Source organism: Melozone crissalis, unplaced genomic scaffold, assembly GCF_028551555.1.
Source record: "Melozone crissalis strain CALT ecotype California unplaced genomic scaffold, PUWL_Pcris_2 ptg000102l_1, whole genome shotgun sequence".
NCBI lineage: Eukaryota > Metazoa > Chordata > Aves > Passeriformes > Passerellidae > Melozone > Melozone crissalis.
The window spans coordinates 49,977-121,480 of NW_026535879.1; the positions used below are offsets into that span (position 1 = coordinate 49,977).

A 71,504-nucleotide genomic window follows, 5' to 3' on the forward strand; every position below is an offset into this window, starting at 1 on the left:
GGAAAAGGGAAGCTCCCTGGAAGCTCCATTTCCCTCAGAGGGAAAAGGGAAGCTCCCTGGAAGCTCCATTTCCCTCAGAGGGAAAAGGGAAGCTCCCTGGAAGCTCCATTTCCCTCAGAGGGAAAAGGGAAGCTCAGTGCAAGCTCCGTTTCCCTCAGAGGGAAAAGGGAAGCTCCCTGGAAGCTCCATTTCCCTCAGAGGGAAAAGGGAAGCTCAGTGCAAGCTCCATTTCCCTCAGAGGGAAAAGGGAAGCTCCCTGGAAGCTCCATTTCCCTCAGAGGGAAAAAGGAAGCTCCCTGGAAACTCCATTTTTCTCAGAGGGAAAAGGGAAGCTCCCTGGAAGCGCCGCTTCCCTCAGAGGGAAAGCTGGTGCATCACAAGTGCGGAAGGGAGATTTCTTCAACATCTGCCGTGTTCTCTGGCATTCTCTTTTAATAAACTGTTGGGTTTGGGTTTGGTTTTTTTCCCCTCACTTTATGAGCATTTTCTGTCGGTGGAAGGGAATTGTTGAAACTCTTTAGAGAAGAGTACTCATTGCAGAGTGTCTTGTTTTTTGTCTCAAAACTGAGACACAAGTGTATTCTAATCTAGATAAAATAAAAAGAGAATAAAACGTGGGACATTATCAAAGAGAAAATTAGCAAATCATTCAGAGAAAACAGAATTATCTTCAAAACTAAAATACTGGGATTTATGAAATGAGGCAATATTTTCTTGATGAGAGGTAACAAGAATTTACGTCAAGAACTGAAGACATGAACTGGAGGAAATGATAGAGCTTGAGAAGGACCAGCTATAAATGCCAGAAGGTACACACCAAAACAGTGAGGAAAAGACAGATGTGGTTGTAGAGCACATCCAGCAAGGTAATTCCTACAGAAAAATATTGATACTAGTGGAAAAGAATGATGGGATCTCACTTGGGAAGCCATGTACAGTCTGAGTCCTCCACACAGGAAGGATGGGGCTGGAGGGTTGCAGAGGGAGGGAATGGAAAATGAGCAGAACAGTGTTTGGTAGGCTGGCACACAGGGGAGACAGACAGACAATATTATACGCGTGTTAAAACTGCATCAGAAGTGTGGATACTAGGGGCAGAAGAACTAACACCCTGTTTTTCAACAACTAGAACAAGCACCAGTTTTTCAACTAATTGTGCGTAAATCAACTCTGAAAATTATAAGTGGGTTTCTGATCATTAAATGTGGCAAAGTTTGCAGCCGTCCTCAAAAAAGAGCAATTGGAATAATTGTAGAAATGGACCAAGTCTGAAGTTTGCAGTAACTGAAAGGTTTTATATTTTGCTAAGTAATTGTCAATTTCTTGGTTTAGCTGCTCTCACTATATATATTTAGCCTTTTATGAGTAGTGACTCAAAAGTTAAGCTTTTCATCTTGTGAGACTCATTTTCAGGCCCTGCAGTCAGACATGTATTCATTAAACTCTGTGATGCCTCAGAGCTACTCGTCTGCTCTGGATACCATGAATACAAACAATCACCGTCAGGTTGTTTGCAGTGTCAGCCCTGAATAAACATGCAGGAATTACCAGGTGGTTACAGTGTTTTAGGTATGACAGATCTATGGCCTGGTGTTGCTGGTTTATTATCTGCTTATTTTAAAACACTTAATTTAGTGCTGGGGGACCAGACTCCTCCGAAGCAATAAACATCTGTTGCTGCTGTTAGCCTGAGCATTTGCAGCCCATAATGTTCTTGTCCCCTCTGGCAGCCGAAGGTAAATAAGGGAACATCACTCAAGTGTCAGTATGGGGGACCTGGGTGAGGAGGGGGACAATGTGTGACTACAAGATTAGGTCTGAATTCTCTTCCTGAAAACATTTTTCCTGTGGAAGTTCACATATAAATAACATGAAAATTGGAATAAAAAAAATTTCAAAATGCATATATTAGTTTTGCATAAGTATATTTCTGATAAAACCTCAAGCAACCCTCCCAATAAACCAGGAATGAATATTGCTGCCTTGGGTCAACGCTTCCTAAACTGCAGTCAGATTTCCACTCAGTTTAGGCTGTTTCCTTTCAGCCTTTGAGTGTAAGAAGATGGTGAGGGTTATGTATTTACATCAGGTAATTGGTATTCCATAGATAGGGAAGGTGGGCTTGTTAGTGCCCCTTATTGTCACCATCCCCCAGCACATGTTACTGTAAGACCTTATTTTCAGGTAGGTTTGTAGCTTCAAAGTGCCTGTGACCTTCCCTCCTTCCCCTGCCACTGTTTCCTTTCAGATAACTTCTCCCTGCTATTGCAGCTGAAATCCCATTTTCTGAAACTGAATTGAGGAAAAATTCTTACTAGCCATGCTAATAAAACCGCATAAGCATTTAATCCAAATTATCTCATATCCTCTGCACGGTAGAGCAGAGACTTGAGATCAGAGGAACAATCTTTGCCTGGGATGAGTTCTTTCTGTCTCTGTGAAATTTGCCTATCAAGTCACCAGCCTCTGAAAAATCCTATTTTACAGACATTTACTAGAAACACGTGGATTTTGGTGGGTGAAGTCTCTGAAAATGCCCTGGGCACTAAACCTTCTCCAGAAATGCAGCCTCTGAGTGAGCTGCTGCTGTTTTGCCTCCTTCCCTCTGCAGTTGTTCTCCTGCAGGGAGTGGGACTCCAGGGACTGTGACCCACCTTGGCTGTTCCTGCTGTCACCAGTTCTGCACTACAAGGTGAAACATTCAGGGTCTAGTTTGGGTAGCTTTGGATGCCTTTACTTTTTTGTTTTTCTTCAGCGAAATGTTTCCAGGGAAAGGAAGGAGGAGAACAAAATTGTGTTCTGGCTTTATTATTTGTTTTATTTTTCAGGAAATTTATTTTCTCTACCATTTTAATTGTAGTGTTGAACATGATGGAAGAACTTGAATGACTAGGACAGAAATGGTGCCCTTTCAGGAAATACAAGGCCTTTTGTTCAGGCCTGTGTTTGGGCACAGAGTGAGGGCAGGTCATGAAACAGTGAAGAAGTGCTCACTTAGCACCCCAGGACACAGACATGGAAATACTCCTGCAGTCAGAGCACCTTCAGCGTGCACCTCCTCACACTGCACAGCTGGGACACCCCCATGTGGTGTTGTGCCATAGCAAATGGGAAAATCACCTCACTTGTCTGCCCATTCATTTTTCTTGCCTTCACCCAAATTATTAAACAGAAAGTGATAAACACAGCAATTTCAGCATTCAGTTAAACTGCAGTTTTTTCTTACTCCATCTTTCTCTGAAGGATATTTCTCAAGTCGCAGTTTCTTTATACATGTGGAAAGAATGCAAAGCATAAACCCTTCTGAATCCTATTTTCTAAGCCTTTTTGTCATCTCTGTTGTTCTCATCTGCTTGGATTTCAATTTGTCTTTTTGAAATGTCCTGTCCCAAACTGAATCACATCAGTGCTGCTGCTGAAGCCTGAGCATTGCTGAGCAGAGCAGGAGGATTATTGTGCTGGTTGAGACAAACTATTATTGTTAATATAATCATGGGTAGCATTTGTCCTTTTCGTGTAAGCATCTTAGATGTGAATTGCAAGCAGTTTATGATTTAACTTCTAATAACTGTGTCTTGCTAGGAGTGTTCCTTGGCCCACATTGCTCATAAATACTTGCTTTGGGTTCAGTAGTCACTAGCATTGCTGCAATCTTCTGGGCTGTAAAAAAAATACCTGTTTTAAAGAGTACATATAAAATGTATTAGGCAATGGAAGGCTAAAACAAAATGGCTCTCTGTGGCAGGGAATATCACAGGGAGTATCACAGAATCATAGGGAATTTTTGTGGCAGCCCAGCAATCCAAAGGTATTTTTTCATGGTTGTTTAATGAATCTGAAGTAACTGGATTGTCATTGGGAATACAGCCAGCCCCGAGTGCTGCATTTTCATCGCCCTGGCAGACAGCACAGGGCTCAGGGCCTTGGCTGTTAATTCAGGGGAGAGGAACACACTGATGGTGACATTTGGAACAGGAGAGACAGAGGCACTGAAGGGTAGAGTTCAGAAATGTGCTACCAGGCTGTCACAGCTGCAGATAGCACCTCCTGAGTGTTGAAATGGATGTGGAAATCAGCAGCTGAAATAAATTGAAACTGCTACTCTAGGTCACTTTACTTTCTCAGTGCCTAAATATTCAGCCTTGTGAATTCTACAGATACCAAACATTGTCTGTTTTTTCTCCTGTGACAACATTGACCACATCTTCTCAGAGGGAAAAAAATACTGGAGCTTTTCAAGTCCCTGGCACCTCTCAGAGCAGATTATTCACCATTTTAGTAGTTTCTCCACAGATCAGAGAAAAAAAAAATCTTTTCTGAGACCCTCAGAGTTCAAAGTGGTAGATCAAGAGCTTGTGCTTGGCAGGGGAAGGTAATAAGACACTCAGATGTTAAAAATATGAGATTATAAATATGAGATAACCACTCATTGACTGCTGCTAATGAAAAAAAGCCCAATATTTACTTAGAGATTAAAGAAATCTGTTATCTAGAATAAAATGGAATTAGTGCATGGGTCCAGCTATGAAATATGTGGTGCAGCCCCAGTTCCCATGGTGTGGCAATTCTGCAGTAGCTCCACTGTGGGCACAGTAATTCCCACACCAGGAATATTTTTGTATGGACTAAATGTGGCCACAGAGGGGGGTAGTGGAGAACAACTACAAGATTTGAAATTCGCTCCCTGATTTATCCCCCCGTGGCTTCCATCTGCAGACAGTCTGGTCTTGTTCCTTATGCCTCATTTGTGCAAACTCCTGCAAGGGAAGTCAAGAGAAGAATGAGAGCAGGTTAAAATCTCAGGATGTGGATGATCTCTCTGAGAGTTGGGGGCACTCAGCACCTGCAGGAAATCTTCAGTTCTTGAGAAATGGATGCTCAGGGTCCCTGTTGCTGAAATTCTGTTAGGGAAAGTGGCTGGAATATGAGGGAAGCCAATGTTACAGGAACACATAAAGCAGTCCTAGCACTATCCAGCTTCCCTTGCTGTTCATTGCAAAAGCAGTGAAGTCAGCTTGGCATGGCAGTTTCAGCATTGTGGAATGAAGGGTAAGGCATCCACTCAATTCTCCCCTGGACCATTTTCTCTGGGTGAAATTCAGGATAATGATTTCTGCAGAGGAAGGAAATCCTTGAGAGCAAAAGCTCTGCCTGGCAGTGTACTCAGCTTGATTCCAGGGGGGAAGAAAGTCCATGTGGGCTGAGAAAATGGGTGAGGATGGGTGATTTGAGAGCTGCTTTTGGTTCTGTTGTACACAGACCTGCAGTGGAGTTTTGACCTCTCCAACCACAAGAGAAGCCATGGCAAGTCTTGGAAAGTCAGATGAACTATTCTGAAATACACACAGAAAAATTCTCATTATTTATTGCAAATGCCCAGCCCCTGAATTACTTGTGCCAGAGCCTGTGGTCAGTGGGGAGAGGGTGAACACTGCTGTGGGAGAAGGGCTAATGCATTTCCATCTGAACTGATTGCAGAGGTGCTGTACACAAAAGCCCAAATTGAGGTTTTACAATTTTAGGTGTGGTGTGCCCAGTCAAAATTCTGCCATGTGATTACAGTGACAAGTAACATTTTATGATAAAGAGAAAAAAAGAAAGCCTTGTAAATCGATCTGTTTTGATAAGAAGGTGAATATCCTGATTTTGGTGATGTTAACCATTTAAACCTCCCAGTTTTGGTGGCAATCCATGTAAAGCCAATACCCACTCAATGGCCCTTGGGAGGTTCTGAACCTGGACATATGTTCAAATGCAGAGAGAGGAGAGGACTACAAAATACAAATACTTTTTCTGTCACTAGAACTGAAGTTGCACATAGTGACAATCTCAGTTAGAAATGACGAGTTGGGTTTTATTTTAGATTATGATTTAAATAAATCTTTTGCCATTACATTCTGTGTACTTTGAGAAGGGATTATAAAGAAATAGGAGAAAGTTATAAAATATAAATTGATAAAAGGCTTATTTGGTGTTTGGGGGTCCTGTGCAAGGAGCTGGAAAAGCCTTTGGAACAGAACCAGTCTCTGTAAATGCTTTATTGATCACACAGAGAAAAGCCCATTTTAAACACTTTCATAGCTCTGTGTTGCCTGAGGAAGCAAAATCTTTTACAGTCAGATTATGAACTTTTTGTTTATGAACTCAGCTGTCTTAGTGGGCAGCTGGAAGAAAGCAGCATTATTATTTCTTCTGCCTCTGAAGCAGAGTTATCAATAACCCCACATTTCCCCATGTGGCTGCCCCCGCTGTTCCCAGCCATCCACAGTGTGAGGTGCTCCGGCACACGCTGCAGCTGGCGCTGGAACGGCCTCCAGGTCAGCGAGCCTCGGGTGCCCCCTCAGCTCCCGTGGGCAGATCCGGGCTGTGCTCCCGGATCGGGGTGTGTGTCATTGCTCTGCTCCCTCCGGGCTTTCTTCAGCTCCGGGCTGTTGTGTTGTGTTAGGAGAATGACTCGGATCTATCCGTGGTTAAATAAGCTGTGAAATCAGCTGCCCGAACAACTCTCACTCATCGGGGTGATCGTGCTGCTCTACACGAGGATCTCCACCTCTCTTTGGTCTAAGGAAAGGTCTAAGCCAGAAAGATGGGAGAGGAAAAGCGATTCCTTTTCTTTGCCTTTCCTTAAAGGGGCGAATGTCAGACCGCAGCGGAGGGGATCTGGGTTTGGAAGGTGCCAGAAAGCTCCAGCTCCTGGGGCACAGAGCAGGAGCTGTGGGAGGGCCGGGCAAAGGAGAGCAGGGCGGGGCGGGCTCTGTCTCTCGGCCGAGCCCAGCAGCGCTCCGGAGCTCGGGGCTGTGCGGGGCGGCTCCGCCTGCGGGGTCTGGAACTGAGCCAGGGCGGCTGAACTGGCTCCTGGAGAGCAGCAAAGGGCAATTCTGTGTGCGCTCGGTGCTCAGTGTTCCTTCTGGCCTCCAGGAACGGGGCTGACGTTTGGCATCTCGCTGAGGGTGACATGATGTGACCTGCTTGTTCTAGCACCAGGTCTTTTATCAGTTTGGGCTCACAGCATCCGTCCAGCTGAAACTGGTACCTGTGAGTGCTTTAAGTCTCAGGAACTGTGAAGTTGATTAAATTGACTCTGAACCAGCATCTTCAAACACTTCTGCCTGTCCCCTCCATTCCCCCAAAGCTCAAAGCATGCAGAGAAAAGGGTAAAAATGATAAAATGCCTGACTTGTTTCCATCTAGATCTTTCCTTGGAGCTCACAGTTCTTTTCCCTCCAACTGACCCTCATTCCTGACTGTGAGAAATAGACTGTGCTGCTCACAGCATGTTTTCTCTCCTCCTGTGATACCTTGCCAGCCTGACAAGTTTTACTGACTCCTTGACATTTGTTTTTTTCTTTTTTTTCAGCAACAAAATAGAAAAGGATGTGAGAAAGATTTCTCACTGGTAATATCAAAGGTTAGAGCCTGTTCATTTGGCCAACAGCACCAGGTAGCTGCACTTTTACCACTGATTTATGTCTTGTGGAAGATGTGGATAAACACAGAAATACTGGGGAAATGCCTCAAAGCACTCCCAGTTCTATTCTCTTTTACTCAGCTTCTCTTTTCAATATAGTTCTGAATGAAAGCTTTAGCAGAAGAGTTCTGGAAGATTGTCAGGCATTTAACAGATTAAACTTCTTTGGGAGACTGAACATTGCAGAAAAGCTTTACTGGAGAATTAGAAAATAATGCAATGAAATGATAAAATTCTTGCAAATTTAACAAACTTCCTACATATCAGATCTAGGCATACCAGCTGTAATTTCTGTTAGCTGTGATCTTGCAGGGTTTTTGTGACAGTTTTACAGTGGTAAATTTAAAATAGAAAACATTTAAAACTTTCCAAAACCAGCACGTGAGGATTCTGGAGCACTTTGCTCTGTACAAGCCCCAGCCAAATTAATCCAAATGTTCACTCTTGATGTGAGCAATAAGGGTTTGCAAAAATTACTGCAAGTGTAGCAAAAGGTGTGATTGGATGAGTGGGAACTGTTTTTTCTTTAAAATGGCTTCATTTTGGTAAGTTTTTTACCAGCAGAGACTCAGTGAATGTGCACTGAAAGTAGTTCAGAAGAAATTCCAGATCCTCTATAGTGGGCAGTATGGGAGTCACTGATTTTTAGGGGAAGTTCAGTCCTAATTTCAGTGAATTAGACTTTTCAACTATTAAAAAATAATAATTAAAAATACATTTATATAATTCTGTCCCACCAAATGGGTGGTTTTATTTCATTTCTGCTGCAAGAGTGTTTGGTGAAACTGTTAATTTCATTAAGCCATATTTCTTCAAAGGTGCTTTACTCCAGTTTAGAACTTAGCAAGTGCTTTATAGCTGCTGAAACTGCTCTGTGATTAAACAAGGGCCTCTAAATAAATGGTTGTGATCTTTAAACAAATTACCTTGATTGTAGATCACCTGATGTATCTGTGTTGTCTAAAACTGTGCTGCCTGAAAGGAGGGACAGTATTGACAAGCTTTAAATGGGTCTGTTTGGTTTTACTGAATTTGAATTAAAAAAGAATTGGAGTTCTTTAAAGTAGACATTGGAAAGGAAGATTATATTGGTGAAAATTTGCGTGGGTAATTTACAAATATGTCTTCTATTAGCAGCCAGACGTTTTCAGTGCAAACCAGACTTAGCAGGCTGGGTTAGTCAAATTTAATTAATTTGCTTTCATGTATCTTTTGGCATATTGTTCATCTTTTTTCTGAGGTTTACACAGCTTTAACAACCCGAGCAGAAGCACAGCTCTGTGAGCAGGTGGTGTGGCTGGAGACAGCTTTGAACACCAGGTGTGTGCTGACAGGGACTTAGAATGGCTCAAATTCCTTCTCTGAGCCTCTCCTCAGGAAGAGAGATACTGGCCTGGAATACCAGAAATGGGCAGAAGGGGTTTTACACAGACTTTCTGCTCCCTGTTCTTCAGTCTCCTCACCCATGTAACCACGTGCATCAATCCCAAGGGTTTGCCCCAAGAATGAGGGAGCAATAGAGAACAGGGCATGGCCAGAGCCCCTCTGGTTCAGCTGTTCTGAGCAGGTGTCAGTGTGAGACCTGAACCAGTGCCCTGAAGGTTTGCTGTCCTTTTTTCTTCCAGGAAATGCTCTGAGTTCATTACTTTCAACTGGTATTTTTTGTTCTATTTGTAATATCAAGAGTCCAGGTTAGAGTTTGGTTTAGTAAGTGAGCAATGGGATGTGTGTGCTGTGATTAAAAAAATCCCACCAGATTGAAGAGATGAAGAGCAGCAATGTAAGGTGAAAGGAAAAATTTGGTTTCCATTTCTCTCTGCAAGTTGAATTAGCTTTTTGTCTGCACAGACTTTTGATAGATTGTAGCCCTGGAACTCCTTACCTGTTTTATCAGCAGTGTGTGGTAAAGGCTTGCTTGCCCCCCTCACCTACCATACCTCCTCTAACTTATTAGCAACACAGAGCAGTCTAGATCTTCCAAGGAATTGTTAAATTTCTGTAGCCATGCCAATTGATGCAAATTCTTAAAAATAACTTCAAAAATTAAGTACTTGCCTCATTAGTCTGATCTCCTGGAAATAACCATTATAAATTATAAATAAAATACTTTAAATGCAGCTTAATTTGTTCTGCTTGTGGAGCATTAGCTAAATATGGTTCTGCTATTATAAAAATAATGCTAAGATAGCCATAATATGTTTAGCTAGATAAGCTAAATGTTTCAGCTTCCCTTTTAAATGGGCACCTTTATGCCTCATCTCTGATCCCTTTGAGGCTGGACTTCACTCAGCATCTTTATTCCTAGTATCATTTCCTTACTCTGTTATTGTTTACTGCAGGAATTCATGGGCACACTGGTGTCTTCAGGACACCTTAATCCCATATAGTTTATTAACATTTCAAAGGATCTTCCTCAGAGTCACAGGTAACATCATCTCTTGGAGAAAAATCTGATTTTTTGTATTAAGTTCTTTGTTTGCTCTGCTCAGAAGCAGTAACAGCTTCCCTCTGAACCAACAGCTTGGTTTCCAGATTTCATCTGTAGTGATTCATTTAGAGCATCAGAAATGGACTGCCTGGATTAGAATTGTCAGAACTGACATCCTTGTGCTAAACTCTGGACAAAGGGACTCCAAGTGCCATTGGTGTGAGGAGGGGGAAGGTGCTCATTCCCAGATTGAGCCTGATGAGGCACCTCGGTGCAAACTGGAGGGGAATGAGACAGGCTCTGCAAGGAGGAGTTAAAGAACAGCCAGGCCACTGCAGAATGAGAAGCAAAGGTGAGCAGAGAGAGGTCAGGCTAGCAGCAGAATGAAAAGAAGTAGAAATAAGGTAGAGAAATGTTAAGAGTGACTGCCGGCTCAGAGGGTGTGGAAACTCCCTAGTGATGGATCAGAGGCTGGAAAGGAGAAGTCCCTGCAGGCTGCCAAGAGGAATTTCTGTTCACAGCTGGGTTTGGGCTTCTGTGGAGGGGACGGGGCCTCGGGCAGTTTCGGTGAACAATGAGCTCCCAGGTGAGAGGGAGAACAGAGATATTTGGGATAGTCAGTCCGTGGGGAGGGTGCAGCCTGGGGCACCAGTCCCTGCATCCATCCAGACAGGCCAGGGAAATCCCCCAGGGGCAGCAGGGGTGCAGCCTGGAGGAGAAAAGCTGATTGTGCTGTGCCAGCCCATCTGCACACCCAGTGCCAGCCCAGAGAGAGCAAGGGCTGCACAGCCAGGGCACAGAACGTGACTGGGGAATGCAGAGCTGGGGTGAATTCACCAGCTGCCTTTCGTGTCAGGGAGACACTGCCAGTGTCAGCTGCACTTCCACACTTGAGGGAAGGTGATGCATGCAATTTCATTATTTTAGAGCAAAAGTTTGAAGCTTTAAAATTGTTGGGTCCTATAATCCATGGACACAGATTTTATGTGTTATGAATATGATAAATACATTTAATGATGAAAATTGAAGGAATGGCTAGGATGACATGCCAATATTTCTGTATGAAACAGGTTTTTATCTTTGAAATTATTATCTCAAATACTGTGAAAATAATAGTTTTTTTCTTGTTGCTTCTTAGTGATAGATTCTTTTTTTTGCCATGGATGTTTCAGATATCAAACTGGATTTATGGAGAACTGTCATTCTCCTGTGTTAGGTAGATTTTTAATGAAGGTTCTAGGTGGTAAGAACTCTATCATATATGTGCAACCGGATCACATTAATCTCTAAAGAGCTTTTTTATGTATTTCAGTAACATGATTAGAGAAGGGAAATGCCAGAGCTATATTTGTCCTTGCAGAAGACACCAGATACTAAAAGAAAACCCTTTTAGCAAATGAATTTCTGTGATGTAAGCTGGGCATGAATTCAAACCACTATTACACTTGGGACATAAATGTGTTAAACTGAAATAACAAAATTAGAGCAGACAATAAATAAAACTGGGGAGGGGTGCTTTTACTGCCTTAGAGACCAGACTGTCTCATTCCAGGACATTCACACATTATCCATAGAGTCCAGTCAGTGAAAGCCATTCCTGTATCTGTTGCCAAGTGTCCCATACAGTTGGTGATATTTATACAGTGCTTGTGATGGAAGCATCAGCAGCAGCAGCAAAGCCCCAAAAGTCACCTCCAGAGCAAATCCCTCTCAGTTCATTCTTGCCTCTGGAGAATGGCACCACCCTCCTGAACAGATGGGGAGCATTTAACATTATAGTACAATTTAAAAATCCTTCATCAAAGAAGAGTGCATGAAAAGAATTAGAGAAGGTTAATACTGGTGCCTGAATGCAGGGGAACAGCTTTTTTATTGAATTCCTTTGGAGCACATTTTGCCCTTGTGCACACTGCAGCATGCAGCATTAGCTGAGGGTAATTGTGTTTGAGAGCAGGACAAGGACAGGAGAGGCAGAAGGTGAAGAAAGAACTGATGTCAAGAGAGACCCAAGCATCACTTCCTGGTCAGGCTGAGACTGGGATGTGTTGTTTGATATTTAATTGTAGAGCTCTTAATTAAAAGCATCCTCCCATTCCTTTGGATGCTGTTTGCAAAGGGGATGTTTGAACTCGTTCCAGGTGAAACCAGCAGAGCCTCCTGATGCTGTTGTGTGTGGCTGCCAAATCAGAGTCTCTGTGGATCCAAATTCTGAGGAAGTCTGTTTGAGAAATGACCAGGACACTGGGATGTGTATTTAAGGGTTTTCCCCGTGAACAACTGGTGTGTGAAAGCAAGAGGGCAGATGTGAGTGTAGATTTAAGAGGTGCATTTCCACTGAGCTCCTGACACCTGTTCTGAATTTCTGTAGTGTTCCTGGCAAATCACATCAAGTAAAAATATTCCTTAAATTGTTTCTCTTGTTTCAGCACTAATCTGTACCTTTTCAGCCTCCTATTGCAGTAAAATGCTGTTCTATTTTTAGACCCTGCTTCCAAGCATCTGCTATTTCTTATTTTCAGAATTTGGATGCTAATGGCAAAACAGTCCTTAAAATGAATTTATTCTTGTTTTTAAATTTTTCTTATGACTTTTATACTGCATTCTTTAGGAATTAAAAAGGCCTCTTTTGTTGCGTATTTCATTTTTTATTCCGTAGCAGCTTTTGCTTGGTGTGTGCAGGAAAGTGCTGGAAATTGGAATTTATCTATTTGATGCATGAATACTATGGATTTTTTTTTAATCCTTCTCAAATGTACAGAGCATGACTAAAATCAGGTCAGTCTACATCTGTGCTATTATCTTCATTTAACCCAGGGTATTGTTCATCATGGTTTTCCTTACATTTCCCCAGAGAGCACATGTAAAAGATGAATATAAAATTTACTTTTAATAGCTATATAATCTGAATAATACTGGTCAGGAGAAACATTGCTGAGATTTTTTCTGTACTTTTTTTATAGTGATTGTGGACATACACACAGCTGATTGCCTGTGATTATTTGAACTGCAAGCATTAGATTGGGATGTGTGTTCTGTTTCCTATCTCTTTCAGTGACTTTTAGAAAGAAAAGGCAAAATAATATTAGTGGTGTCCATGGATATTAAATGGCTACATTTTGCATCTGCAAGTTGAAACTGAAGGAACTAATTTCAGTATTATTAACTCTGTAGGGTTCTTTGCATCTGTGCCTGATCCTAATTGCAGTCAGTTCTGGAGTCCTGTAGAGGTGCTGGCCACAGAATGTGACTTTTGGCTCAGTCTTGTCTGTGGAGATCAGTTTGGATCAGAGTCTTGCCTGGTTTCTTGTGTTGCCAATGTTGTTTGTTTTTTTTTTTTCATTCCCCTGCTTTGTCCAGAACTGGGATGGTCAGGAGTTGATGAGTCCCATACACTGTGTATAATTTTAGAGTCTGTGTGAGGCAATCCTCACCAGCCACATTTTGAGCTGGCTTTGCTGGATTCAGTTTGGAATTAAGACCCACCAACTGCAGTCCTACCCAAAACAGAGGCCAGCTCAATTGAAATAAACTGTGTAACAGTCTGGGGGAACTGACCCCCCTGTGCTACTCCAAAAAAATCTGTTTTTTACACAGCTACTTAAACCCCATGGCTCTGACTGCAAGAGGGTGTGAAGGTGAGGACATTTTGTGATAAAGAAATAGAAAGAGCCCTGATGCAGAGGAAATTACCCTCTGAAATTCTGGCTGAGGCTGAGATTTAAGATGCTACACAAGAGGGATATTTCACATAAGCAGGAGATTTAATATCTGTGCCTCATTGACACAGGTTTGGGTGGTTTTGCCTCTGTGTCAGGAGAGCCTGGAATCTCAGTGATCCATCTGGGGCTTAAAATAACGTTCTGAAAACTGAGTGAGTACAGAACAAATCGCTTTACTTTGCCTGTGGTAGAAGAGGACTTTCTCACAAGGTGTTAGCCTTAGGAGCTGGACTTGCAGCCTGCATCTGTATATGTGACCAAAAAAATGAAATTACTTCAGCCTCCTTGGCAAGGAGGCAGAACAAGGAGCAGGCAAAAGGCAGAAGATCCCCCAGGCTCATAGAGCTCAGCTCTCCTCACAAACAGGGAGGTGAGCCCAGCCTGCCTGAGGGGAAGGGGCCCTGCAGTGTCCTGAGATGTGCAAAATGCACAGAGCTGTGGGCTCTGCCCAGGGTGAGGGCAGAGGAAATGTGTGCCAGGGTCTGCCCAGGCCCTGCCCTGGCAAGGCTTGGCTGCCAGCACAGCACAGCTGGGCTGGGCTGGGAAGAGGAAGGGAAAATGTTCCTCCCTGGATTGCAGCTCTAAAGCCTCATTTCCCCTTGGTCCTGGTGATGGCTCTCACCATTAAATGAGCATCCCTGATCCTGGTGATGGCTCTCACCATTTAATGAACATTTAATGCCTTTCCTCTCCCCAGAGCTGCTGCTGAGGCACACAAAGAAGGGGAGGTGCCTGTGCTGTGATTGTTTCTCTGTGGAGCAGAGGCTGACCCCGCCCCGCTGCCTCCCAGCGCTCTGCAGGGACGCGCTGCCCATGGAACGGTGAGTCCAGGTTTGTGTCTGACAGACTTTAGTGTGGTTTCCTGTGGAAACAAGACTTGGGGAATCATAAGGGCAATGGCAGAGGAGATGGAGCGAGGGAAGGGGTCCATCTGTCTGTCTCTGTGACCCCATTGTTGTGCCACTGGCTGTTCGTCCTCTTGGCTGTTCTTCCCTCTTTTTGTTCTCCAATGGCTGGGAAGATGTTGGCCAGACTTCTCTGGCTCTGACATAAGGAACAAGCAGACTAAACTCAGAAGAAACTGGTCTTTGTTAATTCATGTGTTAGCAGAAGTTCTTTCACTCTTTAACACCTTTTTTTTCCATGGGAACATCAGTGAAATCTATATGAACATGAAAAAAAAAATTGCTTTTTTCTGAAATTGCTGTCTCAAATGTAAAGCCTTCGGCTGTTACACATGCGCACACAGACAGGCCAGCCTTTTTTTGTTAAACATATGCACACACATAGACACAGAAGATGTTTTTATCTATGGAGAGACTTCCACGGTCTAAAGTAACATAATAATCCCATTATTTCCTTGCTAGGGTTTTCTTCCTCCATCTGGTAGGCTGGCATTCTGCAAAGTGGTTAGAATAGCCTGGCTTTTAAAAACATTTTGAATTGTCTGGTCTGATAGACTTGAGCTGAAGGTAGAATGATTTTTGAGATAATCAGTTACTGTGCTGAGACACAGCTGAAATTCAATCCAAATGTCTGAAAGTCCAAATCTCTTTAGACCATCTTGTTGATTATAAACACATCACGTTCAGAACAGCTTTTTCTTCCCATAAATTGACAGGATTTTATAAAAAAAGGAAGAGAAAAATAGCCAAATTTTAAACTGAGTGTTGGAAATCCTGGCTTGTCCCCAAAATAGATCCAAATTCAATCCTGTGGATGGCATTTCTTGAAAATGGATGGTGCCCAGATGCAATACTGCATTTCAGAGCTACTGTGCTGTGTTTTTTTAAACACTACACTGTTTTTCTAACAGCAAAGATAATATTTAGGAGTGGAAAAGAAAGGCAAACTTCCCAGCCCATGATGCTCTGTTCTATCCTTGCTAAGAGGAGAAATAGAATTACAAGTGCATCTCAAATATTAGTAAATCTGGTTTTTTAGGTTTTAGTACAACAGCCTATATTATTTCTGTTAGAAAAAGAAAGTTAAATTCATATTGTTTACCTTTTGCAGTTATCCATCTAGTAAGAGTGAAAGTAGAAAACAGTTTTGTAACATTGCTTTGAATAAGTAGTGGAGCTCTGATGGAATGAGAAATGACAGAGTTGTTACATCAGGTTTGGAGATGCCTGGATGGACAGATCTGTGTACATGTAAAAGTTCATGATGCAGCAGAGAAACTGCAAATGCTTCTCTGGCTTATTGAAGCAACATCTCATGTTAGACATAAAACCAGAAGCATTTTAAGTAGCAGAATAACAATATGGAAACCTTTCCAATATTGAAACCTGGTTTGTGATACAAATGACACCTCCTGGAGTGACTGAATTCTCAGATGCTCTGTGCTTTGCACCACTGTACAGAGGGATGGTGGGAAAATACTGAAATGAGTCCATGAAGTTTTGGAATTGCAGAATTGTGTGGGGTTCAGGACCCACAGGGCTGTTGGCAAGTATTACACCATTGCTCAAATCCCTCACACCAGAGTTACCAATGAAGCCAGAAATGAACAGGGTTAAAAAAGTCCTTCTACACAAAAGATGGGTAAAATTTTAAAATAGGAGAAAATGTCTTGAAGCAACTCAATTCTCAGGGAAGCTTCCCATGTTAAAAATCCTGCTCTAAAATGATGGGGGGCACTTGTGAGAGTTTTTTTCCCAGATGTCAATGTGCACCTCCTTGCTTGTTTGAGTGGCTGAGTGGCCCTGAGTCCTTCTGGGTTCTGCATTCAGGAGAGTGAACAGGGGGAGTGAAGGAAGCCTGGGGGCACCCATTGGACACAGGGAAGGACACTGAGCTCTGCCTGCCTGGAAAAAATTCATCTGAGCATTGACCTCTCCCTGTGCTGAGCTGAGCACAAACTCTCTCAGAGAGTTCTGCCCCAGGCAGTTAAATTTGTGTTTAGGGTACCACAGGCTCCCCATATTTTGCATCTTCCCGTGTCTCAGCTTGTGTTTGCAGCATGTTTCATTCCTTGATAAGGTGTGTTGGAGGGAAAAGGGATGGGAACTGGGCTGGGGTAGTTCCTGGCAGTCTGTTATTAATTCTGTCCCTGAGAGATTTGGGCTTTGAGAGACTTGGACCTTATGCAAGGCACAGAGGGGCACGGGGCAGCTGGGTGCTGCAGGAAACCTCTCTGCAAGGAGAGGGTGAGCTGAAGGGCAAATTCACTGGCAAACCAGAGGACTGTGACCTTCCTCCTGAAACTTCTCAGTACTTGAAGGAAAAGTCACCTCAGGAAATCTCACCAGGCTCTGTGTCTGGCACGGTGAGTTTGCTGACCCTTTGTACAACAGAATCCATGGAATGCTGCCTTTATGATGGAATTTGGAGTCAGGCTCAGAATGGGGATGCAGAGTTACTGGAGCATCATTCTGCTGTTAAAATAGAGCACCTGATACTCTTGCACAACCAGTGAAATACACCTGCATGTCACAGTGCAGGCACACTTGCAGGCATCTACCAGTGACTCTGACATTAAGAGCACACCAATGATATTTTCCTTTTCTCCTGAGTCATTCCCCCTTCTTATGCCTGGTGCAGTGTGATTTATAAGAATTGGGATGTCTTCTAGTGATTTGTGGTAACACACCATTCAGCAAGGAAAGAGAAGTTTCATTTTGTTATTATTCCATATTTCACTTGATTGGCTCAGTGAGCCCTTACAAAATGTATTCAGAGATTGTGCCTGTAGATGAATGTGGGGATAGAATTTAGCAATGGAACCAAATGCAGAATGTTAAAAGTGATCTGGGAAAGGTTTCAAATTCTTCATTTCTGTGACAAGAATTACAACCAACTGGGAAAATGGCACCAGGTGAGTGAATTGTAGTGACACTGAACTGTAACAATGGAGAGGAAAGATAAAAATTTTAGTCATTATTTTTAGAACTTCAAGGTCATTGTATCTGAGTTGCTGTCAGATGTTGCAGCATGGAGAATTAAATAATTGTACCAAAACTAGATATACATTAGTTCATTTTACATGATTTTTCCCTTAAGGTTACAGTTCTCATTACTAGAATTGAAATTTAGGAATGTATTTTTTCTATTAATTTCCTTTTTAAGACTATCAGCAAATGGTTTACATTGAATCATAATAATTTATTTTCATTCTTTCTTGCTCTGCCTTTGTTTGAATGACAAAAATCATAACCTAAGTAGAAAACAGTAAGGTAATCCATTCTTGTGTCACAAGTCATAAAAAGAAAAAAGTAAGGCAACAATTTATAGTTTTGACATGCCTAAATTACTCACAGGAGTTAATACCTATTTTTCCCTGTAAAATTCGTGTTTGAATCTCACAGTGGTTTATAAGTAATTTATGTGCAAAACATTGTAGCAGGCATACAGGGCAGTATCTAATTATTCCAGTCAAAAAAATTTTAAAGCTGCAAATTTTAGGCCTTCAAATGTGCCACATGTTATGGTCTGGCTGCAGGGTACAGCAAAACTTTTAGAGACACTGATTTTAAAAGTTGAGGTTTTCCAGCACAGAAATGTTGCAGGATACACAGCGTAAAAAAAAATGCTGTTAAATTTACAGGACTCAACACACAGAGATGTGGGAGATCTTTTGCTGTGTGCCAGTCAGAATAGGGGATTTATCAAACCACTACTGCAGCTTGAATAAAGTGTCACAGAATGTGCATTTTAAACAGCCTTACATGGCAGTGTTTAAGTGCTTCACTTGAAAGAGCAGAAAGCACCATTAGATTGCTCTTGAGCTCTGTCACTGCAGTCAGCTTGACATCACTCACATTTACATGGCTTAAGTGCTGCCTGCTCTTTAATCCTCATTTCCCCCTAAGTGTTGTTTTTAGTGGAACCTTTTTTTGCATTTTCAGGAACAGGCAGAAGCCATTTTTAGGTCAGTGAAATGCTAAAAATGCTGTCAGACACAGCAGAGGGAGAGCAGCAGGAAAGCAGGCTGTGGCAGTGGATGCCATGTCAGAGATGCCGTCAGTGGGGTGGAGAGAGCTCTCTAAAACACTTCTCTGAAATACACAGGCTCTGAGAAGGGACTCTGTGTCTCAGTGCTCCACCTCCAAGTGGGATTCTGCCTGTGTGCAGCATAAAGATGGTTTGTGCTTGCAGATGTGCTGCTTACAGCGACTCTGCTTTAATCTGTTTTTAATTGTCAGACAAAAGAAAGAGAAGAAACCTTTGGAAGCTTCATCTGTGGTCTGAAAGCCAAAGCTCTGCCTTTGCTGCTCTCTGCCTCATCAGCCATGAAGGTTTTGCAGGGAGAGCTGAGTTGATGCCAGTGCTGGTAAGCCAGAATTGGGAGCAGCTCCCTTTTCTAGGACTCCATTGGCTGTGCAGCCCTGGCAGGGCAGGAAAGGAGCAGCCATTTATTTCAGTTCCTGGGGAATCAGCCATGCCCATGGATTTACAGCCACAGCAGCTCAGTTGGTAACAAGGCAGGGAATGCAGAGTGGAATTGTGCTTGGATGTTGGATGAATGCAGCTCTGGGGCTGTTGGCTCTCCCCTCTGTGCCCCTGTGTGTGCCTGCGTCCATCACCTGGGCAGGATGGAGCAGGGGCTCCTTCACCTGGGCTGGTGCCAGGGCTTGGCAGGGCCTGAGTGTGCAGAGCTCAGCAGTGTGTGTGTGTGCCCAGGGCTGCCCAGCAGCTCACTGACCCTTTGGGCAGGGCTCCCATTGCCAAAATGGATCTTCTCACCCTTCCTTAAGGTGACTTCCTTAAAACATCTGCTTGGCAGCCGTGGGGAATGCCAGATGTGCTTCTAATGCAAAGGATCTTGCACTGATTCAGCTCCTCCAATGGGCACAGTCTGTTCTCCATATTACAGGCAAATGTTTGAGGATGTCCACCTTTCACTCTGTAATATTTAGTCAAGGTTACTGAGAAAGTAATATCAAATTAGAAATGTGTTGCTCCAGTATGAAAATATTCTTATTTCATTGAGGTTTCCCAATGATCACTGTAGGTTTCATCCATTATCTTCATTCTGAAAGACATACCTGATGCATTATTTTTGATATGCATGCCTTAATTTTGCTATCTTCTCAGAAGTTCATCTTGTGATCACAATGTTCTTGGTCTACAAAGGCTTGATTTCAGCAACAGTACAAATCAGATCAGGATCTGTGAAGAGATCCTAATTTGAGAAAGAATTTTTCCCCTCACATTTACATTGAGTGGTCACCTCCTTTCCTTCAGTCTAAAAGCTCAGTCAAAGTAGAATGAACAGTATTCAGTTTATACAACTCTGTTAATCTACTGAAAGAATGAAAAGAGAAGAAGAAATTTAAATTGATTAAGGCATTGTTTGCTATACCAGTAAATTAAATACTACAGTAATTTTACATTTTTGTAAGTGAAAACCAGTCAGATAACTAATTTGCAGTTTGAAAACCACATAGTTTAAATCCTTATTACTCATCTTCTTGACTAAAAGTTAAATCAGCTAAACTACAGTGCCCAAAGAGATATTAAATCAAAGCCACATCTGAAGAGCACAAGTTTCTCCCAATAAAATATGTATTGCTGTTTTCTGGCATCACATTTGCTGTCTGAATTTGGGTTATCTATTACACCATTGTACGTATCACAACAGGGCTCAAAGTATTTTTATGTCTGAATAAGTCATTTATTCTATAATAAACATTAAGGATATGCTGCTGTAATGTATTTAATTTCTGGAGAAAATGAAAGGCAAGCAAGTAGAGAAGTTGCAGTAGATTGTTTAAAACTGTTCGTGCTAGGCAGAATTAGACAGGAAACAAATGAAGTTTTATGGAGAATCAGTTAATACCGAGTGGTACAAAAGTTGGCTTGCCAAGGACTCTTCTTTCCTCAGAAATATTCCATGCCCCCTGTTGGATATGCAGAGCCTGGCCCCAGAGCAGCTCTGACTCCAGAGCAGCTCTGTGGTGTGGGTGGGACATTTGGGCTGGTGGCAGAGGGCAGGAGGGCTCAGAGCATTTCCTGCAGACAGCAGGGACTGCCCCACTTCTGTCTGCGTGGGAGATGGGAGAGCTGCTTTCAGCCTGGGACATCAGGCACAGGAATCAGGGTGTAAGCATTTTGTGCTTTATTTATTTACTTATGGACATTTCCCACAGTTGCCTGAGATGCAGGGCGCCCCTGAGGCTGCTCCTGGGTCAGGTCACTGTGCCCAGCCCCAAGGTCACTGCTGTGTACAAAGGCCCGGGTGCTCTTTGCTCTCTGCTCCAAGGAGATGCTCTTCACAGCAGGAAGCCTGCCCAGGTGGGTGAGGGATCAGCCTGCCCTTTGCTCAGGGAACAGCAGGCAGGTTTAGGGATCAGCTGCCACTCTCAGAGGCTGAGAACTACATGCTCTGGGGGGAATTTAAAAAAAAAAAAAAAAAGTCTTTGTTAATAGATTATTAGATTAGATGGGGGAAGTCTAGCAGGGCTGGAAGAAGGAACAGAGAGATGAAAAGAGACAGGAGTTCCCTTGCAGGCTTTTGTCACACAAATTCCCTAAAACTGTGCTTGCTTCTGGAAGGGACAGATGGGCTGTAAAGGCTGGAGGCTGAGTGCCCACAGAGACAGGAGCTGATTTCTGTCACAGTTTCTGCCTTGCTGAGTGCACCTCCAAGGAGGCTCTCCAACCAGCAGCTCTTCTTAAGTGAATTCTCTTCTCCAGTTTTCCTACATGGAAATCTAGCCTCAGAGCAAGGAAACCTCCAAGGGGCCTCCTGCTCAGGCCCCAAACACTTCCCTAACTCTGAGAATCTGTCTCTGGCGGAGCTGCTGCATTCATCTCCCCTTGTAACGGCAGCAGCTCAATCCGTCCTTCCTTAAGATCCATCGGATGGAGATCAAACCAGACCTTGGAAAGAAGGTTGATAAAGCACAGGTCTGCCTTCAGCTGATGGCAGGGTGCTGGCCTCTCCTGTTGGGATTTTTCTAGGATAGGGAAAGCTCCTCATTAATGTCTGTTTTCCTTCTGCCTCTTTTTTTGGCACCCTGTAGAGTTGGCCATGGCAACCTGTCCCTAGGCCTTCAGACAGGTCAGATTTGTTATCAGTGCTTTTGCTGAATGATAATTTGTTTATGATTTCTTGGAAGATTCCACAGTATGAAAAAAAAATAGTACAGGCATATTTTAAAGCAAGTGCTAAAGGTTCAATTTATACAAGATCAGATCTACAAATTGTGCGAAGCTTGAATTTGACAAAGCTTTTATTCTAAAATGAAAACCTACCTTCACCAATATTGTATCATTTCTTTGTTTTGAGACCCAGGAGATCATCAGCTGATTTAACATGGGTTTAGTTCAGATCACCACTTACCTGTCAATTCAATCAACGGAGTCATCCTGTGGGACTTAGCTCTTCAGTGAAACCACAAACCCAGAGGAGTAGGGGGAGTCCAGTTCAGGGAACAACATCTGTTGGGACCACTGAACAAAGGGTAAGAAACATGTCTGCTGTTCTGGAAAATAATTATTCCTCTCTCTGCACTACAGTTAATCATTTGCCATGGTGTTTTTGGTTTTGGGATGTCAGACAGAGATATTTCAGAGGAGGACTCTTTCATGGTGTTTCTGATGGAAAAATCAACACTTTCCCCCTGCTGTTTATAATGTGCCATCACTGGCCAAGCAGTGTCTGTTCTGCCAAGGGGCTACCATGGGCTGCTTTCCCAGGTAAGTGGAAGCTGCTTGGAGCCTTCCAAAGGCACTGGTGAGGCAGAAGGGGAAGTCTGATGTCATAAGAGCCAGACTGCTGTGATTAGGCTGGATCAGTGTTTACAGCTGGATCAGTGTTTGTTTACAGCTGGACTTTACCAAGGTCCCAGCATAGGCTGACTTTGGGTGAACATTCCACAGCTCTCTGTCCAACAACGACCCCTGAAAATGCAGAGCAGGAGTTACAAAGGTAGTTTAAGGCTCCTGAGTAAATAAGCACTAACCTGATGAATTAATATTCCCAATCATACATAGCAATCCAGTTCTAATTTTAATTTTTGGTTTTTAAAAAGTTTCTGACATGGGTTGTATTTACTGCAAAAAGCTTCATTAAAATATATGACCACTCATGGCATGTGAATGAAATCTGAATTAGTACAAGCCATGGAGGTGAGTCAGAATTCCTTCATGGTTTGGGTTGGAATCTCAGAATCCTGGCGTGGTTTGGGTTGGAATCTCAGAATTCTGATGTAGTTTGGGTTGGAATCTCAGAATCCTGGCAGGGTTTGGGTTGGAATCTCAGAATTCCTTCATGGTTTTGGTTGGAATCTCAGAATCCTGGCAGAGTTTCGGTTGGAAACTCAGAATTCTGATGTAGTTTGGGTTGGAATCTCAGAATTCTGGAACGATTTGGGATGGAATCTCAGAATTCTGATGTAGTTTGGGTTGGAATCTCAGAATCCTGGCAGGGTTTGGGTTGGAATCTCAGAATCCTGGCACGATTTGGCATGGAATCTCAGAATCCTGGCATGGTTTTGGTTGGAATCTCAGAATTCCTTCATGGTTTGGGTTGGAATCTCAGAATCCTGGCATGGTTTGGGTTGGAATCTCAGAATTCTGATGTAGTTTGGGTTGGAATCTCAGAATTCCTTCATGGTTTGGGTTGGAATCTCAGAATTCTGATGTAGTTTGGGTAGGAATCTCAGAATTCCTTCATGGTTTGGGTTGGAATCTCAGAATCCTGGCAGGGTTTGGGTTGGAATCTCAGGATTTTGATGTAGTTTGGGTTGGAATCTCAGAATCCTGGCACGATTTGGGATGGAATCTCAGAATTCTGATGTAGTTTGGGTTGGAATTCACAGAATTTTGATGTAGTTTGGGTTGGAATCTCAGAATCCTGGCACGATTTGGGATGGAATCTCAGAATCCTGGCACGATTTGGGATGGAATCTCAGAATTCTGATGTAGTTTGGGTTGGAATCTCAGAATTCCTTCATGGTTTGGGTTGGAATCTCAGAATCCTGGCATGGTTTGGGTTGGAATCTCTGGATTTTGATGTAGTTTGGGTTGGAATCTCAGCATTCTGATGTATTTTTGGTTGGAATCTCAGAATTCTTATGTAGTTTGGGTTGGAATTTTAGAATTCCTTCATGGTTTGGGTTGGAATCTCAGAATTCCTTCATGGTTTGGTTGGAATCTCAGAATTCTGATGTAGTTTGGGTTGGAATCTCAGAATCCTGGCGTGGTTTCGGTTGGAATCTCAGAATTCTGATGTAGTTTGGGTTTGAATCTCAGAATTCCTTCATGGTTTGGGTTGGAATCTCGGAATTCTGGCAGGGTTTGGTTGGAATCTCAGAATTCTGATGTAGTTTGGGTTGGAATCTCAGAATCCTGGCACAGTTTGGGTTGGAATCTCAGAATCCTGGCAGGGTTTTAGATGGAAACTCAGAATTCTGATGTAGTTTGGGTTGGAATGTCAGAATTCTGATGTAGTTTGGGTTGGAAGCTAAGAATCCTGGCACGGTTTGGGTTGGAATCTCAGAATGCCTTCATGGTTTTGGTTGGAATCTCAGAATCCTGACATGGTTTGGTTGGAATCTCAGAATTCTGATGTAGTTTGGGTTGGAATCTCAGAATTCCTTCATGATTTTGGTTGGAATCTCATAATTCTGATGTAGTTTGGGTTGGAATCTCAGAATTCCTTCATGGTTTGGGTTGGAATCTCGGAATTCTGGCAGGGTTTGGTTGGAATCTCAGAATTCTGATGTAGTTTGGGTTGGAATCTCAGAATTCCTTCATGGTTTGGGTTGGAATCTCGGAATTCTGGCAGGGTTTGGGTTGGAATCTCAGAATTCTGATGTAGTTTGGGTTCGAATCTCAGAATCCTGGCAGGGTTTGGGTTGGAATCTCAGAATCCTGGCAGGGTTTCCTGGTTTACGGCAAATTTGTGAAATAATCTGCAATGGAGGGCCCCTCCAGAAAGCAAAACTCACACGGCCCCTCTCCCCAACTGGATCGGGAAGAAATTCCTCAGAGAGAGGTGGAAAGAACCTGTTTATTTGACTGGCACAGCACCCCCCGCACACTAAATGAACAATACCAGCTGTCACCGCTGAGAAAGATGACAAAATCAGAAAGTCTCTTTCAGGGGTGGCTGCTCTGTTCTCAGTCCCTCCGGCGCTGGGCAGCTGCTGCAGCCAAACCTTCGGTGTTCCTGGGTCCCAGTCCGCAGCAGGTTCGAGATGGTCACAGGAACAGGAGAGGAGAAACAGTCCGGGAAGGAATTTGGACTGTTTAGCTAAACTAGCTAATAAGCAGAAGCAAAAGCGAGAACAGAAGCAAGAGCAGGAAAGCAAGCAAGCAAAAGCAGCAAGCTGCAAGCTAGAAGTGAAAAACAGCCCTATGTACTGCCTATCTCTGTGTCCCTGATAGGAGAAACCCAAACAAACTTCCACTCTTCAGAGCCGGTCTTAAAGGCACAGAACAGATGAATGGGGATACAAGCATCATAACGTCACCCCAGGACACAGCTGAAGACCAAAACTTCAGCCAGGTAAGGGAAGCTATGATTGGATTTTTGGTGTTTCCCCACACCCTGCAGCTGGGTGTGAAGCAGAAATGGAGGGGCCTGCCAGGATCTGTGTGTCAGAGGTGGAAAGGAGGGCAGATTTTCGTATTTTGGATTTTTTGGGTGATTTTGGTGTTTTTTGGTGATTTTGGGTGTTTCTGGTTGCAGCTGCAGACCAAACCCTCAGGCAGGCACAGCTGTGAGTTGATGTTTGGTGTTTGCACTGCAGTTGGTTGTGTTTAATCCTTCTGCCTGGAGAGATCTGCCTGGAACTGTAGGGTAAAGGTGGAAAGGGAGGCAGATTTTGTTGATTTTGGTGGGTTTTGGGTGATTTGGATGTTTTTTGGTGATTTTGGGTGTTTCTGGTTGCAGGCTGCAGACCAAACCCTCAGGCAGGCACAGCTGTGAGTTCATTTTTGGTGTTTCCCCACCCTGCAGCTGCTTGTGTTTAATCCTTCTGCCTGGATCTGTGTGCCCTGTATGGAAAAGAAGGCAGATTTGGGAGATTTTGGAGTTTTTTGGGTGATTTTTGGGTGTTTTTTTGTTGATTTTGGCTGTTTCTGGTTGCAGGCTGAAGACCAAACCCTCAGCCACGTACAAACATCTATGTGTTATTTGGAAGCTTTCTGAGCAGAAATTCATTTCATCAGATCCTTATCTTGAGTCAGGGAGCTTTCCATCTTCCTTCCTTCCTTCCTCAGCCATGGATGTGCTGAGGCTCTGGCACAGAATTCCCAGGGGGGTTCTGGTTCCTCATCCCTGGAAATGTCCAAGGTTGGAGCAACCTGGAAGGTGTTGAGGTTGGATTGGGATGAGCTTTAAGGTCCTTTCCTATCCAAACCATTTAATATTTACCATTAAAACCTGTTTATATTTACCATTAAAACCTGTTTATCACTGAGTGTTCATCCCTGAATGCCTCCATAAGTCTTGCAGAATTTATGGAATTTTACCCCAAAGCTGCTGATTTCCTGCTGCATTTCCCAGCTTTTAACTGCTGTTATTTGGAAGCTCTGTGAGCAAAAATTCATTTCATCAGATCCTGATCTGGTGGCAGGGAGCTTTGCATCCTTCCTTCCTCCCTCCCTCCCTCCCTCCCTTCCTTCCTTCCTTCCTTCCTTCCTTCCTTCCTTCCTTCCTTCCTTCCTTCCTTCCTTCCTTCCTTCCTTCCTTCCTTCCTTCCTTCTCCATTTTCCCTTCCTTCCTTTTCCATTTTCCTTTTCTTTCCTTTCCTTGAAATTTCCTTTCCTTGAAATTTCCTTTCCTTTCCTTGAAATTTCCTTTCTTTCCCTTTCCCTTTCCCTTTTTTCCTCTCCCTTTCCCTTTCCTTTTTCCTCCAAGAATTCCGAGGTGTTTCCTCAGGAATTGGAGCCACCCCAAAATGGGGAATATTTGTAAATCCACCTTTTTATTCCCAGCATCAGCCTTAGCGGTCATGACATTGTCAGAGCTAAAAAATGAATTTTTCTTGTTTTTTTCCTGCAGCTTTTCAGCAAATGACTGCTGAACACCTGCCAGGGGAATTCTCTGCTCCTTCTCGCTGCTGTGCCTCTGTCATTCGGCAGAGCACAAGGAGTTTGCAGTGACCTGCACTGAAATGTTGATGCTGGGTGGGACCCAAGCGGCCAGCTGGGCTCGGAGGCTGGAAATGGAGAAATTGAGGGGTTTTTATTTGGGGTTTTGCCACCTGCGCGAGTGAGAACCTGGTGCTGATTACAGGGTTTAAATTCTGATTGTGCTGGTGATGCTGAGGGAATGTCACAGAGAGAAGGGGGTGTGAAAAACACCAGTCAATTGTTTTTAAAATTTTAAAAGTTTCATAGGAATAAAATGGTTATAAAAATAGGAACACAGTTAGAGTAATAGACAATTTGAATTAGGACAATATGAGATAAAAGCAAAGAGTTATGAACAGTCTGGGTACCTTTTCTGGGCAAAATAAGCCCGAAAAAGGACACGCATTAACAAAGGATTAACTTTCAAAATAAAAGTAATAATAAAAATTAAAAATAGTAATTTAAAAAAAAAGTAAATTAAAATAAGACAATAACCTATTGCATATTCATACACCTCATCCATGATGCACAAATTCCATTCAAACACAGGATTCTGTCTGGTCATCCTCAGCTTCTTCCTCTGAATCTTAACAGAGGTGGGAAGAAGTTCATTTCTTCTGATAAATTAATCAGAATAAATTCATTTTGCTCTGAAAGATTCAGATGTCCTGGGGCTGCTATCTCAGAGTCCTTTCTTTAAAAAAAAAAATTCCTATATAGTATGGTTTTTATTGTAACATTTTTTATAACCTCAAACTCTATTTACCACCCTACTTAAGAGAATGAATCCAGCATCACTTTCTAACACAACGCATCTAATATTCATTTGAATATTTGTGAAAAACCAATCATAAAATACACATTTTTCACAGGGTGCTGTGCGTGAAGAACATTTTGGGGTTAATTCCCTCATTATTTGCTCCATCCTGGGGTTAATCCCCTCCTCATTTCACCACCCCGCAGCTCGTGTTGAATTCTGATTTTCCGTGTTGTGTTCTGATTTTCCGTGTTGTGTTCTGATTTTCCGTGTATTACTTTTCCTTCCATATTTTGCTATATCATGTTTTTTGAAAGCATCAGTGTTTCGCTATGTATCTTAGCATTTTCTGTGCCTTAGATTGGCTTTACAAAAAAAGGTCTTTGATGACAAAACTGGCATAAAGTTTTCATGTCTTACCCCCTATTTATCCTTCCCATGGTTTCACTGTAACACATCATTCTTTCAGTTGTACAGAAAGAAATTTTTGTACATCTGCATTATTTGGATCAGGCTCTTTCTGGACTTTTAAAAGGTACAGACCACAAGGTTCTTATTCTGGTTTTTATTCACTCTTGATTGAAATGCTGTGTTTTGTAACAGTCTTCATTACTGTTCTCTAAGTTTAGCATAATACTATTCTGTAAGTACAGTTAGTTAAGTATTATGCACTTTGAAGATTTTGAACAAAATTTTCTAAACGTATGTATCACTTTAGTCAATTGCATTTTGAGAACATTTGATGTTAGGACTTCTTTGAACCTAAGTCTGTGAATTTAAAATAGCACCTTAGTTAACAGGATTTAGTAGATCACAACAGTCAAGCATTTTCATCCTGAGTGCTTTTTACCTCACAGGACGGTATCTTGTTCTGCTTCAGGCAAAGAGTTGTCCTAAACTGTTGCCTCATTTACCAATTGAGTGAGAGATATGAATGCAAAATAAATTGGTTTTAATGTTTGCTTGCAAGACCTAAATGGAAAACAGAAATGTTGGTGCACTTCTAAGCATAGATTCACATGGTATTTGAAAAAGAAGTTGAAGAGAAGAATTACATTATCAACATAACTTTTAACGTAACGACCAAAATCTAGAGTTAGTAGTTGAGAAGAGACAGAAGTTTAGGCAAACTGATTCGATTCTGTAAAGCTCAGGATATCAATGTGCTATCTGGGAGAAAATGTTGTGATTTGCTCTGTTCTCTTCAGTGGAACTACATTGTGTCATGATAAAGATCCACTGTGCATTGGGAGAAATGCTGTCATGTTTCCTGACCTATAGAATCTATCCATTTTATCTGTCAGACGAGAACTGTGGCTTCTATTATAGACAATGTCTGGGACTGAGATAGGATTTTCCAAACTGCCGCATAAAAATAAAAGATATCAACTTATATAATTCCTAGGTCTTTGAGAGGTAAGGAGTTACTCAAGAAAAAGATTTGAATGTTTTAAAATAATTATTTCTATTGCTTTATATGTAAACATCTAGCTAAATGGATAAGCAAACAAGTGGCGTGTATCTTAAGGAAAGCTTTTGCTCTTAATGGAAATTAACAAAAGAAACACTAAATTTACATCAGTTTACATGAATTACCAATAAAATTTGTCTGAAATTAAAAATAAAGTGAATTAACATTGATGCCTTGTGAAGGCTGACCTAGAAGAGAGGCTAGACAGCATTAAAGTCTTCGCTGAAGTCAGTGAATTGGTATCTTATGTTGTCTCATTGGTAACAAGCTTTAATAAACAGCACCATGGTGTTTTGAATATGCTTTCAAATTTCATAACTATCTCTTACTTTGGCTTTGAATGGTAGAAATAGCACAAACTCAGCTTTTAAATCAGATATTAAGCTGATATCATTGTAAAATTTTCTTTAATTAAGAAAGTTATTATGAACTTCAGAAAATATTTGTTTGGAAAAGCTATAGCAGTACGAAATAACGTATGTTTGAATGAAAAATACTTCATTATATACTTCAATTGAGCTATTATTTAAGCTGGAGGATTTCTTGGAAAAGTATATCCTAAATCAGAAGCAAAATCTTTAGTTCATACCATTAAAGTAGAAAACATCAAAACTACCAAGCAACAGAGTGAATTTATTGGGTTGGAGTTTTTTGCTGCTTAAGAGAATGTTACAGTAGTTAAAGGACCAAAGAAAAAGATGTACCGATGAGGGAGGAAAGTCCTCTCAAAATCCTTCAGGGAGCAGAAAGGTATCTTTAACTGAGAAGCAAACCAGTTGTGCACTTTGCAGTTATTGTGAAGATCCATGTCTTCACAATAACAGATCCAGCAGACTTCTAGGCCAAGAGGCAACAGCCTAGAATGCTTTCTAAAATGGAATACTTTGAATATTATGCGTCTTCCCTTCATTTGGGCTATGTAGCTGTAGTGTACCAAGATTCCTAAATGGTCTGCTTTAATCCTGTGTAAGAATACTTTCTTCAATTTATGTTAACCTCTAGATGCCACTGATATTTTCCCATGTATTGGAATATACTTTTTTCATATACTGCATTAATATTTCCTTCCTTCCTTTTATTCTTGTGGGAGAATGGATTGTAGTGATGGTAGTACACGTAAAATCATTACCAGATTTTAAGAATATAAACAGGTATTTGAAAGTGGTGTATCTTTGGGGCAGGGACTGCCTCTAATTGAATGTTTATAAAGTGCCTAATATAATCAAGCCAGGAGCTGGTTGGCTGCTATGTGGTGATGTGGTGGCTGCAGACCTTTTGGGCACAGTGTTCATGTAATGATAGACTTTTCAATTATCAGAGAAGGAAGGAGATAGGTCAGCAGACCTGCAGCCTTAGACTTACAGAGGGCAGACTTTGGCCTGTTCAGGAGTACATTTGACAGATCCATCTTTGGGATCTTTCTAAGCTGGGCTAATAAAGGCCCACTTACAATTCCCAACAGAGTATAGTTTAATTAAATTTGTCCATTGGAGGACTCCTCCCCCTCCCTTTACATTTTAGAAATTAATTCTGCTTTCTGCCTGTTGTTCTTTTTGCATCGCAGATGCACTGAACCTTCGTAACCGACAGGTCCTCTGCACCACGCTGAAAGTCATCCAGCACCTGGTTGGTGGTGTCAGCTGAAGTGGTGGGGGAGGCCTTGGTGCCCTATTATCGGCAAATTCTCCCAGTCCTAAACATCTTTAAGCGCATGAATGGTGAGTTATGCTAACAGACACCGTGTCTTTCAACTCCTAAGGCAAAAAGGGGCTTGAGGCAGGGTTAATTAACAATGTAGTTAAGATTTATTACTGCATATAAACTCAAATCCATTTGGAGCTCTAAATAATGTAAACTCTCCCTCTTACTATTCCCTAAGGATGCACTGAAATTAACAATTTCATTTATTACTCCTTGCACATACAGTTTATTTAACACAGTACAGAAGCAGTGAAGCAGTTCTATAACCTTCCAATAATGAAATTGTAAACTTTGTAACAGCCTTTTGAATACATTAATAAATTGCAAACCTTTTTTCCTCCCTCCAACACGTTAGTTTAGTCCAGCTGTTTTAGTCCACCTGGCTGCAAATGGTGAGGGAGAATTCCTGGGAAAAATGGGAATTACAAACTGGGAGAACTGGGAATTGGGAGAATTCAAACTGGGAATGGGGCTGGAGAGATCCTGGCTGCAAATGGTGAAAATTCCAGGGAAAAATGGGAATTCTGAACTGGGATAAATGGGAATTGTGAGAATTCAAACTGGGAATGGGGCTGGAGAGATCCTGGCTGCAAATGGTGAGAGGGAATTCCAGGGAAAAATGGGAATTGTGGGATGGGAAATTGGGAATTCAAACTGGAAATGGAACTGGGATTGGGGCTGGAGAGATCCTGGCTGCAAATGGGGAGAGAGAATTCCAGGGAAAAATGGGAATTGTGAGCTGGGAGAACTGGGAAAAGTGGAAATTCTGAACTGGGAAACTGGGAACTGTGAGCTGAGAAAAGTGGGAATGGAACTGGGAAACTGGAGTGGGAAATTGGGAAAAGAGGGAATGGACCTGGAAATGGAAATGGGAAACTGGGAATGGGACTGGGAGTGGAACTGGGGGAACTGGAACTGAGAATGGGAAACTGGGAATGGAATTGGGAATGGGAAATGGGGAATGGGAATTCAAACTGGGAAACTCGGAAAAGGAAACTGAGAAATGAACTGGGAATGGGAAACTGGGAATGGGAAATTGGGAATGGGGCTGAGACACTGGGAGTGGAACTGGGAATGGGGCTGGAGAGATCCTGGCTGCTCATGGTGAGAGAGAATTCCAGGGAAAAATGGGAATTCCCAACTGGGAAACTGGGACTGGGACTGGGAAAAGTGGGAATTCAAACTGGGAAATTGGGAATGGAGCTGGGGAAACTGGGAATGGGAAGCTGGGAATGGGAATGGAAATGGGAAATTGGATTTTTGCTGGGATCAGGGTTATGGGATTTATACAGTCAGGGTTTATGGGATCATTCCCATCCCAGGTCTGTTCCACGAGGCCCTGGCCCAGCACCGTGAGGAGCTGCAGCTCCCGCAGGGCTCGGGGTTGTGGGATATCAGGGCTATGGGGTTTGTAGGATCAGGGCTATGGGAATTTTGGGAATGTTGGGAAGGGGTTTGAAGGGGATTGGGAAGGGATTTGAGGAGACTGGGATTGGAATTTTGGGGATTTGGAAGTGGATTTGGGGGATTTGGGGATTCTAGGGATGGATTTGGGGAGTTTTGGAGAGGAGTTTGGGTGGGAATTTGGGAATCCAAAATTCCGATCCCAGAATTCCCAAAATTCCATTCCCAGATCCCAAAATTCCAATCCCAAATTCCCAGCCCCATCCCCAGCCCCTCTCCCTGCCCTGGCGTCTCTCGGACCCCTCAGAGCAGCAAATTCCTCTCAATTTCTCCCAATTTTAACAATTTTTTCCATTTTTTCTCACTTTTTCCTATTTTTACCAATTTTTCCCTTTTTCCCCCAATTTCTCCCAATTTTTTCCCCATTTTCCCAGCCCCAGCTGCAGCACCTCTCCCTGGGCCGCTCCCAGGGGGACCCCTCAGAGCAGCAAATTTCCCCCAATTTCTTCTCTTTTTTTCCCCAATTTCTTCCAATTTTCCCCAATTTTTTTTTCCCAATTTTTCCCCACTTTTCCCCATTTTTAACCAATTTCCCCCTTTTTTCACCATTTTCTCCCCATTTTCCCAGCTCCATCTCCAGCCCCTCTCCCTGCTCTGGCGTCTCTCGGACCCCTCAGAGCAGCAAATTGCTCACAATTTCTCACAATTTTAACCAAATTTCTCCCATTTTTTTTTGGTTTTTCCCCCAATTTTCTCCCAAAATTCCCAATTTTCCCCATCTTTAACCAATTTCCCTGTTTTTTCCCCCAGCACCAGCTGCAGTACCTGTCCCTGGCCCGCTCCCTCAGTGACCCTGTGGAGCAGGAAATTGCTCAAATTTCTCCCAATTTCTCCAAATTACCCTAAAATAGCAAAAAAATGCACTAAAATGGGGCTAAAATGGTCAACAATGGCACTGAATGGGACCAAAACCTTATCTTCATCTTTCTAGTGATAAGACACTTTCAGCCTTCTTTTTATAAGTGTCTAGGATGCTGGTCAGGTTTGACAATAGACCTTCAGGCATGAATTCTTCATCGTCTCTTTCTATTCTTGCATTCTGTTCTTCAAGGTATTTCTAGAAAAGAGGTACAGAGAGCTTTATTAGCTCTGTCATGGCCTGTATTTTACTGATTCTGCTAAAGCATTTTAAGCAGTCATTGCACAGGTTAACTGATTTCAGTTAAACACCTTCCTGAAAGACGCCTCTCAGAAGCAGGTTTAACCTGACAGGATGTTACTGCTGACACTTAACAACCAATTCTGATTATTTACACCAAAGGTTTTGTCAGAAAATTTAACTAGAATCCGCAGGCTTAGTAGCAGCTAAATAACTGATACTTCCTTAGAAAGAGTAAGCTCTAATTTCCAAGTGTTTAACTGCAAAATGTCTCTAGAGAGATTTAATTCTGAATATCAAATTTTAGCTTACCACTATAGATTCTATATGAGTAGCAACTGTTTCTACAAGACGACTCAAGTTAGCATCAATTTTTCTGTTCTCTTCTGTTGTTCTTAGCAAAACGACTTGATATCTAAAAGGTAAAGATACTCAGAAGGTCATGTCCATAATTGGAGAATTCCTGACATTTACAACAATCACTTCAAGTCTGATTTATCATCACGTTTAGCCATACTTTTTTTTCCATTAGTATTAATTTGAACCGAGTTACAATATATTAATGCTCAACTTAAAGAAAAACCCTTACGCGGAAAACAGGAGTTCTGATACAGCAGACAAATATTTTAGCAAAATACTGTTGAGGAGAAACATCTTTCAGTTGTTAACTTGTGAAATTAACACACTGAGATGGATACCTGATGAAACAACTGTATGTTACATTCCAGAAAATATCTTTATCCTTAAAAACCAAAATAAACAAGGCAGACATGGAAGTTAGGAGCCTTACTCTCTTTCGATATCATGCAATTCAGTTGCAGCTTCACTGAGCCCATCATAGACACCACTCTCAAGTAATTGTTTATGCTTCTTAAACAATTTCCGTTCATTTGCGTATTTCTTGTCTTCTTCTTGTATCTCCTGTTGTCATAAGGAAGGAGAAGAAAAAAAATGGCCTCTCTCAAGTATAATTCGGATCTTTTTTTCTTTCTGTTACCTGATTATATCCTAATACTTGAATTCAAAATTCACGCAAATAGTTCCAAGTTCAGAACTGAAAAAAGCCCCAAGGATATCCCTCCCAAACCTAAAGTTTCTGTATCATCCCCATCCCAGAATAAGCCTAACCATCTCTTTATTCCTTTAACCACATTTAAAGGCCTGTGTTGCAGCTACTTTCCCTTCCGAGTTAAAGCTCACAAAGTGTTGTTTACATAGTCTAAATAGCTTAGAAATGGCACATTATGAACAACTGTTTCTAGGTTAAAAAATACAACCACATCTGAGTAAGAAAATAGCTTTTCTTTTTTGTCTGAAAGAGAGTATAATTCCAAATAATCATCTCTTCTAGGAGAATGACACTGTTGATGCTATACAGTCCACAAAACCAAACAAAATTCTGACGTCAACTCAACATGCAACTTCGGTAGATTACTGAAACATCATCCTTCAAAAATAATTTTAATACTTAAGACTTACAAACAGCATTTTAAATATTAGAAGAGGAATTAAATGACTAAGCGTCTGGTGGCAAGTGTGTATTTTATGAGCTTAACTTTGGAGAAAAGTATATGCAAGAGCACAGATCAAAAGGTAAATGTCATGTGGTTTTGAAAAATAGAAACGAAATTAATTGCCTTTATAAACCTATATATACACCTGCCTCAGCAGGTATTAGCAGCGAAATAGCCCTGTTTCATGGCTGTAGCACAGGAGTTTGGATTTACAGGAGCATATATGGTAAATATTGGTGTAGTTCAAAGAACATTTTTCTGCAGGGCACCACGGCCCCGCTAAAGCAGTGTTGTCAGAGAAGTTGGGAGCTACCAAAATAGCCACTCAGTTGTTAACAGAGAGGGTTATGTTTTGTTGCTGAACTGCAAGTGGGGAAAAGAATAGGGACTGCTCCTGTGCTGGCAAAGGAAGCTAAAGGAAGTAACAGTTTGAGATCATTAAAACAATTTAACATGCTTTTGGTCAATGTTTTCCTTCGTTTTTACAGAAGCTGATTAAACATGTTTACTAAAAACTGTAAAAATGTATTTATTATATACAAATCGATTAGACAAGACAGGTTCTGTTGATCCTAAAATTTCCTTCAAGCACATGCCCGGAGATATCCTGAGGTCAGATGATTGTTGCTGCTTTTATTACTGGATGCAGGAATTTATGATTTACAGGATCTGCTACAGTAGGATGCCAGATTCTCTTACAAGAAAGTGAAAATTGATTCAGTTAAGGTGGCAGTCAAATCACTTTTCTGAAAAGAATGAAAAAATCCTCTAAGAGGGAAGGAAGAAGGCAAAGGCAGAAGCCCAAACAAAAATGCAACCCAAAAATTTATCGATAAATACAAAAATTAAGGATAAGGCTATCATTAAGGATAAGTTGTCATCAAGGTGTAAGAAGTTGTACCTTAAGCTTCTGCTGGTAAAGATCATCCAGCTCTTCAGCTTCTTCTGTCAGCATTTTCACACTGCGTTTCTTGTCCTCTAGCATTACATTCACCTAGGATGAAAACATAACCAAGGAAGTATGGTTCAAAAAGAATTCCAACATATAAATCCATGCCATCACAAACCACACCTGGTTAAACAGGTTAAACCATTAAACTAGGCTAGGCTGGGATGGCATTATCTTTCTTCATAGCAGCCTATGTTATGCTTTGTTTTGGATGAGGGGCTAAAACAGTGTTGGTAACACACCAAGTTTTGGCTACTGCTGAATAGCGCTAGCACAGCAGTCCAAGGCTTTCTGTGCTTCCCAGGGCCCCTCACTGAGCAGGGCAGGGACAGGCAAGAGACTGGGAAGGTGCATAGCGAGGCCAGCTGGCCAAGAGGACATTCCATACCGCAGAACACCATGCTCAGGTAGACGAACGAGGAAATAAAATTCTCCTTCTTTCAATCTGTCCCAAATCCAATAGTACTAAAAATCTTCCCGATGACAATTTGTCGGTGATGGTAAGCCACACAATCAACTGGAACGGGCAACTTATTAGAAACAAATACTTCCAATGGTTATGGTCAAGTATATGTAAGCTACATAAACTTTAATTCAGGGAATACACGATATTTCAACCAACAAAGACCTCAGTTCTTAGAAAAACTTTTAGGTTCCATTACAATAAAAGCAGTTTTCTCACAGTTTCTCCCCCTCTACTTGTCCTCAGAAAAAACCCAAGTAATTCAAGAAACCAACCCAACACATCACACTTTAACTATGCAAAAAGTTGAATGAAAGAGGCAGATAAGGTTTTAGGGTTGGTATCTTAGTGTTAATCTTCTTTAACTAACTCACCTGTTCCAAAGTGTCTTCCAGAGTAAATTTCTGTTGAGTGGCTTTACTAATTTCTTCCTCAGTCTCGTTGATGATCTCCATGAGGGGAGCCTGTAATACGTATACAAGAAGATTGAACAAATGCAATTTGCTAATCTGAACCAAGATGCACCCCAGTACATCTTTCCCTTTTATTTTTTTTAGGCTACTGTATTCTCCCATACCAAATCTCTTTCATATACTGCAATGTCATTATGGTGACTCATCACACAAGCTTTTCAATGACATTTCATTGTGAGATTGAGAGACCTTCCCGGCATTCCCAAAGAAACACTTTTTTTTTGTGAGTGCTATCTAAAGCCTTCAGTGTTGATTCTACTTACCATGATCTGAGTTCTGTATTTGACTAGGAAATTTGGTCCTAAATCATCAGGATTAAAGTGCATGGTAAAGTCGTGGCCTTTGGAATTCTCAGCACTTACTGGAATTAATTTCAGCTTTCGAGCCAGTTTATGATACTCTGCCAGTTGCTTTTCAATCTGCTCAGAGGAGAAAAGGGCACAAATCATAGAAGAGATACAAGTGAAAAGATGTGCAAGAAGTATTCATATAGTACTTTAAACAAGTTCCTGAGTTGCTCTCTGTAGCCATAATTCCTTGCTACCCCACAGTATTCAAGAGCTGCATGCAATGCCAGCACAGCAGTTTGCTGCATTAGGTACTGTTTTATGGTTCGTTCAGAGTTTGCACACTGAGGTTTCTTAGTGTCTATGGCTGAGAACACTGAATGCTTTCACCTGTGGTTTTCCGTATTCATCTGCCATAATTTTTCCTGCCTCAAGTTTTTGAGAATTAGCTGATTGGGAACTAAAAATGTGCTGGAAAATAATACTAAACAAATGATCAGTTATAAGGTCAATATGCCTTCTCTCATTAGTTTTGACAGGAAATGCTACACAGCCACACATCCTAACAACAAACTAACTTGAGCATGCCTTTAAACAAAGCTTATTAAATGCTTTAATTTCTAATTAATGAGTGCTATTAAATGCAAACATTAAAGACCCCAGGGTTTTTTTTCCAGTTTTATATGCTTCATACTTGCACCTGAAGATTTAAGTTGATAAAAGTGCTTGATAAAGGGTGACCCTACCAAACATATTTGAAATTTTTTCTTCAGTTCTCCAATTGGCAAAGCAGAAGCTTTTAAATCCCATCACTTCCAGGACTATATCTTTTCACTCTGTTTGAAGGGATTGAACTTGGCCCTTGAAATATGTTACAACTGCTACACAAAGAACTAATCAGGCCCTAAATGCATGCAAAACTATTGATTCAAATTCACTAGTTTTGCCTTACTTCCTTGCTCTGAAATATTAACATTAGCCTGTAATTTCTTGTGTTATCAAAGCAATGGCATGCTAATGTTATCAAAGCTCTAAATGCTACAGCAGTGACAGCTTACCATGCTTCATATTCTAGACACATCTCTTACGATGCAGGAAAAAAGTACATTTCCACTCAGTGCAAAACAGAAAAAGGGAAAAAAGCGCAACATTTTTCAGAGATACTGTAAACAGAGGCCATTCTTGTCAGTTTTGCCTGGTTAGATACACGTATGGTGGTGTTCGATTATTTAGGAAAGAAATTATCAAGAATCCAATTTTAAGCTTGCATGATGAAAACTGGCAGCCACCTCTGAGTGTTGTGGGGTTTTCACATACCGCGTCTCTCTTCCTAGCATATTTCATCTCTTCATTCCACATCAGTTCTCGTTCTTCTTGCAGCTCCTTATTCAGCTTGTTAATGGTTTGCTGCAGCTCATTTCTCTCGTGATTTATTCTCTCAATGTCTGCAGCTGAGTACTTCTGGTTATCTAAGATGTGCCGGAGCCGGGCATTCTCCCGCTTCGTGGCTTCTACTTCTGCCTCTAAGTACATAAAACATTTGTGAAATGGACATAAAATACCAGCCTATATACATAAACCTCACCTCTGTATTGTATGAGTAAATGACACAGTTATTACATAACATTACCATTTCATTACTCCAGTGTACAGAGAGCTATCAGACAAAAAAAAAAATTTTATTAGCAATCCATTCTGGAAAGTTTATTTGTAGCATCGTGCTACTCCAGGTACCTTGCTCTGCTCTCAAGCTAAGAACTACAATTATTTGAAGACTATTTCTAGCTTCACTGTCCTGACTGTGATCAAGTCCTCCTTACCTGCTGCCTCAACTTCATCATTAACACTTTCCAGTTTTTGATCAAGGATGGATATATGAGATTTCATTTTAGCGAAATAAGCCTGGTAGTTCTGGACGTCTGCTTCAAGGGACGATTTCACATTTCGTAGCGTTGCTATACGATCCTAGGAAATGGGTGAAAAGAACAACCACTCTTAGATAAATATAAAATAATGACTTCACTTTCCAGATAAGACAGTAGAGTAATTGATCAACATCAACAGCACAAATATAGAATAAAGAACTTTAATAATTTTTTATCTCTGTGACAGCTAAGTCCAGTCAGGACACCTTTAAAATAAAAGCAAAGAAGGCTGAAAAGATTCTTGCATTTCAGCATTATGTCTCTCATTTGCATCAGACAGTGCTTTAGACAATTCTTACTACAGGTAGTCCACAACTTAACTCTAATAATACATGGAGGGCAGATGAAACAGGGGCATGGAAAACCAGGAATAAACTCAGCACATTTTGCACAGTTGGCAGGAATTTCAATTTGCCACCTGCACAGCCACTAACCCATTTTTAAACTCAGGATGTATTAAAAGCAGAATCCAGAGTTTCAAGCAAAGTATTTTCCATAAAATATATTTGTTACCACTGAATCCCATGCCTCATATTTGAATACCAACACACTTGAAAAAAATAATGTTGACATTTATATTAAAAAATTTGGTTCAAGTATTTTATTGATATTTCAGTCAATATAAGACCTTATTACCTGTAAATACCTGCACATTATCAAACAAATAGGTACTGAAGATTCCACAGAAAAAAGCCTTGTTCTCTAATAGTATAGAGTCTGTAAAAATCTGGCCTAATTAAAATCTCAAAGCACTGAAATTTTTCCATTTGTTATGTATCATAAGTATCTTCATTCAGAAATGGTCGATATTATAAAATTCAACTCCTCCATAAAAACAGACACAATTTACTAACCTGCTCACTTTCCTTTTCTTTTTCTAGTCTTGCAATCTCTTCTTGAAGTCTTTTGTTCTCAGCTTCTAAACTTTCCATCTGGAATGGATCTACATTAAATAAATCCTCTGTGGGAGAGCAGAAGAGAGACTCGAGTTACAAATTTATCTCAATATCACCACCTATTTTGAGTACCTGAACTTGAGCTTCAGCACAGTAAATACCCATTATCTAGATAATTATTTTTCACTAAAAAATAACTAAAAACAACCAAGAAACTTACCAGAAAAACCTTTCATTAAAATGTAACCAGGCAAAAACCCCAGAAGAAACAAGAAGAGAAATGGGTTTCTCGGTCCTCATGTCAGAAAGAGTTCTCATGCCAAAGTCACTCCCAAGAGGTAAGGGTTTCCAAACTCTCATGCAGCCCACACCACAGGAGAGTGTACAAGTCAGGACTACCTTGTGAAGCTAGAACAAATCAAACTTACTTAACAACCTCTTTCTTATCCATATACTTCCTTGCTTCTTGAGGCATCTTTTCCCCAACTTAATTTGGCTTTGCCAAAAAATGGGATCATTATTTTTTCCCAATATCCAGTAACAGTGTGGTATCTTGTTTCCTCTCCAATTGATGGCCCCAGTTTGCAAACAAAGGGCCCTTAGTCTGGCTTTTCATAGGAGAGCAAAGAAAGTAAGACATGTTTTTCTTCCTTTTCTCACATTGTGTTTGTATTTCTGCAGGTGGTGAAATGAGCGAGTCAAAAAAACCCAATAATTTTCTACCTCCCTGAAGACAAACACAGGTGCATGCTGAATCACATACAGAACCCTCACAACAGAGTTTGGAACTCTTGCAGACTGCTTTCAGATCTTCAAAAGCTGAACTTTCTTGTCAGCTGTGCATCCTCTGAAAATATTTTTCTTTTTTTTAATTGTTAGCTTTTCCAGACAGAAACAAGAGCCATCTGCATAGATGGAGTTCACATCTGAAGAATTGTATACTGGTTTTCTGTGACAAAGACATTAAAAAATCAGGTGACACAGCTACAGCTGATAGCAGATCATGACCTACCCATCTGTACTGCTCAAAATACACTTAAAAAAGAGAGCATTAAGTTGAAGTAACTGAAACATACTTAGGTGTTTCAGACTCCCTTAGATCACTTTCACTCATAAACTGAACAAACTGATGCTAGGAGAAAGGAAACCAGTAACACAATTGAATACTTAGAATTTAAAAACTTACTTAATTTTGACTGCACTTCAGCATCCAACTCTTCAAAGGTATCTCTCCCTTTCATGGAAAGATCATAGCACTTCACACAGTAGTCCATGAAAAGCTGAAAGCAATTTAAAAATCTTTCATTTCAACAATTCCAAGACCTGTAAAATATCTGGATAGTCTAAAGCTACTCAATCAGTGGAATTAAACAGACATCAAAAATATCCTTAATGCTTCGATTGTACTTTTGTAAAATTAATTTTTTTTCCTCCCTTTGAACATAGAATGTCAACAGATTATATATTCAGGCAGAAGGAGACAACTATAATTCACACTAAGAAAGGTCTGGAAATCCTGTATTTCTTAAAAAGATATTTAACAAATATTGTAGATAGAATATTTAAGAATTTTTCATCTTGATGCATATGATTCTCTCAGGCTAGTTTATGGAAACTGCAGCTCTGTTTAACAGGCCTTTTCTATAAATATGACCATTAAAATTCAGATCTGCAGGTCTCAAAGTACTCTTATCTAGAATTAAAGAAAGGTTACCCAAAAAGAATTTGCTGGACACTAAGTCACAGATGCTTCAGAAGCAATTACACCAGTATTGTGAATTTTGTATCTATATATATATGCAGAAGTGCCAATGTAGAAGAACGTATTTCGTTTAAAAGCATTGTTAGTTGCCAACCATCATGTTGTAACCTTAGTCCAAAATTATGATTTTACTTTATTTTTGCAATTTCTAATTAAATGTTTTAGCTTATAATGCAACCCTCTCCAAACACCTGCTGTGATTTAACACTGAGTTAAATCTGAGTAGTTCTAATAATCCATGATAAATTAAAAAGAAAGCAAGCTGTTGGATTAAGAGCTCAAATTATACTGCCACCCTATTTTGTGGCTCAGAAATAAAACTTTACAACCAATTTTTACATAGTAAACTGAGTAGATATTGACACAAGTCACTATATTTAGAATTAAGTCACTGTCTTTATACTGCACTGCAGTTAACCTCAGAAGTCTTGAGAGCTAAAGGAAAATATTTCGGAAACTCTAAAAAAATAAACAGCATAATGATGCCCTTTCTCGACAAAGGACAACAGTATATACTTGTAGAATAAGGTGAATATAAAATAAAGAGAATATTTTGTTTAATACCCAGTCTACACCAATAGACTGATCATCATACCTGCTCAGGAAATAGTTGATCAGGTTTTTTACACAATGCTACTCTACCTCCTAGAAAGCATTGTGAATATAAAAGGGAACAGAATCTATAAATACATGACCCAGCAATCTAAACTGTAATTAAATTGTGTTGTTACAGCACATGGCAAAATCCAGTTAAGCAATTCTGATACTAATTTCCTTTTTATGGTACCTTTTTATGTACAATTCCATCATCTGTCTCTCCTCCCCAGCTCTGTGTGTCATCGAACGATGGTGCATTTTCCCTGATCGCATTGTACAGCTGAAAAGCAGAGGTGCACACAACAAAGAGCAAACATGAAGACATCCATTAGTTTCCATGCTGGTTTTCGTGAAAAGAAGCAGAGTAACACTGGATTAGGATTTCAGCAGGCAGGTTGGAATGAACCTGTGTTGAGCTGACTAAACACACAGGTAAAGAGGCATGAGCTAGACAGTCAACACTGCCAAATTCTCTCGTGTCTTTTGAGCAGAAAAGGACAGGGTTTTCCTGGGCACTCAATTCAGCAGTGGTCAACTTCTGTCACAGATGCCAAATTTTGCTCAGTCCTGAGTTGGCAGCAACAACTGTTAGGACTACTAAAAAACCCAAACAAACCAAACAAAACCAAGATTAAATAAAAAACACCCCACTCAAACCAAAAACTTGCCACTCTGTATCAGAATCACAGAACATTTGAATCATTTCAATTGAAAATCCCATCCTTAGATTTCAAATTTAGGGGAGAATGGCAGATGTCACAACATTTGCGCTGGAGATACACGTTCCATTCGGTGATTATACTCATTAACTTCTCACGTTTATTGTATGTACAGATCAGCATTTTGCCACCTCCTTTTATACATTAATTTATCCAGTGCATACATGTAAAGAAAAAACCCTATCATAATATAACATGAAAAGCTCACTTTAAAAGTTACCAAAACATTAGGCCAAGGGTCAGCTCCCAGATGACAGCTAAGAACATATATGTTTACATATATGTTAAACAAAGATTTGTAGAAAATACGTACTGAATCTGTATTGAAACTAACATTCCAGCCTGGAAAGTGAAAATATTTATCTTAAGACAAACATTACCTTGACACAATCAATTAACCAAATCAAAGCTGCCACAATCTGAGGCCAGGTTCGTGGTGCTCCCACAGCGTACATGGAGTTTTTTGACAGAGCAAAGGGGTACCTGTACGGCCAAAGAAGATACACTTTTAATAGCTGTGGCAGACAGTGATGAAAACAAACCAGCACATTTTGAAAACAAAGCAGCATGTTTTTCTATGTAGATGAAAGCACAGAAGGAAGAGCAAACTCAATTCTACTGTACTTCAAAGGAAATTAGTTGAGTTCTTACAGTACGATTCTATTCAATTATCATGGGTTTCTCATTTTGCAACTCATGGAATAACATGGCCTGAAAGGGACCTGTAAGGATCTACAAATCCAACTCCCTGCTCCTCATAGGACTGCCTACAACTAAACCATATGATCCAGAGTGTCATCCAGATGCTCCTTGAGCTCCCAAAACTTCAAGTGACTTGTCAGAATTAGTCATTTTATCCAGAATTACACCCTTGGTGCAGCAGAGTGGAATCCTTTTCAACATTTTAAGCTATATCAGCAGTTTCAAATGTTATAGATTAAAACAAAACTTTATTAAAATGCTGAGAAGTGTGCAAAAAAGATTTGCACCTACATTTAAGGAGCCCTGGCACTCTGACACCATCATGGGTATACAGTCCCTGTTTTTTTTTTTAAATGAGACTGAAAATTCACTGTTATCAAGAGGCAGAGGATTTTCTTTCCAAGACAATGTTGGGGCATTAATGATTTCAAACACTGAACAAATTCAGCAGTAAACCACTCAGCTACTTAGTGTTTTTCTCCCCTCAACAGTAATTTTGTTATTTCCACATTCTGCTTTGAAGGCAGAATGAGAAAAATTGCAGGAAAACATATTTTAAACTAAATTAAATTTGTTTAAACTAAAATTAAATTGTCTTGATCCAAAATTCTGGAAATTTTAGTTCTTAGATTCTAACAAAATGAACAGAAAGGCCTGTAAAAGAAAATTGTGCCTTGTCCTCCAAAGTTCTATACAAATAATCAATTAAATTTTACATGACAAAGCAAGATTCCCAGAGCTTATAGTTCTGTAAATTCAAATATAAAATGTATAGCAGATGCTGAAAATCAGAGAGTAAACCTAGAGTTAAACAAAAGTGAAACAAAACAATCACAACATTGTACTTTTAGAGTCTCATCTGAATAAATAAACCTATCCATTCCGCCCAACTATCAATGCAGAATTCTTAGCTTTTAAATTTCTAGCCATAGCATATCTATTCAGCCCAGGAGACTAACAATAATCATCTTACCCAAGGGCTTTGAAAATTTTGGGAATTTCCTCTTCAAATTTTGAGTCAGGCAGTTCATAAGAAGGGCAGAGGAATTTGTAGATAAAGGTGAAGATCTTTAAAAAGTCCTTAACTGATGGAGATTGTAGTGATTTCACGGAAACATCGTGGGCATAAGCATTCTCAACAAGGAACTGTGCAAAAGAAACACGGAATACCAGTCACTAAATAAAATTTATAGTTGAAACCAAGGGAAATAACCACTTTGCCTAGCACATTTTACACCTCATAACATACATGCAGAACAAGTTCATATGTTACCTCATAAAGCTTTTGGATACATTGTTGGATGAATGTCTTGTCATGAAGGGGCCTGGGATCCTTTATCTTTTTTGTCCCAAACACACCGTACAGGCTGCTGCTTGACCCTCCAGCCCCGCTCGCGCTAGGGACAGACAATGAATACAGGTCTTGTGACAATACATAGAAAGAAGAACTCTCTTCATGTTTAAGGCACAACTGCTAGCTTTATGTTTTCTTTCCATTTGTTATACAAAGTGATACTTGAAGTTTTCTCTTTGTTTAAGGTCATTGGAAAAACATCATCACCCTGGAAGTCACAATGCCATAAGTACAACAAAGATTACTGCATCCTAGATGAATACTTTCTTCATTTTATTGAAATAAATAAACTTTTAGAGAGCAGAAAAATACCCCAAAGATGAAAAAAAATAATGTTGGTGACTGTAAATAAACTCTAAAAATATTTAAGGAATATTTAAAAGGAATAACCCCTGCAACAATGGGGTACTATCAAGAAGATACCCATAACACAGAAAGTCATGAGCTAAGTAGAAAGATTATAGAGTTTTGGAAAGTTAGTATCTTAGAGAGAGGAAACTAATGCAGAGTATACTTCAGATGTCTTTCTTCCTTAAACAAGAAAATGTATTGAGATACTCTTAAGGTCTGCAGTGCACATCATTCCCAAAAGAAAAAAAAAAAAGCAACTCCCAAAGCAATTCCTGCTCCAGAGCATTATTGTTTAGCGACCAAGGACTGGAGGAAGGCAGACCTGAAGGTCTGCTTGCCTCAGATCCATCATTCCCTATAGTGAAAATCTGTCAAGAAAGAAAAATACCAAAATTAGAGGACCATTTTTGTTTTAATGTACAGTGCAGACAACAAAAGCTATCCATACCTGTTCCCCAAACAGCTGGCTTTTCCTTCTGAAGCTACAGATGTAGGTTTGCTCATGCTCAGCTTCTCAAAGGTGCTTCTGTCCTTCCTGAGGAGCAGAAAAAGATTCAAGTGACTACTACTACCAATTCATACAAGAGCTATAGTAAGTAGCTCTTATAGTACAGGACTGTAAATAGAATCTAAAATATTTAAGGAATATTTAAAAGGAATAGACATAGGAATAGACCCCAGCATAGACCATACATAGCTCATACAAGAGTGATACAAACAGTCATATATTCCTAAGCGCCTTCATCCCCCAACATCTTAGAAAGGTTAACTGATGCATCCAGCTATCTCCTCAGAAACATGTAACAAAGTGTTACAATTTGAAACATGACACAAGTACACAGAAAGGAAGTATTTTTGCAAAACTGGAGCACATGTGCAAACACCCTTGGCTGTAGGGAGCCTTCTTCTCACTGTCTTGTTTTTTTCCCCTCAGTTGCTACTCACACTCAAACACACTATGATAAATCTCTTCAGAATTAGTTTTATATACTTATTTTTAGCAACATGACCAGCCAGACTTACAGCTGAGGTGTCTGAAGATCCGTCTTGTTGGTGTCCTGCACTCTCAGTGCCATCTTAGATTGTCGACTGCTGCTTCCAGCAATACTCGAGCTTCCACTCATTGTGACTGCTGTAAACCACAATCCCTCAGTATTCCAGCAGTATCAGAAAATCCAGGACCTAAGGGTATTTTCTTTTCTAAATGCCACAATGATTTTCCAAAGGCTCAGAATAAACAAGTAGACCTGTACATTGGACCAAAAAAAAAAAAAAAAACCCAAAAAAAAGAAGAAAGAAAAAAAATTATGTTAGACTCCACAAATACATAAGAGCAGCCACAGCCCTTTAAATCAACCATTTTATTGATAAAAAGTGTTACTGTTTCCTCCAAACCTACTGTTTTGCCTTTCTTTATATTTGGTCATTTCAGACCTACAGGTCCCAAAAGCAAAAGAGCTTGAGAAATTTTTCATTTCAGTCCACTGGGAAAAAGGCCACACTACCACGAGTACACAAGTACTGCTTACAGCACGTCTGCTGTACATCAGCTCCTGAGCTTCTTGTTCTGAGCCCGCCCATTCCTCTGCAACTTCCTCATTTGTAACTAATACATATCCCTTATTGGAAAAAAAAAAAATTATATTTGGATACCAATTGCTAGTTAAAGATGGGACAGTGTGCTGGGAAAAGTGCCAGCATGAAGAGAAAAGGGAAGGATGTTTTTAAGAAAATACCTCCTAGTAGTCCTTTAGGTGAACTTTTAATAAATTGGGATACTAATGAGGGAATGAAGTATCTAGATAAGAGAAAAATGATAAGACACTGTACAGAAATATGGCCTAAAGAGAGTATTGCTGAAGGACCTATTTATTGGCCCTGGTATGGGACAAAAGAAAGATGGCTATGTATAGCATTAATTAGATATGTCAATACCAGAATAGAACCTTGTGACGAAGAGATTAGATATGCTAAATGTTGGTTAGAAAGGGACAAACAGGAAGAGGAAATAAAATTATATAAAATATCCAGAGAAAAAGAAAAAGAAGAAACTGGGCTACCAGAACGGAGACCATCTTAGACCATCTTCCTCCGCCTCCCCCTCCTGATCCCTTAGATGACCTCCTGTTACCTCCTCAACCGACTCCTCCTATAGACCACCTTCCTCCTCCCCCTCCAACCTTGTACCCCTCAGTACCATCTCACGAGGTGGATGAAATTTCAGTATCTGCTTCCACAGGAGTTTTAAAATCACCTCAACCTTCTAATTCAAGTTGTCCTGCTCCCAGCATCCCCTCTTCTGTATCATCTCCTTTCCCAAATATACCAGAACCTGCCCATTCTAGTACTCCTTCAGTTTTGCAGAGTCCCTCTGGTTCCTCAAGTACCCAGACACTGGTCTCTAGTACCACTCAGAGTGTCCATACCCCAATCTTGGCTCCCAAAACTTTCCAAAATACTCCTTTTTATTTTTCCCCCATATTTCAGCCCATAACCCAAAGTACCTCTTCCCCTATTCTTATTCCTGGAACATCACAAAACACTCCTTTTTATTTATCCCCTGTACCCCAACATACTGAGAGTCACAAGCAGGAGGAAAGTTTGCAAACAAAAGGTCAGGGAGTGAAAAAGGCCTGTTGTTGTAAAGATATAGAGGAAAAGAAATTAATTGAACCAGATGAGCTTGTAGCAAGCCATCAGTATAATACAAGATTCCAAGCAAAGAAAATTCAAGGTGAATGTGGGAGAACTGAAAAGTTGTTTCCTCTGAGAGAAGTGCCTATGGGGGGGGCAGAGGTGGTATTGGTTTTGTGAATGCCCCATTAACCGCCTCTGAAGTTAGAAATTTTAAGAAAGAAATTAAGACCTTATTAGAAGACCCAATAGGCATCTCCCAACAATTAGACCAATTTTTAGGGCCTAACATCTTTACGTGGGAGGAATTAAATTCTATCCTAGAAATACTGTTCTCTTCTGAAGAAATACAAATGATTCGTACTGCGGGTATGAGGATTTGGGAAAGAGAAAATAGAGGAGGTCCTAGAGGAGAAGATAAAATGCCTGTTAACCCACCTAATTGGGATCCAAACCAGGAAGAGGGAAGAGCGAGCATGAGACAATATAGGACACTAATTGTAAGAGGGATAAGAGAGGCAGTCCCAAGAACAAATAATGCAAGATTGGCACTTGATAGTCACCAGGTGTCGCAGTCGAGGCGGTCACGACATTAAAGCAGAGACCACAAGCACACTCAGTCTCAGTCTCAGTTGTCTCTAAATTATTAATCAAAATGGACTTTCACTTGAACTGTTTAGAAAATTAAAACATACAGACCTTACTCAGTGTCGTCTGTGGGGTGATCTCCGGTTAGGACTGTTTGCAACCGTTAGCAACCGTTGGCAACAGTTGGCAACACTTTATTAGTGAAAATGGCTGATACACTTTCCAGTCGTTTCCCCTCCAGTCGCAGAAGGCTCCCATCTTTCCTTCCTTGATCTCCTTGGTTCAGCTTCTTCTTCTTGCTTCTCGCTCCTTTAGCCAACAGGCTCGCTGCTAGCCTCTTCCACAATTCCCCCTTTTTTTTTTGTTTTTGAACTGTAAATACAGCTGCTATGGATTTTTGCAGGCCCCTTTGCAAAAACCCAAGCAGAGAGGGGACACACAAAATCACAATCACAACCATCAACAGAATTCCCACTCTCAATGCAATCGTTCCTGTCCTTCATCCATCTTTAATTACTGATATATGGTCTTAGCCAGTGTCATCCGCACGTTCTGCCTCAGCTGCGGAACCATCGATCCTGTCCTTTCCCGCACGGTCTAAGTAAGGTTTGACACAGCGAGCAGGAACCCATCGAGGACCATTATCTGTCAAAACACAAGCATAGGTTGTCAGGTTATCAGGTTATCAGGTTATCAATTCTACTGGACCAGACCATATACCAGTAATCAAATCCTTGACCCACACCTTGACATTTCCATAACTTCACTAATATGGTAAACGATGGTTTCTCTTGAATATTATTGAAAACTGGAAAAGCCATAGGGTTATCACAAGCAACATTTGCAATGGCACTGCTCTCCTGAGGTACTCTTGGAGCACCTAACCTTTCTATTATGTCCCAATTATTTTCTTCAACTGCTTTCCTCCTAACAAATTCCCAGAACTCCTGAGGGTGTTGAGGAAGCACAGTTACTTGACATGGAGGCAAAGTCCATGGGGCAGTAAGGCTAGAGCTCTTAGGAGATGAAGGGACCAGAGCTCCTTGCCCCAACTCAGGTGTTACTGCGGGCGACTCATCACTTGACTCGCTGTTGCTGTCACTGTCAAGTAAGGGAGGATACGGCCTTGCAGATTGTTCAAGCCGCTCAGAGGGAAGCGGGGGGGCGAATGGCTGGACCAGAGAGGAGGGAAGCGCGGGGGCAGATGGCTGGGTTTCTCTCTCCGCTAAAGACATTTAGCTAACTGGCGTAGCAGTGTAGTATATACAGGCACCATCGCGAGCTGCTGCGCAGGTGTGAGATAAGGAGGCTTAGGGGCCTGATAACAAGAGGCTAGGGCAGGTTGTCCAGAAGTTTTGGCAGCTTTCCCAGAAGCCTTGGCAACCAGCCCAGAAGCTCTGGTAGCCTTCCTGGAAGCTTTGGCAGCCTTCCCATCAGAGCCCCCTTCTAGCTCAGAGGCTCTCAGGGCTCTGCCCAGGGCCCCAGCTGCCAGGGAACCAGGACAAGCAAAACCAGATGGGATGGATACTCCAGGGACCTGGAGAACCATTCCCAGCAACTGGGAAAATCCTAGGCGCTCCATCCACCCATAGATGCGGTCTCCAAATTTGCCCCAAAATTGGGTCCAGCTTTTAGAGGCCGTAAAGAGCAAGTCCAAGTGACTGGATGACCTTTTTAGCCCAGAAAGCCCTGCAGCTGATGGCACGCTTCACAATCAGCAGGGGACACAGCTAGGCCAAAGCCCAGACCTCTGCTGGGAGCCTTTCTCCTCAAATACCCTTCAAACAAGCCTCCATGCAAGTCACTTGGGAAAGTTTCTTCCAATGATCCATTTCTGGCACATAACTACACAGGCTTATGTGAAAGATTCTAAAGCAACTGCTCTGGAGTCAAAGAGGCAGCACTAAGGGTCCTTGTCATCTCTTTGTAGCTAAATCCCACTCTGCAGGAGTTGAAGGAGTTTGGAATGAGCTAGAGAGCGGACCTCTGAGTTTTTTACATGATGCCATTGCATTTTCTTCACTTCTACACAGACAGGAAGGGTGAGTTTGGCTCACATCTGCACTGCATGGCTCACAAGGCCGCAAGACTTGTAGTTACAAGAGCTTTGAAGGATTTCTTGGCCAAGAAGACACTGCCAACAAGGATATTTGGGGTTTGGAGCTAACCCTTCAATATTTCATCTTATGGACTCATGCTACAGTGTAAGCTTTCTTAGTCAATCATGTTATGACACACGAACCTACAGCACTGCATCCTAAGCTTCTTGTTTTCCATTGTAACTACTTTTATTTTTTCTAGATCTTGGACTCCAAAACTCCAAACTTTCCTCCACTTCAACATTCGTCCCCTTGTCTCTGCTAGAAACTAGAAATCCTCATTCTCATTTCTAGCACCTAAGTTTGGAAGCCCTATCCAAGGTCTCAGATCAAATCCTGTGCTTAATTCTAAGCTTTGCTGACAAGACCAAAGGTCTGAGATTTCCCTGCATTTGGGTTTCCCACAACACTGATGCTGTTAGTTCCACAGTGCCCGGGATCCCTCTTGCAAGTCAACTCTGTCAGGATCAAGGCGGCTGCCGGGGGGCTGCTTGTGGCCTCTGACAGCCCATTGCTGAGGGCTTGCCAGCGCCCCAGCCCCTCAGGGGCTGCCCCAGCCCGGCCAAGCTGCCCGGCAGCAGCGCCGCAGCCCCACCGCAGCTCCAGAGCAGCAACATCCAGAGGCACCTGGGAGCCCTCAGCGAGGCAGCCAGCAGCACCCGGGCAGGAGGACACGGATGGTGCTTCCTGCCTGGCACAGGGCTTGTGGCCATCTCCAGGCACCGCTCTGGCAGGGATCCCTGCAGACCCGGCCTCTGCCCAGCCTCTCTGTCACCAGCACAAAGGCTTCAGCAGAACCACCAAAGGCCAAGGGGCTTCTGGCCATTGCCCCTTGCCCGCTGCACGCCTGGGCAGCTGGCTGAGCACAAGCACCTTTTTCTCCCTCCTCCCCTATGCCCTACTGATCCTGGGCAGGAAAAGAAAGATCCTGGGAGTCTGTTTATTGTAACACATTCCATATTTACATAATAAAGGAAAACAAAAAGAAGAAAAGAACAGTCTTGAACACAAGGAAAATCCCTGCTGGCTCAGGGCCCAGCAGACAGAGCCTCTGGGATAATCTCTCCATGGAGCTCCAGCAGCAGAGGCGGCCAAGCCCTGAGACAGGAAGCCTTTTCTTCCACGCCCTGCGGAGCCGATCTTCCAGGTCCTCCAAGATGGAATATCGAATTGTAGCTTCTGCCCTGAGAATGTGTAAAGTTTGAAGAGTGAGCCTTCTGACAGAAAGGCTGATGTCATCTGCCATTTCTTCAAGGGCTGCAAGAGAGAGGAACAGAATCACGGTCAGATCCCGGATCGGCGGGGACCCGAGAAGAGCCCCCTGCAAGGGCCATCCCAGCCGGCTCTTGCCATGGCCAGGAGGGAGCAGGGAGCAAGGGGATCAGCAGGGAGCAAGGGGATCAGCCCGAAGCTGCTGGCCACGAATGGCCCACGGGGCCCTGAAAGCTCCGTGTGCTCTGCCCACGGGAGCAGAGCCCTCCGCAGCCGGGGCAGGGCTTGCGGCTCATCCCCCGGCAGCCCGCGCTGTCAGCCTGCTGCCCTCACTCACCAGTGCAGATCAGCTGCAGCTCTTGCTGCTGCCCCCTCAGGCGCCGCCCGGCCATGCCTGTGGACACAGAGCCTGTCACGGCCCCAGCGGCACAGCTCCCTGCCAGCGGCGCTGCCGGCGCTGTGGCCACACGGGCTGCTGGCCCGGCAGGGCTCAGCCCGGCCCTCGCCGCACGCTGCCGCCCCAGGGCACGGCTGCCAGAGGGCGGCAGCAGCAACGCCCAGGCCAGGCGGGGCTCCACGGCGCCCCAGGGCACGGCTGGCGCTGCCGGGGCAGCAGGCGGGGCTGGGGCCGAGCTGCGGCGGGCCGGGGAGGGGAGGGGCCCGAGCTCGGGACTCACCCATGAACCTGATGGCCGCCTCTCACTGGGGCTCCTGTGGGCTCTCCACGTAGCGCAGGGCCCGGCGCAGGTGCTCGGCCGCTCGGCTCCTGTCCCCTGCCAGCTGCAGAGAGCGGCAGGAGGGAAGGGTTGGTGCGGGCTCAGCCCCTGGGCCGGGCGCTGCCTGCGCCCAGCCCCGGCCTCCCCTGCCCGCACAGCCCTGAGGCGCGGCCAGCAGCCGCTGGCCAAGGGCTCCCGAGGGGAGGGGGCAGAAGGCCGGCTGCTGCCCGGGGAGCCGCGGTGCCGGCCCGCCCCGCAGCCCCGCCGGGCCGGGGCTCCATGGGCACCCGGCTTGGGGCCAGGGGAGCCTGGAGCAGAGCCCGCGCGGCCTCTGGCTGCAGCAGCGGGCAGGGGCACAGCTGCCAGCCCCGCACACTGAGCACCGCCCTCAGGGCCCTTCTCCAGGCTGAGGATTCTTGGCTGCTCTTACCAGGCTCTCGCCGAACCTCCATGTGTGATCCACCTGTAGCGTTTGTTCGAGATTCCTTCTCTTCAGGAATCTGGCTGCAGAATTCAGTACTACACAGGAGGCCTGGAGAGCAGCAGAGAGGCACAGATGGCCCCACAGGCCAGTGCCACAGCCTGCAGGAGGCTGCAGCCCGCAAGGTGCCAGGGCAGGAGACAGCCCAGCCCCTTCCCAGGGGGACAGCAGCCGGCCACAAGTCCTCACCTCAGCAACAATCTGATTTTCATCATGGCAGTGGAAGTAGAGTGGGACCAGGCTCTGGCGCACGTGGGACTTCAGGGCCTTTCTTCCATCTTTGGTTAATGAGTCCAGCATCTCTTGAAAGACACACATGGAGCTCAGCTGCACCTAGCTATCATCCTGTATGAAAGGAAGGGCAAAAGACCTCAGCATCAACTGCTTCAGGTCCCCCAGGGCACAGGCCTGCATTTCCACAGGGCACCAAGGGTCCGGGCAGCAGCCAGTGGCCGTGGCTGTGGGCACAGGGCCTTACATGGTCAAAGAGTGGCAGGAGCGCCTCAGGCAGCTGCAGGGAAATAGGGATGGGTATTAGGGCACCATCATCCAGGAGCAAATATCTTAAAAGAAGAATGGTCATCCCGATCATGTCGCTATCATTTTCCTGCAGGAGCTCCACAAGACTTCCAGTCAGGCTCCACATTTTTTCAGCCTGTGTGGAACACAAGTTTGTGAAAGGCCACCCTGCTGCCGCAGGGCCCAGAGGCCAAAGGCCTGTCCCGAAGCACTGAGGCAGCTGAAGCGGGAGGCAGGAGAGCTGGGAGCAGCTGCCCCAGCGCCCGAAGGCCAGGCAAGGCCAAGCGACTGCGTTGCCCCGCCCCACGCTGCCTGCAGGGCTTCAGCCACTGCCCCCTTCTCACCATCAAGGGATTCTTGCCCAGCACTACGAGGCCTCTGAGTGCCAAGTAACGCCCGGCCATGTGCTCACTCCGCAGGTTCTGTGCCAGGATCTCCAGAACACTGTCACTGCATTCCCTCAAGTCCAGGCACTCGAGGACCTGAAAGGCACAGGGCAGTGACAGGGAGCTGGCCGGCAGGAGCCCGGAGCCACACAGGGCTGGGCCCAGGCAGCAGCACAGGGCACAGGCACCGTCCTGGCAGCTGTGCCTACGAGTGGGCAGAGGGCTGGGAGGCAGCTCAGCCAGGCAGCGCTGGCCTTGAGGCTCACCTCCACAAGGAATGCCAGGGCAAGGAAATCCCAGTATGGCATCTCTTCACCGAGCATGGCGAGTAGGTAGAATGCAATCCTGGAACAAAAGTGTATGGCTGAATTGCAAAGTATCCTGACGAGAGAAAAAGGAAACAAGACCCTGAGCCAGTGGGGCAAACCTCTCCCAGGAGTGACTCACAGAGTTCTCATCTTTCCCCACCACCGTTCCAGCAAGGGGGCCTGGGCCATTTGGGAGTTGGTTGCTCATGGGCACCCTCCTGTCCCAGCCTTTTCCAGTCTGCTTGGCCGTCCCTCAGTGACAAGGCCCTCTGGCCCATGACCACGGGGACTTTGTGGGACACCTGGGCACAGAGCACAAATGTCAGAGGCAGTGGGGAGAAGGGGATCTCACCTGGCCAGCAAACCCACGGCATAGTGGTGGGTGTCAAGAGAGAGCAGCGTGTCCCAGGCACACCTGCGCTCCATTGCCACCACCACATCCTCACAGCGGAGAAGGCAGAGCAGGGACTTCAGGGTCTGCACTGCAAACCTGTGTGCACAGCAAAGCCCAGGTCACACTGGCAGCACTGGCTCCTTGGCAGGCCACATGGTAGGGACAGGAGGAGTGGGATGGAGCACCTGTTGGGGCTGGTGGCAAGGCCATGCTCTTCCTGGCATCCCTTCCAGAATGTATCGACCTCCTCTGCATATCCAGAGTGCTGAAGAACACTTGGAAGAGGAGACGCACAAATAGGCAGGGGAAATACACCTTTAATATCCGTGGCAGACAGGGCACCTGGAGGATCTTCCACATCACCACAGTTGCCTGCAAAGGACAAAGCCCCCCAAGACAGCGCTCAGTGCCGAGGTGTGTATGTGGCAGGGCCCAAGCTTAGCAGGGAGAGGCCCCGAGAGACCTTGGCAGGGGGAGCACGGGGCCTGGTGGGGCTGAAGCTGCCCCTGGGCCAGGTTTCAGGCCAGCGCCTGAGGCAGGGAGATGCAGTGGGGGAAGGAGGAAGGAGAGCTGCTGGAGAGGCAGCCCTGGGGCCAGCAAAGGCCAGTGTCAGAAACTCACAGCCAGGCCAAAGACACCCGTTTCGTCCCCATCGGAGGTGCACGTGCTGTGCTCTGGCCAGCTCCCCAGCACATCCAGGAGGATCAGCAGCGCTGGCTCTGCAATCCTGAGCAAGCACATGATGGTCTTCCACATGGCCATGGCATGTCCACATATGCAAACACACTCACACAGCCTGATTTCTGGGAAGGGGAGAGACTGTGCATTACTCCTGAATTCTGCGCAGGGGCAGAGGGTATTCCCACGGGGAGAAGCTGCAGAGCACCTGCCAGGCCAGTGGGAGAAGGCAGAGACTGCTGGAAATGGGGCGGCCACAAACCCACCCATCACTGCCATTCCAGCCTCCTTTCCATCGCCCAGCTCCGGGAAAGGGGGACGGCATCTTGTCTGCTCTTGGGCACCGTGAGTGGAGGGTTACATGTTTTCCCAGCTCTGTCTGAAACTCGGAGGGTACAGGGACACTTCAGAGTCCCCCTGCATAGGCTGCTTCAAAGGAGGAGTCCTTGGAAGCTCACCGGCACTAAACCCATCCTTTAAACAAGCTTTGCTTTGCAAGAGTTTGGATGCTCCTTGACTGTTCCTGCAAACTGCAGAGGGAAAACATGTTTGCAGTGCCAGGACTGTCCTGGGATGTTGTGTTGTTTCTGTAGAAGTTGGACTTTTCTGTTCCCCCTACAATGTAATGGTTCTGCGCTGGTTATCTTCCCCTTCCCTTGTGCTGCCAGTTATCCCAACTCCTTCCCAGTTGCCTTGGAGACTAATGTATCCTTTCTCAAATCCCTCCCCGGTGCCCTGTCCGTCCCTCGGCGCTCGCACCCTTCTCTCTAGAAACTTCCAGCCGGAGCGTTGAGTGATTGGTTCAGGGACCAGGGCCCCACCCTCAAGTTATCCCCATTGGGGTTCTCCCTAAGTCAATCTTTTGTATCCCGCTCCCCTCTGAAACTCTATTCGCCAGAGGGTCGACTCCTCCCCTGTCTCCCTCCCTCCTTAGAAGCTGTTGCAAGTGTCTCTCCCCTTCCCTGTCCGGCTGTCGGTTCCCCTGGGACCCAGTGAACCTGGATTCCCCGCAGCTGGAGAGCGCTCTCTTTTTTCTGCTGGCTGCAGCCATAAGCCATGCCACGTCCCACCGCAAGGTGTGGCTGCTGTCACAGCACAGGGCGTTTGCCTTAGGCGCTGTCCCGAGCCACGGAGATCGGGCCAGTGCTGCCCTGCTGCGAGCGGTGCTGGATAGCTGGCCGGGCCGTCCGAGAAGGACAGTCCTGGCCCAGCTTGACCGCTTCACTGGGACATGGCTGCTGTTAAAGAGTGTAAATCCCACTGCTCACAGAGGTCCCTCCTGCAGGGCCCTGCGAGCTTGGCACTATCACAGGAAGAAGAAATCTGCTGCAGGAAGCTGCATCCAACAGTGCCTGCACAGTTGGTGGGAAGAGGGGAGGTGTTTTTAAGAAGCATAAAGAAAAGGGGAGCATAGAGAAAAAGGGAGCCTCCTGCTGTCTCTTGAAATCTCCCCCAGCCTGAACAAGCTCTCTTTGGGGCTAGAGACTCCCAGAAGCAGAATGGGGCAGTGCCTGCTGTAAACACAGCATCTTTGTGATGTCTGCAGCTGCAGGTGTTCGTACACTTGACCTTTTGTGATAAACAGTAAGGACGTTTCCTTCCTACTTACTTTGCAAATCTTCTAGGGAACACACCAAACTCCAGGCAGTCATTTGCTGTGATGTTTTGTTCCCTGAATAACACAAAACTCCCCCTTTATGTCAGTGTTGCTCTGGTTTGCTGGGTCAAAATCCACGTCTGGCCTGAGGGAGATGAGTCATTTGCCCGGGTGCTTCCACTCCTGCTGCACATATAGAAAGAAGAAATATGGGGAAAGTACTATAACAACATATATCATGTAATCAGGTGGTAAAAAAAGGTGAGTGCAATTGAAAGTAAGGGTATTCTTCTTTAATTTAATGCAACTATATTTAGTGATATTAGTGGTTTGAGCATTGCTGTACATCCTCCCAATGACTAGACATTATCTGGTTCCACCATGTGGACTCAAGAGAATGTAACAGCTCCATCTTTTCAGGGAGGAGGCAGCACTGGGACCACAGTGATTGTTTCACACAGTAGACCTGAGCACACAGTTTGCTCCAGCTCGGAGCATGGGCTCATCCCAGCCTAAGAACCCCTGAAGGCTAAATTATTAGAAACAGCATTACCACAGGATCTACAATGGCTATCACGAGATAATCATCACACATCTGGATTTTTAAGACACAGAGCATAGTCCGGTGCTTTCCAGTCCCTGGTGACATGACCTAATAGCAACACGCCCCTGGAGCTGCGCTAGTGCAGCACTCTGTGCTGGGGGAAGGAGGCACTGCTGGGCTGGGAGAGCACACAGTTGGCAGCCCATGGCTGTGATTTACACAAAGCTGTTTGTGTCTTGTAAATAGATTTCTTTTCCTTCAGTGGTAGGGAGCCAGGAGATGCATTGGTCAGCAGCAGAACAGAGAACATCTTGGTGCAGAGCCAGGAGCAGGGGAAGGACAAGCCTTCCAGCACAGGGTACTCACATGGCTTTTGAAATGAAGAGCTGCAGCAAATGTGGAAGGGTAAACAAGGCCAGGAAATCTGCTGCTGTATGAATGAACTCCCTGCTATTTATGATGCAGAGTTTCCAGGGATGTTGCTGTGGAGCTGGGCTCCTGCTGGGCAAATGATTCTTCCCAAACTGAGGTGGGTGCCATGTTATCATTCCTTGGCTCTACCTGTCCCTATCTGGCTGCTCCTCAAAGCTCTGGCTTCAGCCCAATCTTCTGCCTTCTGAGCAGCAAGATTTAAATGGTCCTTATCATTCAAATGACTTGACTTCAAATTGAAATTTTAACAAGTGATTAAATCAGCTCCCTCTGATCTAATGGTGTTGGTGTCTGGGAACAGTGCAGCCAGGACTGAGATGCTCAGTACAGGCTGCAAAACCTGCTGGAAATGCATGACAGTATTTAGGTTGTTTATGACATTCACCTCCCATTTCCTCATGCTGTTCTTTCACCTGTACTGGGTGGGCGAGGCTGTGCATGCCCTTTGAGCTGAGATGAACTTTTGGGGTCAGCTGCCTAATGGCCAGGAGGTGCCAAACTGTTTGGGTCACTGGTGTCCTCTGCCTGCCCTGCAATTCATTGCCACCATTTCTCTCACCTCTTACTTCTTCTCCCTGGTACCTCTGCCACTACTTCAGCTTCTCAAGCCTTTTTTTCTGTTTCTCCTCCCCTCTGCAAGTTGTCGGATCTTCTCTTCTCTTCCCAGGGAAGTGATGTGGGCTCATTTTCCTTCTCCAGTCTTCACACCTGGTTTGTTCCTTCCATGTGCTGGCAGATGGATGTGGAGAAAACATCAGAGAGTGAACCAAGTCATTTACACCAAGAGAGATTAGATTATGTTATCACTGGGTTGTTTAGAATCATGGAATCAGAGAATCCTTAAGGTTGGGAAAGACCTTCACAATAATCGATTCCAACCATCAAGCACCACCATGACTATGTTCACCACTAAACCACATCCCAAGTCCCGCATCAACATGTCTTTTGAGCTCTTCCAGGGATGGTGATTCTACCACTGCCCTGGGCAACCTGTTCCAATGCTTTACAACCTTTTCCAAGAAGAAATGTTCCCTAATTTCCAATCTAAACCCCTCCTGGTGCATGTTGAGACATTTTCCTCTTGTCCTGTCCCTGTTCCCATGGGAGCAGAGCCCCACCTGGCTCCACCCTCCTGTCAGGGACTTGTGGAGAGCCACGAGGCTCCCCCTGAGCCTCCTTTTCTCCAGGCTGAAACCTGGAGAAACTCAAACTCACACTTTGAGTTGATTCAGAGGAACCAACAAATCTGTTTTAGGTCCTGTTAAATTATGCTGGCTGTTCTTAGTAGTAAAACCCAGAAAACAAAGGAGATATGCCCAGCAGCTCAGTGTGGTGAGTTGTGCTAGGAAAGAGCCCACTCCAGACTCCAATGGCACAAGCATCAGCACCAGGTTCTGCCTGGGATAACCTCTGTGAATTCCTCCCTCAACTTAGGCAGCTGAAATAATACCTGATCCACATGAACCAAATCTTGACAGTGGGTACAATTTTTCCCTACTGTTTCCAAACAAATATCAAACATAAACAGTGAGAAATTATTTCATCTCTCCTAATGAGTGGCAGCATGAGAACTCAGCAATATGTTAAGAGAAAATCTCCCTGGTACTCTGAATTACACTTCTCCTGGAGTGAAGCAAGAATCCTTGTGATTGAAAAACTCCCTTTCCAGACTCAGAGATTGTTTTTATAAAGTATTAAAAAAAAAAGTATAATGTTCCAAATCTCAGCCAGGAAAGCAGCGGTAATAATTCTTCCCTAATGCCTCTGAAATTAAGCTACACTTGGCCTGAATTTTTTCAATTTGGAGTGTATGTACACACAATATTGCTAAGATATCCCTGCAGTAGATGTGTGCAGTGTGTGCTGCACTGCCCAGCTGCTGGCTCTGTCACCCCAGAAACTGCTGCTCCATCCCCACGGGCTGCAGGCCCCCATGGGCAGGGCTGGGGTGTGGGGGCTGCTCCCCTGCACGGCCTCCCCTTCACCTCCCTGCCAGAGCCACGGGCAGCTGCGTGTGGCCCCTGAGCACGCTCAGGAACTGACCACTGCTGCTGGAGGTCTGGGTGCTGAGCCCCTGAGTCATCTCTCACTCGGACATGCTCACAAACAAAGGAGGAACAGGGCCTCAGTGGCCCGAAGAGCTGCCCACAGAACCAGGAGGACCTGGACGGGTGGGATTGCAGAAGTGGCGCGGGGAGAACATCCAGGCAGGCTGCCAGGGACTGAGGCTGGGGCAATGGGAAATCTGCAGTGGGAAGGAAACAACACAGCATCTGGAATTTTGAAACACAGCTAGAGATTTCCTGTGCATTCTGACTGAGTCACCAATGGTAGGCTGTGAAATTCCTTATACCTGTCTGGCCCTTGGGGCTGAGCTGTGGGATGAAGCTCTGGAGGGAGACCTGGGAGAGATCCTAGAGTGAGCCAGGGTTCCCCATGACAGAGCAGAGCCCGGAACAGCAGGAAGGGATCCATGGCAGCCTCGCTCCCCCTCTGCCCTTTCCCCACCATGGGCCAAACAACATCCTGAAGCACATGGTGAGAGAGCTGCTCAAAGGGAAGGGTGGGTGCATTCCCTCAGCCTTGTCCTGGGGCTCAGCAACCAAAGGCTCTGGCTGCATGTCTGGACACGCCGTGCCCGGAGCAGCGGGAAGGGAGCCATGGCAGTTTCGATGCCCTGCTGCTGCTTCCATGCCCTGCAGGGCAGTTTCCCCGCCTGGCCTGGCTGCAGCTTCTCCCCAGCCTCTGCAGGAAGGCATTGGGCATCAGCTGCCATGCAGCCCAAACTCAGCAGGGATCCCCTGCATTTTCCCGGTCCCCTGTCACATCCTGAGGTGTGGCTGCTTGGAAGAGGGAGGGCCATAGCCAGCCCCAAAGGCCTGGGGGGATCAGGATTTTCCGGATCCTTATCCATGTCTTGGACAAGTATTGCCTCCTGAAGAGGCCACCTCCTGGATGTGCAGTGATTCCATCTGATCCAGCTGTGCCTCTTCCTTTCTCAAGGGATGGGCAGAGGGGCTCTATGGAAGGTGGCGTTTCCTGCAGGAAGGGAGGCGATGCCAGGCACAGCCACAGGAGGTAATTGCTGTGCCTCTGGGCCTGAACCCTGCTGAGGCTTGAGCTGCCCTCTCCGCTGCTTGGCACTGCGGGCACAGCCCGGACAAGACGGGCACAGCCCAGAGGAATTATCCCGAGCAGGCTCAGGGCACTCGGGTACTGAGCTGTCCTGCTGGGCTCCCTCCGTGGGAGACACGTCCGGAAACCTGGGAGCGGCTGCACAGGGTACCCATGGTGGGGAAAGGGCAGAGGGGGAGAGCAAGGCTCCAGGGTGTCCTGAGAGGGCCTGGCCATGTGCCCCTTGGGCTGTGGGAGCTGTTCCATGGGCAGGTGGGCAAGCAGGAGGGAGGGATGGAGGTTGGGAGCGACAGCTGTGGCACTGCAGATCTCCCCAAGCATTTAGTGAGGGTTTCCTGTGTGGGAGGGAGAGAGCCCCAGGGCCCTGGGCTACTCCAGCTGCCCCTCCAGGCATGTTGCACCGGACCTGCAAAGGGCGTGGAGAGTGACCAGGAGGCACAGGCTCCCACAGCCTTACCGGACCCCCTTGCAGTGCCCAGTTCCCCAAGGCAGAAGGGGATCCCAGCACACCATGGAAATGGTTGTGTAGCATCTGTGCTCCCTTCTCGACTGGCACGTGACTTGGATTACTTGGAAATGCTGGTGAATGGTACTTTGAAGACCTTGCCAGATGTTGGAGGCAGGTTCTGAATGTACCTTTGCTGACAGAATAATCCGTGTCAGTGTGGCAAGAGCTCACTCATGAGCCAGTTCCCTTACATTTCACTGAAGGTTGATCAGTTCTGGAAACCTTGCCCTGCTCCCTTCTGGAGCCCTGAGTGATCCCACAGGATCGCTGTCAGTGGGAGGAAGGAGCATTTAGCTGTCCATCCTCCTCCCGTGTGCAATGCCACTGTGTCCTTCTGTGTGCTCTGTGCAGCCACAGAGAAGAGCAGAGAGGGAAGGGCCCAGGGCTGTGCCCCGGGGCTGAGCCTTTCTCAGCTCATTTGCTGCCCCCAGGGAGCCTGAGCTGCTCCTGCTGCCTCTGCCAAGCCCTGGCCCTGCCTGGGGCTGGGTTTAGAGGTGCTGGCAGTTCCAGGGAGTCCTTTCTGCCCCGACTGCCCCGTGAGGGGCTCCTTCCATCCCAGTGTGGGGCCACTGCAGGCACGAGGTCCCCCAGGCCCTGCTCCTGAGTGGAAGGCAGAGCCAAGGGAGTGCCTTGGAGGGCACCAATCACCCAGGTGCCCTCACTGCCACTCGGGCCTGAAGGAGAATCTTCAGCAGTGCCATTGGAGCTGTGGTGTCCTGCCTTTCTTTGCAGCTGAGCCTGTTGGTAAAGGTGATCTGGCTTCCCAGCCCATATTCAAGATTGAGCCTCTGGGAGATGGTGAGGGTACGTCAAGGCCTTTCCCCTGGGAGAGCTGCCAGCTCAGAGCCCAAAGCTCAGCCAGGGGGGCATCGCTTCAGGTGCCAGGACAGAGCCATGCACGTGTGTGCCCTCACCCTGCACGATCCACTCACAACTTCTGCTCAGCACTGGCAGCTGTTTGGAGGAAGGTGGGCCCTGGCCCAGCTGAAAAAGACCCCATGATTTGTTAATTTTACCCAATTTTGCATAAGCATGAAGTCCTGAACATGCCATCAAAGTAATGGAGAATAGTTCCGTCTGTTAAGGTGTACTTTTTGTTTCTCAAGTGATGGGCCAAAAGGCCGGACAGAAGGAGGTGTTTCCACAACGAAGCAGAGGACGATTGGCAGCCCCTGCTGCAGGAAGGAAGGCCAAGCCAAACACAGGCATGGGCACGGGCACAGGCTCAGAAGGTAATTGCTGTGCCGGGCTCAGCAGGGCTCAGCCCTTGGCAGGGCTGTGTGGCTGCAGCTCTTCCTCCAGGGCCTGCCCTTGCACGGCCCAGCAACAGCCAAAGCTATGGGCACCTCTGGAGGCCTTGAGGCATCTGGAGCTCGTTCACAGCCCCGGCAAAAGGGAACTCGTGCACCAACGTCCCTCCCGCTGCAGCTGCTCCGGAGCTGGCCCTGAGTGCCCAGAGGCCCAAGGCACGGGAGCAGCCCCGAGCGGGAGCCCTGCCGCAAGCACAGGGCCAGAGCCAGCCTTGGCTCCTGACTGGGCAGGGGCTGCACTGGGTCCTGACAGGGCCTGACTCTGTGTCCTGGGGCTGGGGGAGCCGTCACGGCGCAACAAGGGCCAGACCCAGAACCATCAGGGATGGGTTTGGCCCGTGTCCCTCCGAGCAAAGCCCTCCGCACAGCCCCTGGGCTCTCCTCCCGGCCTGCTGGGCTTTGTTGGGTGGCACAGCCTGTGCCAAGGGGCGGCAAGGTGCCTGCAGGCCCCAGCTCTGGGGGAAACGGAGAACGTCCTGCCCGCATCCACCGTGCTGCCAGCTCAGCAGTGCAGCACAGCACGGGCTGACCCTCCCCATTGCTCCCACAGGTGCAGCTGGAACCACAGCACGTGTTCCTGATGCCCAGAAGGGCCTTGGAAGGGGTTTCTGTCAGGGAACAGGCTGCTGGCTAAGGTTCCTGGCAGGCCTGCTTGTTTTGGAGCTCATCTTCATCTTATGCTGTGTCCGAATTTGGACTTGCTGGAAGAGAAAAGGGTGAGTGTTTAGTTCACCTTTCCCTCAAACAGCTTCTTTTGAAAGTCTACTGTACATAGGAAACATTCCCAGTGAGGCTGCAGGGTAGGTGTGGCCAGTCCTTGATTGTCCAAAGAACTCTGCGGAGGGTTCTGCTGCTGCCCAGAGCTTTCATTGGCCTCCTAATTGCTGGGCCTTGTCCTGGGGGGCCCGCTGGGGCTGCAGCCAGTGCTGGCTCCCACCGAGGCTGCCTGGCCAGGAGCAGCCCCAGGGGCACAGGGCGGAGGCAAAGCACGGTGGGGAGGAGAAAGAGCAGGGACGAGATTGCCCTTGAACGGCAGGGGAAGGGAGAATGTCGCTTATCCGAGAGAGCCCCAAAGAGCGGCCGGAAGGGGTGCCGGCTGATCAAGGACCCCCGAGGAGCGGAGGGAGGGCGTATCGGCTGATGGAGTGTCCGAAGCAGCGGCTGGGGAGAGTGTGGGTGTCCGTTGGTGGGGAGGAGCGCCGGAGCGCTTGCGCGATGCGGTGGTGGGGAGGCTGGCGGGGCTGTTGGAGTAGGCTCAGCCCGGCCGGCGGGTATCGCTAATGCCGCCCGCCCGCAGGACCATGGCGCAGTTCCTGTTCGAGGCGGACCTGCACGGGCTGCTGAAGCTGGACACGCTGATCCCGAAGGCGCCGCATGCGCGATGGCAGCGCAAGGCCAAGGAGAGCGGCCCCAGGCCCAGCCCCGTCGGCGTGTCCCCCGTGAAGCCGGCCAGTCGCTCTCACAGCTCCAGCAAGATGCCGTCCAAGACACCCGATGAGCGCCGGCCACCAGCGGCAGGGGTTGAGTGCGGGAGCCTCGCCCAGGCTGCTTGTCTGTAGCCACGGGGCTCTGGGCTCCCTGCCACGCTGCCCTACCGGCTGCTGCTCAGGCCGGAGGAGGCGGGCTGTGCTCCTGGCAGCCACCCACCTCCTTGCCAGCATGAGGGGCAGAGCTCTGAGCACTGGGGCTGGCGAGCTGCTGTTCGCCCAGCTGAGCCTTGCTGGCACAGCTGTATGCTAGGATGAGTGTGGGCGGGACTGTCAGCTGACAGCTTTACATCCTGTGAGCGTTTTAGTATCTTCCCCTTATCTCTGGATTCTGGAATTGTTGCACTAGACCCAAGTGCACACGGTCCCTAACCAACTTGGTTGCAGGGAGGAAAATATAAGTTAGTTGTGACTGGGTGGCATGAGACCTCAGAGTCCTACTTGTCTGGTGGGTGTGATGTGGAGGAGTGTTGGGTTTGCTCCCATGAAAGCTCTAATACAGGCTGTTAAATAGCTGTAAGACAATATTTTCATATGTGAATGCAGGTAAATCTGGATCCAAAATTCAAAGCACCCCCACAAAGGCTGGGGGGGATCGCTACTTTCCCAACCGCAGCACTATGCAGATGGAGATGGCAAATTTCCTCCTAAGCAAAGAGAGGATGACCCTGCTGAGGATTCCCCTACCAAGAAGGTGAGCATGTTGCTAAGTTACAATTACTTCAACAACCGCTACTCCTTCCTGCCCCTTTACAGAGCAGTAAACTATAGGTTCTGTCAAGGGGGCACACGGGACTGACAAGTCCCAGCCATCACTACTTGCAGCTCTGGGCTTCAGGAGCCTAGGATGAGATTGAAGCTGTAGAGACTGCCATGCACTCCAAGCCTATGCTGCTTCTGGTAGCAAAATGTAGCTTTTGACTAATGAGGCTTTAAAATGTAGCAGGCAACAAAAATGCAAAGCTGTAAGCCTATGCGAAGTGAAACTGCTGGTGGTAGCTATTCTAGGACAATGTCTCCACAGGGAACACTTCTGGAATGTTTTACACTGTGTTCTGAAATCTGTTTATGAAGCATTTGATCACTTTGTGGCTGTGGCTTTTCCCACTGACAATGACACTGAATTTGCCATTGTTTGAAAATGTGAGCAGGATGATGTATGAAAGTCTGAGGGAAAACTGCTTTGACCTGCCTCTGTGTGACTGACCCTTGCAGCACAGTCAAACATCTTCAGATTCTAAGAGAAGGGGACTTAGGTGTCTGTTTAAATTGCAGTGTGGGAATTGTTTTAAATGCATTGCACTGAGGGTGATTTGTCTCTGTAGGAGCAACAGAAAGCCTGGGCAGTGAATCTGAATGGTTTTGATGTAGAAGAGGCAAAGATCCTCCACCTCAGTGGAAACCCACAGAATGCTCCAGAAGGTATGATACAGGGTGTGTGTGAGCTGAATCAGCAGGAGAGGTCAGGTCAGGGGAACAGCAACGCAGAGGCTCTGTGTGTGGTCACAGGAGAAATCAACTGGTTTCTGAGAGCTGTACAGGCTGGAGTCTCCTTTCTTATGGTTCCTGAGGTCAAGGGAGGGCATAACAGTTACAGTGAATTTATTTAGGAGAGTTGCTATGACTGCCAGTTGGTCACCTGTTACAGGGCTTGCAAGGGGCTTCAGGGTGAAGAGAGAGATGAGAATCTTGACCTCATGTTCAGAAGGCTTGATTTATTATTTTATGATATATATTACATTATTACTATACTAAAAGAAATAGAAGGAAAGTTCTCAGAAGCTAGCTAGGCTAAGAATAGAAAAAGAATGAATAAACAAAGTTCTGTGTCTCAGCAGAGGGTGAGACCCAGCTCTGCTGTGAGTGGTCAGTAAATCCAAACCTTCACCCAAGACCGATCCCGCATCCATCTGTTGCATTCCACAGCAGCAGATAACCATTGTTTACATTTTGTTGCTGAGGCCACAGCTTCTCAGAAGGGAGAAAAATCCTAAAGAAAGGATTTTTATGAAAAGATGTCGGTGACAGTCACCTGTACTGCAGGTTCCAAACCTTCATGAAGTCTGTAAGAGCACCAAACTCTCTGCTGTGCACTTTCTAGCTTAAACTGCAACTAAATATAATGGCATTCAAAAACCCAAGTGTTTGTTAAATTTGTTTCCATGAATGAGGAAATTGTAGCTCACCCCTGTTCAGCAGTTCATTCTGCCAGTGATTTTCGTGCACGGCAGGCTTGTGAGTGTTTCTCTTAGGACTTTATTTTCACTCCAAGGGATTCCTAGTTGGGTGAGCAGCACTCAGCTGGGAGGAAACTAACTCAGGTTAACAAACCTGTTCCCCTGCACACAGGCTATCAGAATAACCTGAAAGTGCTCTACAGTCAGAAAATGGCACCTGGATCCAGCAGGAAGAATAGCAGATATATTCCCTCAAAGCCAGACCGGGTCTTGGATGCACCAGAGATGTTCAACGACTACTGTAAGTAGGCTGCAGGGCTGAGTGCTGGGCATCCAGAACATTCTGCATTGGATTGCTGTTCCTAGGACAGTGTAACTGGGCTGTCTGTATTATTTTGTGTACCCAGGCTAGCACAGACCACTTCTGCAGTGTCCTTGTGCGGCCTTACAGGGACAGTGGTCTAGGGCACTGTGCAGATGCCTTGGAGCAGGGTACCTGGCCCCAGCAGCTGGGCACAGTGACACTCAGAAGGCTGCCCCTCACCTGTACGTGTGTGTGTGTGTGCACGTGTGCACCCGCACCTGCTGCAGAAGCACGGGTGAAGGGCAGGGCTCTCTAGCCAAGCATGGTGTGACCTGCATTGCTCTTTCAAATTGTAGATCGGAATCTCGTAGACTGGAGCTCCCAGAACTTCCTGGCAGTGGCTCTGGACGACACTGTTTATCTGTGGAATCATGCTACTAGGGAGATTGTCCCCCTGCTGCAGATGGAGCATCCAGATGTTTACATTTCCTCTGTGTCATGGATTAAAGAAGGAGACTACCTTGCTGTTGGCACAAGTAGTGCTGAGATTCAGGTGAATGCAGGAGTAAAACTAGAGGTGTTTTCAAGGGAGTGAGAGAACTGCGGGGCCTGGGCACAAAACCTTGGCTGGCAGAGGAAGGATGCCATGCACCTGACTTGTCTTCCCTGGTGTGGGGTGGAACTGCCCAGTGTGCAAGGCAGGGTTTGGTTTGGGCGTTTTCTGATAAGCAGCATTACCTTCTGTGCTATAGTCATGAGATCCACATTTTCTCTGTTCCCTTACTGAGAAAGCTGAATGCCAGAGCCTGTGCAGTGAGGTTCCTAGGGCATAGAAACAGGATTGGGTTTCTTCTGAAGAACTTTTTGCTTTGCCTCTCCAGCTATGGGACATTGAGCAGCAGAAACGTCTCTGAACCATGACCAGCCATTGTGGCCGTGTGGGAACCCTCAGCTGGAACAGCTGCATCCTCTCCAGGTAAAGCAGTGGGTCAAGGGCAGTTTCCAGTTGTTGCAAACTCCTATCCCTCAATCTACGTGTGGCATGGGTTAGGGATGGCAGAGAGAAGTTTGTCCTGGCTTGGGATTCTTACCCAGCCTTATCTGTTGGGGCTGTGAGGAGAAGGCCTCTTTCCTGTATTGCAATTTGTGCTGAAGCTGTAAAGAGCTTGTGTGGGTGTTTCACTCACACCAACAAACCTGTGTTGCTGATAACACTGGCTGAAACCCAGTGGCAGGGATAGCAGTCTTGCAACAACAAAAATGGATTTGGGTGAAAATGTGCAGCCTGACCCTGCAAGCCTTCTCTTCTCTCTGCAGTGGTGCACAGGCTGGGCACATCCATCACCACGATGTCCGAGTGGCTGAGCATCACGTGGCCACCCTTGCTGGCCACACACACGAGGTGTGGACTCAAATGGTCTCTGGATGGCCGCTACCTGGCCAGTGGAGGCAATGACGATCTGGCGAACGTCTGGCCATGCAGCCAAGGTGGGGATGGAGACTTTGCTCCTGTGCAGACCTTCACTCAGCACCAGGGCGCTGTCAAGGTGAGCACAGAGCTGCCACGGGCGGATATGTGTGTGCAAGGCAGGCATGCAGCACTGGCTGGGTGCAGGTTGCCTCTTGTATGTTTTAAAATGAACTCTCCTCTCTCAGGCTGTGGCGTGGTGCCCATGGCAGATGAATGTTCTGGCCACTGGAGGTGGCACTAGTGACAGACATGTCCGCATCTGGAAGGTGTGTTCTGGCACCCGCCTCAGTGCTGTTGATACCTGTTCCCAGGTGAGAGATGAACATCAGCTTGGAGACAAACACCTTCTGGCAGCACACCTCCACAGAGCTGCTGGCTCCTCAGGCCCAGAGGCACGGGGAAGGAGGGGGACCATGCTCGCCTCCGAGTGGTGAGCATCAGCACAAGGACCTCGTCTCACCTGTGTTACTGCCTCTTTGCAGGTCTCTTCTATCCTATGGTCCACAAACTACAAGGAGCTCATTTCAGGCCATGGCTTTGCACAGAATCAGCTGGTTCTATGGAAGTATCCAACAATGACCAAGGTTGCAGAGCTGCAAGGTAGGTGGATGTTGTTATCTTGTTGTTGCATTTCTAAAGCCCCATACTGTTGCAATCGTATTTCTAAAGTCTCATACCTTCTCGGTGATACTTCTTGGAGGCAGTTCTTCACAGCTCTGACTTCTTCTCCTGCTTGTTGCTCCTTCTTTGTCAGGGCTCCTTGTCAGCTCAGCTTGACTGGCCAAGCCCAGCCCCTTTTATCCCAGTTATCTTCACTAGCTACAGCTGCAGCCCAATTAAGGACATTGCAGCTGCAGCCATCAAAAACAACCAGGGCTTATCAGGGCAAGGCCTATATACAGATATTCAATATACAATACAGATATTTTACTAAGACTCCTACTATATTTCCCCCTTCTGGTTTACTTACAGATACTAAGACTCCTACTATAGGTGGACAGGGCCTGGGTGGGGGGGGCTGTCAGAGGTTGAAGGCAGCTGCACTCCTTGGTTTGAGCCTGCAGCATCACTGATACAGGACAGTATCCGGGGCCATGCTGCTAGGAGTGAAGCATGCCCACGGGGCTGTGGAAGAGATACCATTGATCCAAGTGTGTGCTTGGGGTCTGAAATCACGCTGCCACAGCCACTGGGGGAACAGCTATGCAAGCTGGCAGGGCTCATGGGAGCATACAGGAGTAAATGTGCATGTGCTGATCAGCTCAGCCCTGATTGCACATTCCTTCTCCTCCTCAGGTCATACTGATAGAATCTTGAACCGGACCATGAGCCCTGACGGTACAACAGTGGCCTCAGCAGCTGCTGATGAAACACTGTGGCTCTGGCGCTGTTTTCAGATGGATCCCATAAAGAAGAAGGAGAAAGAGAAGGCAAACAGTGCCAAAAGCAGTATTCCTCACCAGAGCATCCGCTGAGAGCACAGGATTGTTGTGGGGAGGGGGATATTTGGTTTACATGCTGTACAGTATTTTAAATGTTAATAAACTGCTTAACTTGACTTTTTCTTAATGGAGTTTGATGGAAGAAAAAGCCATGGCTCCTAAACCCAAGTCCTTCTCCCTGAGGCTGGGGATCTGGGCAAGGAGTGGAGACCTAGGTCTTAAGGGCCAGTTTACAGGCCCCTGAGCTTAGCATAGCCTAGCAGAAGGATGCTGTGCAAGGGCTGCACTTCTGTTTCTGTCCCAGCTAAGATAGATATGTCACCTGCCCCATCTAGATGCTGACCACAAGCACAGCAGCTCCACCACAGGCTCAACTGAAAGCACAGCATGGCTGTGGCCTCCGTTTGTGTTGTCCTGGCCTGTCTCACAAGCCCAGGGACACCTTACTATGGCTCTGCAGGCAGATCTCAGTTTGTCTTGTTAGCTACAGGCAGCCATCACTGCCTGCCTATGGTGCTGGAGTAGAATAGCTATTGGAAAAAAAAGGAGGGAGGGAAATCTACAGCAACAGCTGTAATCACCCCAAAGGCTGGAAAGGGGCTGGCTCTGGCATAAAGCCTGATGCAAAACAAAAGGTTGGCTTACACTGCCACAGCCAGCCTGGGTGTCATGCAAGAGCCATGCAAAGCATCACCAACCCTGTGCTCAGCCTTCAGTCACGTATTCTTCCAACAACTCTGATCTCCCTTCCCCTCCTGCTGACAGGAGGCCCTGGTGCCTCACTGAGGCTTCATGCAGGGGAGCCAGCACCAGGGCTCAGCTGACATTTATTGGGGCTTGACTCCCCTACACTTGTAAAAATGCCTTTTTTCCAGGCTGAACTGTGCTCCAGCACAGTTTATATATTTCCAGCAAGTTGCAGGAAATATATTTGAGCCCTCACCTGACCAACAACCAGCTCAGCCATGCTGCTTTGCACGATGGAGCCGCAGTGTCTGAGGTTGGGGGGCTGCACCAGACCCATCAAGCCTGTCCTTCAGCTGCACCAGCATTGCCAGGGGCTGCTGGGGACGCTGCACAGCTGATAAGCACCTTGGCCTGTACAAAGCAGCTCCACCAGGCCTGTGCCTCCCATCAGCCCTCAGTGATTAGCTGAGGGTGGATTATTAACTGTTTTCACCTTTCCCTCAGCACAGTACCACACTGTGCCCAGCACCAGCTCTGCCTCCTGAGCCTTACAGCAGCTGGAACCTTCAAAGGTTCCAACTTGTGCTCTGCCAAGGCCAGTGAGTGTGTAACCACACCCACCAGAGCACCCCCCCCACACACACATAAAGCTGATATGGGGGGTACAGTCTCAAAAACAGCCACTGAGCCAGCACCTTCCCAGCAGTGCTGCTGGTGCATCCCCATTTGGCTACTTGGGAAAGATCAGGAGGTCCAAGGATGTGTCTCCCTCAGACACAAATCCTCAGGCCACAGCTGTCTCTAAAGGGGAAGCAGGCAGGAACCCAGATGCAAGGCTGGGCTCTCACACAGAGCTGTGCTGTTGTTGTAGGAGCCCTGTCCCACAGCCCTGCACTTGGTGCTGGGAGTTAGCACAGACTTGCCCTGTAGGGCCACAGCTGATTAGGCCTTCCCTGGTACCTGACCTGGAAGGAAAGCTTTATATGCCAAAAAGTTCCTGTCATTTTTGCAGTCCCATGTAAGAGCAGCTCAGCTTTCTCACAGACTCCTTCTTTCTCCTTAGCACAGGCCCCACACCCAGATGCTGTGCATTACACAGCCCTTAGAGGACCTCTGAGCATTACCAGAGGGTAATGATACTGCAGGGTCTTTGACCCCATGCTGGTCTCTTACAGTCCTGGAGTGAGGAGGAGCAGAGGAAGGAAGTGGGCACTGATCCACCAGGCCCAGTAAACACAGCCCTGTAAGGTGTGAATTCAGTTCA

At 45.2% G+C, this 71,504-nt stretch overlaps 1 protein-coding gene across 1 annotated transcript; it reads right to left on the reverse strand.

The window, feature by feature from the left end:
- Positions 1-32,959: 32,959 nt before the first annotated feature.
- Positions 32,960-46,255, reverse strand: LOC128947397 (kinetochore protein NDC80 homolog). Its single transcript, XM_054291656.1, has 16 exons — positions 46,155-46,255; positions 45,580-45,666; positions 44,700-44,823; positions 44,400-44,572; positions 43,105-43,207; positions 42,196-42,285; positions 40,833-40,926; positions 39,605-39,711; positions 38,646-38,790; positions 38,143-38,348; positions 36,802-36,957; positions 36,440-36,529; positions 35,555-35,647; positions 33,930-34,060; positions 33,452-33,554; positions 32,960-33,097 (listed from the first exon to the last, which is right to left on the reverse strand). The coding sequence occupies exons 1-16, from the start codon at positions 46,253-46,255 to the stop codon at positions 32,960-32,962; spliced, it is 1,941 nt and encodes a 646-aa protein (XP_054147631.1).
- Between the last annotated feature and the right edge of the window lie 25,249 nt (positions 46,256-71,504).

What these genes read in the sequence shown, in the direction of transcription:
- LOC128947397 (XM_054291656.1), bottom strand. Translation starts at nt 46,255, where the DNA reads ATGAGTGGAAGCTCGAGTATTGCTGGAAGCAGCAGTCGACAATCTAAG. An exon ending in TGATGAAGTTGAGGCAGCAG is followed by an intron (nt 38,349 to 38,645) that starts GTAAGGAGGACT and finishes TTATGTACTTAG; the next exon opens with AGGCAGAAGTAGAAGCCACG. An exon ending in CTCATATAGAATCTATAGTG is followed by an intron (nt 33,098 to 33,451) that starts GTAAGCTAAAAT and finishes CCTCTTTTCTAG; the next exon opens with AAATACCTTGAAGAACAGAA.